The 72,089-nt window shown below is 31.9% G+C and overlaps 2 protein-coding genes across 2 annotated transcripts; one reads left to right on the forward strand and one right to left on the reverse strand.

Annotated features, from left to right (window-relative positions):
- Positions 1-394: 394 nt before the first annotated feature.
- On the forward strand, positions 395-57,672 carry Ance-3 (angiotensin-converting enzyme Ance-3). Its single transcript, XM_068775364.1, has 9 exons — positions 395-1,136; positions 21,540-21,698; positions 22,672-22,912; positions 24,208-24,290; positions 25,062-25,268; positions 26,270-26,439; positions 26,955-27,079; positions 49,228-49,471; positions 57,570-57,672. The coding sequence occupies exons 1-9, from the start codon at positions 480-482 to the stop codon at positions 57,670-57,672; spliced, it is 1,989 nt and encodes a 662-aa protein (XP_068631465.1). The 5' UTR covers positions 395-479.
- A 1,033-nt stretch (positions 57,673-58,705) lies between these two features.
- On the reverse strand, positions 58,706-60,241 carry LOC137931568 (zinc finger protein 512B-like). The gene is made up of 2 exons (XM_068775000.1): positions 60,196-60,241; positions 58,706-60,021 (listed from the first exon to the last, which is right to left on the reverse strand). The coding sequence occupies exons 1-2, from the start codon at positions 60,205-60,207 to the stop codon at positions 58,807-58,809; spliced, it is 1,227 nt and encodes a 408-aa protein (XP_068631101.1). The 5' UTR covers positions 60,208-60,241; the 3' UTR covers positions 58,706-58,806.
- Positions 60,242-72,089: the final 11,848 nt, after the last annotated feature.

The following is a 72,089-nucleotide window of genomic DNA, read 5'->3' on the forward strand; positions in this document are numbered from 1 at the left end:
AAGAATGATTTTTACGAAATTGTTTTTATAAAAGGCAGTATAGGAGCCTTAATTAACTTAAATGTTGTTTTTCAATTTGTGATAATATGTTCATAAATAAATATATTTTATTCGAATAAAACTTTACTAGAGTCTAATAGAGACTCGCTAGATTCTCAAATACTTTTTTTTTATTATCATTATTATTTAAGCAAGCGGAGGGCAGCAAGTATACTACTTGTGAGTAAAACCGCTGAATTAAAACAAACAGAATCTGATAAGGAAATGTTAAAACGTTTTAAAAGTCTACTCCTATGTAATATAAAATCAAAGAATTACGCAGCGAGTACACAAAGCGATTCACACGCCACCACCACGGCGAAAACCCACGCAGTAGCTGACGCGGACGCAACCAAACACCACGCACCATTGGTTGCACCATTCTCGCTCGTGCTATAGTAACCATAAGGTAGTACTAACCTGGTATCAACCAGATAAACATGGCGTGTGCTCATGAAAGGAAACCAATCAGGACATGGCTGATTTTTGTGTCGTTGCATTACCTGTGCTTCGCTGACCCACAACTGGATTTACCACCGCTACCCCAAATCTCCAGCACTCAGCGGAACCCCTACGGCTACGGACTACTATCCACTACCTCATCTATAAACAGTCCGGGAAATCAATATGATATATCTAACAGAAATTTCCAATACAGTACTGCGAGACCCATATCTTCTACCACTCCAGGAGTATATCCGGTATCGTCGACTTTCAACAGCAGGATTAATCCAGATATAAGTAATAACGGATATCCTAGTTTGGATTACGGGAACGGAAGGAACCCTAGTTCTACTTTGCGGCCGTATGATAATATAAACAGAGATGATCGCATAGATATAAATAATGATCCGAATTTTAGACGCAACGATCCAAGCTTCGCGCGTTCGGATCCGAATTACAGTGGGGCCAATCCGTATGACTTTAGTCGAGATGGGAATAACGCGTTAGATGAAAGGTACCAGAGGGTGAATTTGCAGCAAGTAAGGGACTTCCTGGCGAACGCCGACGAGCAGGCTTCGAAGGAGTGCACAAACAACGTCGCAGCGCAGTGGAATTTCGAAACTGACGTCAATGATGCAACGCAACATGCGGCCGTAAGTGGAAAACATTTTTCTATTGTCTACTCTAGTTTTAATTACGACTCGCGTCAACCAGGTTATAGCTTTCATAAGTCGCGAAATTTTTTTTTTCATATATATACTTTTCTTGGTAATTCATTAACCTATTTATCAAATATGAAGATAAAATTCATTTATTCAACATTAGAACCTAAAAAAATGCTGTAATTGATCGTCTATTAATAACATATTTTATTATCTATTTTATTTTTCAATCCAATCTGAAGCAAGGTGTTGTTATAGTTGTAGAGATGAAGCTAGAAGAAAGGTATAGCCTAAATGGTTTCAAAGTAATCTAATGACATCACTGCCAAGGATTCACGCCATTTATTTATTTATTTATTGAATAATAAGCATTTTCCGTCAATTTACTTTTAATATACATTTTGAATTTTGTAAATGGTAGTCCAGTAATGTTTTGCGGAATTCAATTAAAAAATTCCTTTATTACAAATGAATTAGAAACTTTTTGAAGTCGAAACTTTGTCGTCAACAGCGCCTGCAATATTTTTACAGAATAAAAGTTATAAAAAGAAAAATTACGAACATTAACATTATTAATTATAATAAGTACAAATTTCAAAAAATAAATAAAGTTAGATGTTTATTATATAATATAAATGCAAATAAAAGATATAAAAGTGTTTATAAATAATATAATTAATTTTTATGTTAGCTAAGAGGAAAAATCCAAGAGATAATAAAAATGATAATGTATTTTTATTTATATAACAAGAATGACAAATAGATTTATATGCACTACACAGATTGCAAAGATATACCGCAGACATATGAAATAACTACTTGCTCCCCGTGCCTATAGTTCAAAATTTAATTTGTGTTATGGGCACCGATCTTTGCTGGGAATAGAACCTGTAACTTCTCTATTATTAATATTGTACCTATATTTTTAAAATATTATTGTTACTTACTTGCTTAATATTAATATTTTAATAATAAGTACAAGTATATAAGCTGTTCGACCTACGGCTTTTATACGATATACAAGGAGTATATATTTACTTTAAATTTACGTGTAAAATACATGTAGATTTTATCTTAAATTTTCAGATGTCAATTATTACCCCTCGTATTTTTTTTCTAAAGAAAATATTATAAAGTAATTCATGCATTTACTTGATAAGCAATTACTACTTACTTATTAAGTACTTTTTAAGGTCGTCTCTTTGGTAACAATTTATTCTTTCAGCACAATCCTTGTTTGTTGTTAAACAAGTTCATGTCTTAATGAAAACTCTAGGTTGAATGTAAACGTAACGCTATTAGAAGTTGTACTTAGTAATTAACACTTCAACAAATCCATTTCGCAATTGTTTGTTGTTCGTCATGATTTTTTTCGGCAGTCTTTGTGAGATAGGTTTTTTGTTATGGACAAGTTGTACGTTAGTTCAATAAATTGATTCAAAGGATTAGGGGTGGTAAAGTATTAAGGCGGTCATTCTGAACCTCTTTACTGCATTTCAGCTCTATCACAGTTCATGCCGTTGCATTTTATTTATTTACTTCAAATTGGTGCGTCAAAACCAACATATATTATATTAAGGTAACCGGAAAGTAATGTCGCTTTCTTAAGTTATATTCACAATAACATTTTTAACAAGTTTTTATTTCTAATCAACAATATATTCACCGTCGTTATCAACAACCTTTTTCTATCTAATATACAAATTTTCAATGCCCGAGCGGTAAAAATCAATCGGTGTTTTTTTTGTAAAATGCGTACAGTCCCCTGATATAAATTTACATTAGTTTCATATATCATATTAAAAAAATTAATACGTTTTTACATTGTAATGTACATAGCCTTGGCGATAATATTGACAGGTTATGTATAAGCGTTTATAAATGAGTAAATCGGTGAAGTACCAACTCTAAACTTTGCACTCCATAAAGACACGAACCATGGAGTTGATTGAATAAAAATTAAACATGCTTTGGTGAGCATAGCCAGTCTACCAGTATTCTATATACTGCATTTTGGAGAGTATGTGTCGAAATTACACCAAATAATTTCCCCGTCTCATTTCTTCTATCGTACAACAAGACGTATGGATTTACGAGATCCGTACACGGTTGAAATTCCTTCCACCCGCACTTAGCGTTTTGCTAATACTTTTATTGTGCGAACAGCCAAGGACTTGAACAACTTACCGGCGTCATTGTTCCCAGACAATTATAACTTAGGATTCTTCAAGACAAGAGTGAATAGGTATTTTCTAGGCAAGCATATAGCATTGTAGACCTCGTTATCGATTAACATCAAGCGAGATATAGGTCGAATGCTATAAAGGATAAAAAGATGTGATAAACAATTGTAAAAGTTTGTTTAAATAACAAAAAAAGCACGAACATGATATTAATAAAAAATTAAAATTGAATTATTTAAAAAAAATCATTAATCATTTAACCGAACAGGAAAATAGTCAAAGTTTTAAGGCGTTTATATAAATTGTCTGTGTAGTTCCTCAAACTTAGGCAGTTTGGATTATGGTTTTGGGTACCCATGATAGCCGAACCTTTGCTAGATCGACACCAGGAGGTTCAGACTTTCTTCTGATAATAAATACATCAGACTTGAGAAGAAGGGAAAAAACTCAGCGCGACTACATATTTATTAAATAATATAAACAAACTAAATGATTAATGTGTACTAATATCTATGACGTCATTTACCCTTAACCCTTAATAGCCTAGAGTTTCAATTTTGATACCAATCTTTTAAACCGAATGTTCAAGTTACTATTAGTTTTTTTTATAGGTTGACTGTACGTATTTTACTGTTGTATAATATTCTTACCAACGAAATTAAAAAAACAAAATCTATTTTTCCCTTCATCTAGACCCTCAAGCAAACACAGTAATATTAAAAAAATCACTTTCGTAAATCAGGCTATTAAGGGTTAAAAGCATTTTTACTAACAACGCTTGTATCATTCATTGGAAAAACCTATATAGTAGTTGGGCTTATTGTAAGTACAGTGGGATGTTTTCGCTGACGAGGCCCATGTGTTTCTTGGTTGCGAAATTATTTTATTCGGTTAGCGGGTAAGCCTTTCCAGGTTGACCGAAGTTTTAGTCAAGGTCCCAAGTAATCATTGACACAGGTTGACGTGTACCAGTTACTGAGGCTATCTTTGAGGGAGACACGTGCGTTGCTGTAGACATCTATTGGAACGCAGAGGATGTGACGTGAGAATTTGAAGCTTGGATTTATAAAACAGAAGCTATTTGTAATATGGATACTTTATTTTGAATACGAACATTAACGTGTGATCAAAAAACATTATCGTTGGAGTTAGATATATTGTGTAGGGTTTAAGGAGTTATGCTGGAGGCAAATTTGGTGAATTTCGTGGACTGCTTGTAGAACCAAATCTTCGAGACTTGGAACTAGGAGTATCCACTCGCCTTTCCAATATATACACTTGTCTGATAACATCCAAACGACGCTTAATCCAAATCAACGTATGAACAATCCGCGATAAACTTTCCAATAAGCATCACGTGTAATGTAAAATATTTTAATAAACAAAAATAAAACGAAAATCAAAAAGATATAAATAGTACTCTGAAGGTGAAGGCGAAGTTAGTTGATGTAAACAAGGAAAATAAAATATGAAAGGGATTAGAATAGAATTTAACGTATAAAAGAAAGATGTGTAGAAGACAATGTAAAAAATAAAAGGTGCAGATAAAAATAAAAAGTCAATGAAAAAATTACTAAGGATATATTGTCTCTGCGTAGGTGAGACAGGGGAATATATGAAACGTCCTAAAGGGAGACATAAAAATAAGGATCACAATCCTTGGCAGCGAATGATACAACACAAGTAGAATAGTGAACAGCACAAGCTTTGTATAGTCATATAGTAATAAAGATAGTATAAGTACTAAATAAAATTGTGTGAAATCCGATACCTGAGATACTTGAGAGGCGAGGTTGTGGATGAAAGGTGATGATAACTTACGAACTAAGTATAGATAAGTGTGAAAGATCATAAGAAGAATGAGAGAAGAGAAAAGAAATAAAAGAAGAACATGAAAAAATTCATAAAAAAATGTAAGTTCGCTGTTCCAAAAAAAGAACCCGAAAACGGGGGTCATAGACAAAACAGTGGTATCATAGTTACATGTTCCGAGTGGATGTTGTATCTATGGATGTAGGTAGCACAAGATCAGTCATCGGGGCGTTTTATAGGAGAGGCTTTTCTCTTGCAGTGGACCTCTACCGGTTGTAATGAAGAAGTTTCCAAGATCGATGTTTTTAATGTTTCTTATTACACCAAATCGAATATCTCATCGATAATTGAACATGGTAAGCATAGACAGAGAATTAAGGTTGTTTCTTAGTTATCGAGTGACACATAGATGGGTTAGTTATGTGTACAAGATAGTATCGACTTTCGTAAAATAAGTCATATACCATGTGGAAAGTTTCCGGGTATGGTTCCCACATGTCTGCAAAACAATGCGCCGAGATCGCGGGTTTCCACGGGCCCCCAACGTGCATCTTCTCAGCTTTTTATTGCAATATTCTATGCGCTTTGGAGATATCGCGTTTAAAATCAACAGATTTTTTTACACCAGTAACGAATGAGTATTGAAATTCAAACTATATTTATAAATATCACACAGGTTCATTCAGAGACCCTCTTTTGGGCATTCAAAGCCAAGATTCGATTGCTATTTTATTTCCTAATAAGTTGACGGAAACATCACGATAATTATTGGATTTTGTTATTTACTATTTACATGTTACATGTTTTTTTATCTTCTTTATTATTTTCTTTCTCATTTCTTCTTTTTCTGTTTTATGATATATACTTGTTTAACTCACCTTCATTAAATTATCTTCACACAGCTCAAACGGTAAAGTGATAGAAATGCCTTCAGCATTGTGTTCACTGTTATATAAGAAAGCCGCCATTGTATACGAAGTGTTTATTTAAATAATTAGTTAGAAATATGTATGTATATATATATATATAAATTATGACACAACAAATTACAATAACAACAATTATTAAGTAACTGGTGTATCGTCCTGAAATTTAGGCACTTACATGCCGTAAATAGTCCGCTGTGATCTTTTCTGAACTATGAATATAGACTCAATATCTGCATTGTTGCTCCAGAGTAATACGCCTTAGGACAATATGCTAGAAAAATGGCTAAAATAATTGAGCCTGGCTATGTTAGCGTGCGAAAGCTATCTGACTTTTCGAACAGTGTAAGTAGCAGGACTAAGTCTACTGGCAAGAGAAAACACACATGTTTTGTTTTAAGAAATAAATTCGAAAATGGAATAAGCACATTCAAGTCGATGGACAATAAAGCGAAGGTACAGAAACTTATTCCGCTTGAGAAAATTTCCACAAAGATTATACCTAGCTTTATGTGTATTGACCGCGTTTAAGTTACTATTATATTACAATGTTTTAACTGCGAATTAGAATTTATCGTGAGATACATAGAGTTTTATTTCAACCTCAATGAATTGGCGAACACTGTAGTTTTATATTTATACTTCCATTATTTTAAATATTTTTTTATTTTTATTTGTGTTTTTTTCTTCAATTCCTTTAATTAATATTACGAGCAGTAACCATAGGCCATTATAAATCAATAATCAAATTCCTTTAGTGAAAATCAGCGCTGTAGTGCGGTTTGTCTAGAATATGGTTTCCAATGGAGAGAGCTATGCTCGGAGTTGTGAGATCGATTCAGGAACCAAGATCACCGTCGTAGCTCGAAGAACTGCACGTCTGAATTGGCAGTGGACGAGGTACATTGGTTGTGCAACCGATGGTCGATGGGGCTGAAAGATTCTCGAGTGGCGACGAGGTGCCGGTAGACGCGGCGCTGAAAGTCACCCCCACTAGGGGAACTGCTGGATGTGAACAGCTTAGGGTCGGTCATCGTGACGACTTTTGGGAGAGGTCTATACCCTCCAGTATCTATCTCCTATAATTCTATTTCTAGAATTCAAAAAAGGGTATAATAGCTTTCCATTCTTAAAGACGTATCGCAGCAATGACCACAGTTCGAAGGTAGAAAAATACATCTATTTTGTTCATTATCATCGTTACGTCAGTTGATTGGTGCTCACTGCAAAGTATAGACCTATCTATGATATATTTATTACGCAGTACTTCACACATGATCAACCATTAACAAAGTGACATAAAATGGCCGCCTAACATGGCGGCCGCTTCAAAATGGCGGAACTAAAGCGTCCTCGACCACGTTTTATTGTCGGCATTTGGTGGCTTGTGACCTATAAGGCCTGAGAGCATGGAACAATGAGATAATTCATTACTCCAAGGTTCCTCATTGTGTTTGGATCATTAAGCCATCGAGTTTGGAGATCATCTGTTCAAAATGACTGACCAAAGGTGGACTGAGCCTATAAATTCGTTAGAGGATAACATACCATGAGAACGTTGATGTTGTATTAATTCATTAATTACATATTTAGAGTAACAGTAGCCTAGTGGTTAATGACAACGGCTTACGTTTCAAGTCGCGGGTTCAATTCCTACGGGAATTATTACTATTAACTATTTCAATTGAGAACTATTGATATTGACATCCGGTCGACAGATATTGTGTTGAAAGACATTTTGCCACAGTGATATTTTGAATGTTCGAATATTCTTTTTACCAAAAATATTTGCAAAAGTTACTCCTCTTTTCATGAAATGAAGTATGCATAACTTGCATTAATGTTAGTAAAAGTAAATCATTATTAATAAAATATATCAAAATGTCACTTCAGTCTTATATCACCGGCAAATGCAAGTAACAAGAGTCACTATGTGTCGAGTTTTTTAGTTACATAGACAGAAATGACGATGTTAATTTAGAAAATCTTACAATCGAAGGATAAAATTTAGGGACGTCGACTAAAAGGCTAAAAGGAACCATGCTCGATATGACAGTAGCCGAAACAATGCACACCGCCCAAGACCGGCGTAATAATCCTCAATAGTGATCTATACGACGCAAGGAACACGATTCATCAAGACCAATGGAAAGTAAATACATAGCTTACAGATTTAAATACTCGATATTTTTGGCCCACCTTTCTGGGGACCTCTCATACTCCTTCTGCCATATGGAGCATTGATGTTACATTTCGAGTAAATGAATTTTTAAGGTTTTTTATTTCCACACTCCTCCTTTCCTTCTCAATATCAATTGTGACTTCCTTTTGTTATTCACATTTTCTATCTTACCTCATTTGCAAATCTTCTTTCATACATCACCTTTCTTCCCTCATCTACTTTCCCAGATCACACTTTTACGTTATATGTAGCAAATTATTATGACTCATTTTAATTTAATGCACTTTATTTTTAGTTTTACAATTGGAGTTATAAACCATTATTTTTTAAAAATAATTATTTTGCCTGTTCAGCTTTTTAAATAATTTTCATCAAATTTTTTGTTTATTTTCTGTGACTCTTACCGACCCTTAGTATCTAGGTTTGAGTCTTATTTCTATTTATTTGACCTGCACCCACCTTTTTACAAGGAAAATAGGTCCAGATTATCATCGCCCACCAGGGAGGCGATGCTAGCTTCCTCTTTCTTTTTCTCCATTTCGAGTATATTACTCGTCAACAAAGCTATGTCTCTTAACATTAAAAGTGTATACAAAAAGTCTGAATATAAATGAAAGGAATGTGTATTTGAAAAACAAAATTCAGGGACTTTTTGAAAAAAAAATACAGTTTCACGGTTCCACGGTTCATTGATTTTTTATTTAAAAAATAACAGTTTACGTGATTTGAAATGTCAGCACGCTCTCGCACGTGAGAAGGACGTCGTATACATTTTTTATATATCTCTGAAATCGGCATATTGAATAAGCACTAAAGTAAGTTGCATTGATATGCTTATTTTATTTGTGAATGAATAATAAAAAGCACTTTATGTTAATATTTCCTGTTATCTTTTTTATTCGATAGTTTTTTTAAAAAAAAAAACGTATACTCTAAATAAAGTGTGATCGGTTTTATGTGTATAAGGTTTAAAGTGGTCAATATATATTACATTTGTTATGGTACACTATATCCAAAAAATATTGCCGACAATTTATTGACGACATGTAAAAAAAACACCGTATTTTAAATTTCGAATTTCAACATATTAAAATTAATTATTATTTAATATCTGTAACTAATGAATTTTCACTGGCAGGAAATTATTGGCATGTCACATTTCTAGAAAAAAATGTAACATTCCAGAATGACCAATGTAAACAGGTTTTTGGATGTCACAGTGTATACGAAGTTATCTTAGTCTTTTCTCATATTATTTAATGAAGTAAATGTTAAAATATTTTAACTTAAATTAAATTATTCTATTTTTAACATGCCCTTACAATGTCTAGTTTTTTCTTTATGCGCGACCTCATTTATGTCGACGGATCACTTGTTGGAGACCTATCCCAAAGCTGTATTTATAATTAGTAATTCTACTTTATATTTATTGATCTTCATTTAAATTTGTTTCGATAAATTTTAACAAAAAATGACGTCGTAATAATTTAATTAGTCATCCGTAATTTTTTAAAATTTATAAGAATTTTGTGTCAAAGAACAAAGAAGAGATTTTAAATATTTAATGAAATCAGGCGTTATCTTGCGGAAGTCCATCCTAAGTAAGAAAAGGACCAATATTTAGCCACTTCCGCACATGCAGTGGTAGTCGTGCAACAAAGTGCACCGCCTGCCATCCCGCTAATAAATGCGTATGCGGCAAACAATGCGAATCCCAACTACCACCGTTAATTTACTCTACACGTATTTCACCTCTCCACGGGGCATCTTCAGGAGTTATGTTGCACCGATTAATGCCAAACTTGTGCATGTGCGGAAGTGGCTAAATATTGGTCCTTTTATTACTAAAGAAGAGATTTTTTAAGTGATTTAATTGCGAATGATTAGGTGATCACCGGTCATCCTAACCATCTTTGGGGAAGGCTTATGTCTTAGAAGCCATCTATCAGCTGACATGATCATGATGACGAAAACAAATTAAAGCCTAGACTTTAATTTGTTTTCGAAAATGTACTCCTACTTGGAACAGTTTGAAAATCCTTGACCCAGGCCATGTGACATTGTTTCTTGTTAACGTCTAGCTTGTAGCGCTATGTTGATAATGGACTCAGACAGTTCTTGCGACATAAACACTTCCATTCATAAAACTTGTGCAGTATACCTATAGTCTCAATGTTTTGGAAAAGTTGTTATTTAAGAATTATTAGAAATATATAGTGTTTTAAAAAGACATTTTTTCTGAGAAAAAAATACGTTTTAATTTTTATGTAGTCTATGTAATGGTTTTAAACACTTAATGGTGCATATATTATAACTATGTAAGGATAAACGAAATGACAAACATATTAAATGTAATAAGCTATGCTATTTTTATATTTCAACCCCTATTATGGTTCGGCAGGGTTTTTATTTACAATGTAATTTTTCACAAAATTTTAATTAATTTCCATACTTATCTTTTGTCCTTCTCAATGTTTTTCATTCTTTCCTCTAATTTTCTTTGCATTTTCTTTCATTTATTTCTGTACTTTCCTTCCACACAACACCTAAATTCGCCTTCCCTCCAGAGTTCAACAAATTTACGTTTATTATTCTTATCATTTGACAATTTAATTATGATTTTTATTATTTATTTTTACGATCTATATTTACATAATATTCTATGATTAGCTTTTCTATCACTCTTGTTCTCCACTCTGTTACTATCATTGTCTTAGTTCTTCTTTATTATTTATTTATTGCCTTTTATTGTAGTCTCTATTACCATTTTACAGAAATCCAAAAAGGTCTAGCGACACTCTTCTTTACTCACCGCTAAGCTGATGTTCTCCTCCTCTATTCTCTACTAACCTAGACTGGAGTTCTACTCTTACTGAGAGAAATACGGGACAGCTGGTGAAAGGGTTTTGGTATAGATTTCTTTAGGAGGTCGAATCAGGAATCAGGAGATCCGTACAATATTCCATTTCTTGGCGTAACGGATAGTCGTTTCAGTCCATAGATGCCTGGAAGGTATAGGCTTCCCAAATAATCTTGCCACACTTGGCAGACGGGTTGGCAATCTTAGTATTATGGAACGTCGAAGACGCTGCTTCTCATCCTCTGGAAACTTGATTGTGGTGAGTGGCAATCAAAGACCATGTCCAGGGAATTGATCTCGCGACCTAAGATCTCAAGTCACAGTTATTAGCGACATGCTACCAATGCTGGTGTAACCGATATATTCTATCAGTTTGGCAAGTTAAAGTTAAACTTTGAATTTACATTGATATTAAAATAAATTATAAGTCGTTATTTGTTAGCTTTGTAACATTAGGCAAATTTTTGCTAATAGTACATTTTAATTTTCCTACGATCTTTTCCTTCAATGCTCGTGAGAAAATTATAGCGAAATTAAATAATAATTAACCTAAAAATACTGTTCTGCTGTTTCGAGAACATGGACAAAATGAAATGCTGTGTTCATTGAAATCTTTATTGAACGAAATAAGAATGAGGTGGGAAAACATAAGCGTCAACACAGTGTCACGGTCGTGAGAAATGAAACCATATTCAAGGTGAAGGCGGGTAAAATATTGTAATAAATTATATTCTTAATAAATATAAGTAAATGATTCTATGCATGTCAAAATATAATAAGGCCAATTATGTTTATTATTTTTTTTATCGTACCCCTATTTGTGGTGAGATAGGGACTTTATTAGCATTTAATTTATTCACTTAATTATTTTATTTTCATTCTCTTCTCTTTCATTCTTCACATAATCTTTCATTCTGTTCTTTTATACCACAATTCTGCTTTCTTTCCCTTTTGCTCAGTTTTACCATTCTTTCATCCTATTTTCATTTTACATTTTCTTAATTTATAGTTTTGTTGTATCACATTTTTATCTTTATCTTTATCACATTTTAATATTATTTATTTATACATATCTTTTTTGTTTTTGTTTGTTGATGACTAACTTTTATTTTTTTCTATTGCATATTGTATAATTCTTTTGCAATAACTGAGGAATTTTTTCATGGTTTCTTTTCCGCCTATCAGGGAGGCTATTGACTCCTACCTGATTTTTACGCCAGTATGTTTATTATTGTAATGAAAGCTTTCTATGTCATCACATCGTACCACTTTATATCTTAAAAAATTAACATACACTTATATATCTTCACTGGTTAGTCATTTACAGAGAGATAGAGACAAACGCATGCGCAAACACACACACATAAATTTCTAACAAATAAAAGATACATTATTTTTTTTAATGATTATATTTAGACATACATGGCGTTTAGTATTTAAGTTTCATTAAATTAGGCAAACGTACAATTGTCCATATTAAAATAATTTTTTTTTTACAATTATTTTTGGTTCAGACAGCTGTGTGAACATAAGCTATTCATTCAGACTACAAAATTATGCTTTGTTATATTTGAGTTCTGCGAAACACGAACCAGGCCTTTTTCATTACAATCATATTTTTTTTTAAAAATTCCGTATCATATAATTGTATAATCCTTTATAAAATTCAAAACGCATATAAATTGATCGAAAAGGCTAATTATTCAATAGACGAATATTTTAAAGACAGAAATCCTTGGCTATGATATGACTTGGTTATTTTGATTTAATTTAAGCTATTTGATAGTGTGTATGTATAAATATATATTGTTAAACTTTATTAAAAGATGTGTTGTTGTGTAATATGTTCCTACTTATTCTCCACTAATATAATAACTTACTTCAGGGTAATATTAAAAATAAAATTGTTAAAAAAATATGTAAGAAGTAATTGATCAATAAGAGATTTTTTTAAGGTTCCAATATTGAATAAACTAATTTATCTTATCTTTATGTTATTTAATTAACTAGCTTTATTCCAGTTGATTAAGGTTGAAAATACTTTTAAAAATAAATAACACATAAATGAAAATTTTGATGTACACGTGAATTAAGAACAAAGACTTTATGATAACACCCGTTGATGTCTTTTATTTGATTAAAATCTGTCTTAGTCTTAACCAAATTTAAAGTTTTCGTGCGTCTGTTGAAGCGATCTAAGACCGGAGTAAAGGCTTCCCCGTTAGTCCTCCTAAATACCTTAAGAGGTCATATGCTAGGCGTCCTCTGTGCTTTGCTGACTCGAGCTAGTGAAATTTGCAAATGTTATTTGGATAGCAGCGGGAGTGTGATCCAAAAATAATGATTATCGTTTAGTTATCGCTAGACGTTTGTAGTGTATCAAAAGTGTTATAATAACATTTTATATCATATTAGATAATTTGATTATTTCAAATTAAGAATTAAGAACAATTTTTGAATTTAGTTTTCGATCAATTATACTGATCATATGTGTAAGTTAAGACGAAAATATTTACTATATAAATAAAATTATTGATATTTTATCTACTAATATTGAAGTAATACGAAGCAATGGTAGCTTGATGGTTTAGAACTGTAATTTAAGTAATAAATAATATCGCACCATGTATTTAACTATAAGTTTTCAAAAAACTTTAAAAAAATAATTGCGAATACACACGTACTAAATAATTAATATCTCAAGTCTAAGAAGACAGCAATCGTTACGTAAAAAAAGAAGAAAAAAATACATAAGATATACGGCAAAAATTTTATGTAAATATACTACATTCTTGGAATTATATATGTTAAATATGATATCTATAGATTCACACTTGTGTTGTGTAAAAATTTACATCTTTTATCTTTCCACTAAGAACTCCAACAGTGGAAAAATTTCAGATTGAAATCGATAAACCGAATAGACATGTTTCAATGGTTTCAAAGTAATTTTTAAATTTTTCCAAGAGGTCATAGCATCGGTCGGTCGTCACAGAGTCGTCACGTTACCGTTGCGAAACCGCGCCGTGTGGGAACGTCCTCAGTGTCCGACAATGCGACCCACGTACGTAGCGTGTGAGAATTAATAGGCGTCTCATTATACCCGATTGTCTGCGTGGCATTGAGATATGATTGTCGCATATGTACAATACATTTTGCGAAGATGACGGCCTATGGTCCCTGAGCTTATTTGCATTCAACGTCCTCAGGAATAATTTTTTCTTCACCATATGTGAACTGTTGTGATGATAATTCGCACATAGTGTACCAGGCATCAAATCTGTGCACCAATACTACGGCAATATCTTCAAATAGTAAAATAATAAAGATTATCTATGCATATTAATAAAATTGGAGTGTCTGTGTGTAATATTAAAATAACCGCTTTTTAATACATGCATTTGAATACGGTAAATATACCAAAAAACATTTTTTTAAATTTTTGTCTGTCTGTTTGTTCCGTTCAATTATACGGGACTATATATACTGGCAGGTAGATGATGTAATAAGGTGTAAATTAGGCTGCTTTAATGTTCGAAAATTTCAAAATAAAAAAAAGCTAAATATTCTTTCGTTAAATCTCACGCAAAGTCGCGGTCACAATTAGTATAACATAAAACATGAATGTTTTAAAAATCAATCATAGCAACAAGAATAGTCAATATGCCTAATACCACCTATATCTAATTATAAGTGGTCCACATGTACTCTTATGTGAATGGGATGTGTGGTAAAAAAATTCTCTCTGTGTGGTAGAAAAAACTATGTTATTAATAACCTTAATATTTATTTTGTTCCATTTGACCACTGAAAGCAAATTGGTTAGGCAAAGATTTATTCTACATTTTGTCTTATATATAATGCGTCGAAACACCTTATAATACCAAAAATTAAGAAACAACTCTTATTAATTGTAGTATACATCTAGAGGGAGCAGGAAATAACATTTTTAATTTTTAAAGAATTCAAACATCTACATTTAAATAAATTGCATATAATAGTCTCTTTAGAATTATGTCATTAGTTACAAGTGTGGAAAAAAGCCACTTCAATAATTATCTTAGTGTACTTGTATGTAATACACATATAAATGTTGGTTGTAGTGGCTGACAGGTTCTAAGTGGCGGCCACTAGCTGGTATAATAACTTCGATATTTTAAATGTAAGCATGTAATTTTGCGACAGATAAGTAGAAATAAAATTATAGCACTAAAAAAAATTCGTTAAATCGAGCTAAGAATACATAGATTGTTTTAATGGTGTTACAGGCTAGTCAAAATAATAATAACAATTGTTAACAAAATTATTTAGTAATAAATATATGAGTAGTATTGACATGATACGTAATTAGACTTCGTGACATGAACTGGAGTAATAACAATAATTACGATCGTAAACAGCAATGATTCAAGTACAGGATAACATTGTACCGTGTGAACATTTACTTTAGCCTTCGTGATTTAATTATATAATTCTACCATTGGCTCAGCCGTTTAGTTACTGGCTGCATTGAGTTAGATTTTTTTTATTCGTTACTATAATTCGAAATTTGAAAATTGAAAGGTGTAATAAAACCTTCTTACTTACTATTTAATACCTTATTCATAATTTTTATGACTATTTATAAAAAAGCTTTCGATATTGTGAAGCATTTAGATTTTTTACACTTATACCCAACCACCTAGCGCAGTGGTGTCATAGGTCTCAAATTCGATTCCCGGGATGTAATCTTACTTAATTCATTTTTCGAACATTAATTATATGGGATAGTCATAGCTCACAAATTTCAGGAGAAAGGTAGCAGCATCTTCTGCATACCATAATACCACACTGCCATAGCTAACCAGCTTGCCGAGCGTGGCGATTATGGTATATCTTTCCATTGATATTTTTGGGCGATTCCTTTGCCTTGCAGTGGGCTTATATGAAATGACACTACAACAAAAACTTTAACACCTTGATATCTATTTAAAATCAAGTTTAAGTGATCAATTTTTCTATAATATATTGCATTTATAATTATTTTCGATTGGAATGCGACATGCCAATAAATTCTGCCAGTATAAAATCTTCAGAGAGAGATAGTAAAGAATAATTTATTTTTTAATTTAATAACCAGAATTTTGAAAATAGTTTTTCTTAATATAACATTGAGTTTTGAATAGAGTGCACACATTTATTGACAGCAAATAACTGTAACCAATTACCCTGTATAACATAGGTATGATAATTTTAACAAATATTTAAATGCCGGAAATTTTAACTCTCATTATAAATGGGGCTGCAAAAGCTCATAAATGAAATATTCAATAATTTTTTGTCCACAAAAGTACAATTTTTTTTTAACTTAAGTTATGAAGCATGGACAAGAAAGACAGATGATATGAAGTAGGGAATAAGAAGATAGAGAGATAATGTGATGAATAAAAGTAAAGAAAGAAAATAAAAAAAGACTTCGATCACCCACGATACGAGTAGAACGAGAGACCCCATCAACGGGACAGTAAAATAAAAAAAAGATCTAAGTTAAAGATGTAAAAAAATTAACAACATTACATTAAGTTATTCTAACTTATAAAGATGTTAGAAACAGTAATATATGGCATATTATGAGGGGAATATCCTCCTTATATAATATATATGCTTATGCTTATATAAAATATGTAAAATAACATAAACAAATATACAAATGTGATAGTTCTGTGATATTTAAGGAACGACGCGAAGGAAGTGAGAAAATTAATAAAGAAATTGATTATAAATAAAATTAAATCTAATAAAGAACATAATCACATAAAATTATTATGAAATAAAAATACACAATAACAATGATTTAATTATGGGAAATTATTAAATTGACTCATAATACGAAGTAAATTCGAAAAACGTGTGAATTACAATACAATTAGGAAGATTTAATTAAAATATTTTTCGAGGATTTTGACCCAGAGGTTTTTGTACGAGTTCTTTTTTTATTTCCTTAATTTTTGTAAACGCAAGTATTTTATATAATGTCTTTAACTCTGTTGCTGTGCAGGTAATGGAAAAATTATTGTTATTACGTTAAGTAACTTCTCTGCAGAAGATTATGTGCACAAGTGTTTATTCATCAAACTGATCAGACGGTGTATTAGCTGTGAATAATCGTAACTTAATAAACATCAATAATCCAGATAAAAATCATCTGTGAAAGGAAAAATTTGCATGGTTCAACTACTCTCTCTCCCTTATTTATGTACAACAATTCACCTTTCTACTTAGCTCCATATTTGTCGGTTTTATTTTATTTTAAATTGTTCCATTTTTATACGGTTGTCAAATTATCTTTTACTGTTTTGTCCTTCGCACAAATCTGATGTCAATCGTTCTTTTTGTATCATTCAAAGGGTTTGGCTTTCGATAAACTTCCCTTCGGAATTAAAGAGTCAGCAAACTGGTATATATTTAAAAAGATTCGAAACATGTTGGCGGAAGAATCGTCATAAGTCTCTAACAACGAATTATAAAATTGTGTGCAATAAAACATAAAATTTAAAATCAAAAATAGGCTCGAGTAAGCAATTTAAACAGGAATAAACTATAGAAGAGTAATATAAGGTAAATAAAAATGTTGAGATAAAGAAAAACCAAAGCACTGTAATAAATATCCTATAAATAATAAAATATAATACATCTGTGATACAAATAAACAACTTAAGCATTATTTAAATAACAATAAACTGTCACACATTGTTATGTAAACCTAGACGGTGATAATTGAGGAGAGGATGAAAGGCGATACAAAGAAAGAAAATTAGCAATGTATGAGAATGTTAAATTATGCTATAGGTATTAGAAGAGTGAATGAACGATTATGTGAAGACTGGAAGAGACTGAAAATAGAAAGACACGTGAAAAAATTATTAAAAGTACAATAGTCTCTTTCTCACTCTAAGCTAAGAGTTGGTGACCCTCAACGTGGCCAATAAAAAAAACAACGAATTATGTCTTTAAAGTGTGTGTATATATATATGTATATATATTGTCGATGTTTTTGCAACACAAAAACAGGCGACATGCAATGATCATGTTCCATACATGAATTTTCAACTTTGATGTTTCTGGATGACTGTCTTTACTATTTATTCATCGACTTTGCAATTGGATGCCGAGCTGAAAACTATAGTTATAGTACTTGATATTTATTCAGATATATTAGTTCGCTTACGGGCTCAGTTTTTCATCTTCGTTTATTTCTAGTGAATCTCATATACTCCCTAAAATGCATTTTCCCAATGTAAGTTTGAAAGCAATTTTTGAAAGGCACATTTTTACATTAACAATCACATTTATTCCAGATGTGCAGGAAATACGATCAAAAATATTAAAGATTTAAATTTATTTCTATCGCAAAGTAACTGGAATGGAACCCATAATTTTTGGACGCTTTTCCAATGGAAATCTATACGCTTAATAAACAATGCAGTGCCATCATTGATTCTTTGAATTAATATAAAAAAAGGTTTTAGTTAAAATTTAGTTTTTTTCCGAACGCGTCATACAATGTAACAGATCCGCGTAATGCCCTGAGTTACCTCAAGTAATCTATTGTGTAATGAGTCCAACAAAAACAGCTCGACTTCATTGTCTGTCATGGCTGCCATCTTGTCGTTGATGTCATTTGATAATTGCGTTCTAGAATTTAATAACCGTAAATAAATGTCATTTTCGTATGATTCATATTTTTAGTCATACTTAAACTAACAATAATTGCTTTGTTTTATGTGAGCCTTTATTTTTACGAAGATGTATACGCTAGTATAACAGACGACATTAAAAAACAACTGTGAAGTCGGTAAGTTGAACAAGACAAAAGACTCCCAGTGAAGGAGTTTTTTTCGTAAGTTAGTAGGGCTCTTATAATATTTGCGTCTGCCTGTCAAAAATCAGAAAAGGTTTTGTGTCTCAAACCTGTCAAGGATTGATTAATGTCAAAATCGCTCGATTTTTTGAAAAATGAATAAAAACTCGACCGACATCGGTTCGCAACCATCGTGGCTCCGTGCGATTTCTGGTCATTAAATAAAATTAAAAGACCAATGTGGATACATCGTTTTGAAAAGATTGAGGAAACATCGAATCGAAGGTCTTGAAGGCTATACCGGAAAAAAAAATATTTCTAATTTGTCGAAGACGAAAAATCTTTGGTAAAAATGCGTTTTATGGACGAGAATTACTTTGAAGAGGATGAAATTGATTTGGAAGAATAAATAAAGAATTGATATATTATTAACAAAAAAAAACTACAATTTTTTATTTCATTATCGACTTAGAAAAATAAATTGATACTCGTATTCAACAGGGGAAGTTGCCAGAAGATTCCAGTTTGATCGAAACTAAAATTCGTACTTGAACTAAAATCTATGACCGTTCCAAGTGCGCTCATATCTGAAAAGAACCCACCATAAACTCAGACTGGTTTCTTTTTGTAAACACTTTTCACACTTCACACTTGACATTACTTTTATACTGTAGATGACGTATTTATTTCTAATATTTATTATCATTTAAAAAATCTATCACACTATATAAAGGTTTTTTTAACAAGTTTTTAGATTAAATTTTAATAAAGTTTTTGTGAATTTTGATATAAAAAAGTTGGTATTTACTTTCTGCAATGATTTATTATATATACAGTAAAAGTTCTTTATCCGCGGAATATACGTTTCGCAAATATACCGCCAATACGGAAAGGTAATTTATCTGCATATATACAATATTAAAATAAAAAACTAATATGTAAAAAAACATTTCGATTAATGACCATAATGGTTTGAAAAACTTTGTAATTTTATTTCGCTTGGCAGTTTTTTAAACTCCTTCATTTCAGACTGATAAGCAGCCGTCGCATTGGCAATTTGCCTTAAAAATCATTCCATAGACGTATCAATATTCATAAAGAAATTCCTAAACCTTCAATAAGATTTTTCAAATTAAATGTCAAGTTTTCAGTGCTTGTTAAAGCCTCTTTTCCAAGGGGTTATGAATTTGAAATTTCATCCAAGTTGACTTTACACAAATCTTCATCACGCAATTCAAGCAATTCCTGAATGTTACTTGATTCTATCTTTTCGAACCCAACTTGTCCTATTCCATTCGCGATTTCGGCTATATTTGCAGTCAAAGTATGAATCTGCTCAAATTCATCGTCATATTCCGCAGTCAGAGCAAGACACGTTTTTCCAGCATGGCTTCAATGTGTGTGGCTTCCGAATAGTGAAAACGCGAATAAAGGAAGCGCTAATAAAAAACTTTTACTGTGTGTTTAGCTGAAAAAAAGTCTTACATTATATAAAATAACTTGTATGCTATGGTATATAATGTTTTAGTTTTAGGATAAAACGAAAGTGATGTCTAATATCCATGTCGTGACTACTCAAGGAGCTGTCGGAGGTGCTACACTCGAAATATTGAAAAATTGAATATGAATTGTTGAAATATTAAGGATCCCATATTTAAATGTAAATGTTCTAAAAATAACATACCACACAAGCTTTTAGATCTTACTCTAACCAATGGAACAGTATTTAGCTTTCAAATGTTAATTTAAATATGACATAAACGAAACTTTTAACAGGCGACCTCTAGTCGTCTATGTTATGCAAATCATCGTCACCTTAAAAGGCTTTCACTTATAGCACAGGAAAGCACTTAGCACGTATTCAATGGCTTCATATTCGTACCTCCGTGGCACTTGACCTTGTCCTTATTTATACCGTAATTGGACTATGATTCTACGACAAAAGGTATAGAATATAAAGTAGGTCGTGTTTTTTTTAGTGTTTCTTTAGAAATATTTATGTTGTTATTAGAGTTTTTGTTATTTGTTACGTTCAAAACTTATTATTCAAGACGAGAATTTTGTTCATGTCAAGGTAGAATATGGAATGTTTTGTAACATATTTTACGAGATATGGAAAGGTCTCGAGTATGAACGAAATTAACTTAATTCACCGGATTGGTAAGTTAAAAGAGGTAGTGGTCATACGACAAAGCGCGAAGATAAGTTGACACATTCTGGAACTTTAAGGTCCTGTAGTGAAAACCACGGAATGAAAAGGCTGTGTGCTTCGACCACTCACAAGATCTTCAGTAGACGCTGGATGCAGATCGCATCAAAACCGTTGTTGGTTCCTTTGGGAACCTATGTGGTCTTTAAATTTTTATTTCCCTTTAACGATTTTGCATTAAGTCTTTAATAATAATTGAGCCCGACGACAAGTGACATTTGCCCACGCATTTTCAATAATATAAGTGGCAGAAACAATCGTCCTATTGGAAATCCATAAGGGAAGCCTATATCTAGTAACGGACGTCCTGCAACTGAAATGGTGATAACGGTGATGAAATAGTTTTGATATTATATGGTAATAATTAACCGTTTAATTGCAGCTGGACGCCCAGCAGCGGTACACACTTTTCCAGCGTGGGCTTTGGGAAGCTGCGAAAGAGATCCCTCGTGCTTCGATCAGAGACTTCGGAACATTTAGACAGCTGCAACTACTCTCGGCAATTGGAGCAGCGGCGCTACCGCCTGATCAACTTGACCGCGTAAGTTGCAGTTTATAAGTTACCATTCTAAATTCAAATATGACTTATGAAGTTTAATGAAGTAATGAAAACTTTTTTAATTGTTATATGTTTAAATTTAAATTTGTTAATCTATACACTATAATTTATTTTATAAAAAAAATAATACGTAACATTTTGACACAAAATACTATATATAATTAAGCTGTTACATATGTTACTATTCTGTTTTGTTGAAATATCGTAAGATATGGCGGAAAAGTTAAAAAAAAAGATTTTTTCATTCGAAATGTTTTTTTTATGTGTATTGTTATATTTGCAAATTTTTATTTACATATTAACATAATTTTAAAACTACTTTTCATAATAAGAAAGTCTAGTTTTTTTTTTATTCAAAACTTGCATTCCAAAAACATTAACATAAAAAGTCTAATAACAACAAATTGACATACAGTATATTAAGTATAGTCGTAGAATCTTTATAAGGGTAAATAAATTTAATTTGTTATCAATTAATGTATGGTACACTCTATACAAAAATCATTGGTTTCATAATTAATAACTAACGTAACGCTTTAAAAGCGATTTTAAAATTCGAATTATAATAAATTCAAATTAATTATTGTTTTTTATCTGTCCTTTATAGCCTTGGTACTGCCAGATGCTATTGGCCTGTCGCATTTAAAAAAAAAAACTTTATACGGGCAAATAAGTGTAAAAGTTATAAGAATTTTTGGTGATAAATATATAATACATAAAGGCAATATATATAAATACATTTTGAAGTAATGTTTCCCAACGTGAAGCCCTCACCCCACAGAGGGGCATTTTGATTGTAAAAAGGAGCAATTTGTATGTTGACTCGACGCGAGTTTAACCCTTTCGCTTTAATATAACAATTATATATGTAACAAAAGAGGGCGTAAGAAATTTTAGAAAGGCTAAGGTGGAGCAAAAAGGTTCTATACTGAAGTAGCATGTTTCTTTTTTTCAGTACAATCGTATCATCAACGATATGTTGGCCGTGTATAACACTGCGGAGATTTGCGCGTACAATGAACCGTTCAAGTGTGGGCTGCATCTACAACCGGAGCTCCAGCGCGTGATGTCCCACTCCCGAGACTGGGATGAGCTTCAACACGTCTGGACCGAGTGGAGAAGGAACACAGGGCGAAGGATCAGGGATCTTTATGAACAGTTGGTCGACCTCACGAATCAAGCTGCGAGGTTGAATAGTTAGTAATATTTTTTTTATTGTTATACAAATTGGTAATGTGATCTGACGTTTATTTATTTATTTAATTATTATTGAACCTCCTACTAAGTATATATGACATGTAATAGTTACAATGATGTAACTTTTTTTTATAAATGACACTGTGTAAATGATATAAAGGTTACAGTGATCTTTCGTTAATTAAAAAATAACAAATATTTATCGAAATTATAAAAAAAAATTCAAATAAACATTGATTAATAATTTCTTGACAGTACTGAAATAAACTAATATAACATTGTGATCAAAAAGTTAGGTGAATTTATTATTAAATGTAAATTCATTGTTTATTATTCCAAATAAATTTCATCTCCCTCAAAGTTATACCAGTCCAATAAAACGCACTTCTGCCAACGCTTTTTTTTGCTTTTTGAAACAGTCGGAATAGCCTTTCGATATAGCCTTCAAGGTCTTCTTTAATTCGGTTTTTATCTTCTCAATCTTGTCAAAACGGCATCACCGCATTGGCCTTTTAAATTTGCTGGATAGCTTAAGCACCTCAGAGCCAAATACATGTCGAGTGTTTGACGCTTTTTTACAAAGAAATTGAGCGATTTTGACACCTATAGAGATTTGACGCTTTTGAGATACAAAACATCCACCAAAATTATTTGTGATATTGCAACTTTTGAAAAAAAAAAACACTTGGCAAATGTTATAGACAGTCCTATCATACCTAGGATTAAAACGTAGCTGCCTTCTTAATGCCCGGGAGTTTTAAATGACATTTTTACCATACTTTTTGATCACAGTAGTATATTACAAAATTACCAAGAGTCCGTAAAAATAAATAATAAGCGCCTAGTAAAAATGTATAGCAATTTGTCAACATGCGGATTGTAACATTTTTGTCAGGCGTCTTTAACTATAATTAATCATTTTGTCTTCAACATTAACTATCGGTTCTATATATGGGTACGTATATTTCATAGTTTACGCCTATAGATTCTTCTGCAAGGCATATCCCTCCCCCAAAGATATATGTGGGAGGATATATCATAATCGCCAACGCTTGGTAGGTGAGTTGGCAATCGCAATGTGGTATTATGATATGCTGAACGCTGCTGCTCCTGCTCTGGAAACTTATTTTATGAGCTGTAGGAATCCTGTATAATTAATTTACAAAGTGTGACATATATAACATAGTATCCTGGGAATCGAATCTATGACCTACGATCGCAAATTTCAGTTCTTATCGCTAAGTGACCACAGCATATATTTATAGAAATGTAATTTTAAACTTTTAATTTACAGACTTTACTGATGCTTCTGCCTATTGGATGTTTCCGTACGAGTCGCCCAACTTCAGACAAGATATTGATGAAGTCTGGGAACAGGTAATTTGGTATCCTCATATTAATTGGAATAAGTTAGAGTCACGCCATTACCCAAAGCAGATAATCTTCTTGGTGAATATTCAAATTATTTTATAATTAATACGTATAGTAATGTGTATTTGTATATATATACACTCCTAACTGCCCTCACCATTATGTTTCCCTTAAGGTTGTCTGGCAGAGATCGCCCCGAAGTAAACAAATAAAGGATTTACTTACAAATAATTATAAAAAAGAAAGAAAAAAAAACATCAATTTTAAAATATTTCGAAAAACTCTAAATTCAAATAGCTTTTCAACACTTATCTTTTTCAAATATTATTAAAATCATTATTATATTCGACCAATGCCCCGTAATTTGTATACGAACTTATGATACTAGTTCATGGATTCGATTCTCGGTCACATTTTAGTACGTCAGTTAGTATGACGAAAGTGGCATATAGCATGAAAAATTGTAAAGATTTCCGAACACGAGTTCACATTAAACCGACCTTATAAGTTACTTATTTTAATTAAGTAAGAAAAGGACCAATATTTCGCCATTTCCGCACATGCAGTGGTAGTCGTGTAATAAAATGCACCGCCCGCTAGCCCGCTGATAAATGCGTATGCGGCAAACAATGCGAATCACACAACCGCCACCGCCAAATTAGTCAACACGTGTTTCACCCCTCCACGGGGCATCTTCAGGAGTTATGTTACACCGATTAGTGCCAAACACAGAGTGAGTTATTTTAATTACTCCATCTTAATTAATTATTTATCCAGATTAAGCCACTGTATGAGCTTCTCCACGCGTACGTCCGCCGCCGTCTCCGCGAGGCTTTCGGACCCGAGCGGATCTCTAGATCCGCACCGATCCCCGCCCACGTGCTCGGCGATATGTGGGGACAGAGCTGGTCCGGGATCGTGCCCTACACGCTGCCTTATCCTGGGAAGAACCTGGTGGATGTTACACCCGAAATGATTCAGCAGGTAAATATGAATAGCTGCCCAACGAGGGACGTCCGTCCACATGCTAGACCTTGTAAGGTCTTCGTCAGATTCCATATACAGATTTTTTTTGGGTTTGGGGGGGGATCTTCCGAACATTCAAGATGCCGCACTTCTGGAGGGAGGACTGGGGTATGTTGGATTCCTACCTACTAAAACCCCCCCCGGTGATCGTCCTCTGCGCTATACGGGGGACCGCGGTATCTCCCTGTCAGGGATCAAAAGCCAAAAGCCGAAAGCCCGTCCCTGGGTATGTGTGTATGGTTTACGCTACCCCAGAGACTCCCATGGTGCTATCACGATGGTTCGAGACCACGTCGAACCATCGTCCGTCTCAGAGTCGCCGAAGCTAGTGGAAGTTTAGGGCCCCCACCCTGCCCCTGCTGCTTTGGATGTCGTTTTACTTTTAATTAAATACAAACTAAGTCATAATTTAAAAATACAGAAATAACTCAAGTTTTGTAAGCTCTCTATATAAATCTAGTTTTCGATGTTGATTTATCATTATGTCATCTGATAGACTCTCACTGCTGGGTATATACCATATTAGAGGATCGCTTCGATGACCATATATAACAACTTCCCATGTCGACGCGACCTATATCGTTGGCTAATCTTTCGTTAATTATACTACATCCAGAAATTTTATAATTTGAAAATTGCTAAAGGTACATAAAGTGTTAATAATTCTAATAATAACTGTAAATATTCTGTGCCTTTTAATGAAAACGAGAAGGATATATCAAGATCTATTTTGAGGCCTGTCTAATCAAGGAGGATAAAAATGGAAAGGCGTCAAAGGATATTATGAAATTACTTACAAATTTAACAGCTTTAAGTGCGAAATATTTTATTGTAAATTTTGTTGAAGTACATAAAAAATCAAAAATAAAAGTCTCCATTTTTTATGTAATGCGGAGTAGAAGACAATTAAGTTACAGGATTTATTCTAAGTGTAGCACTTTTTTAATTATGCTTTCCAGGGATACACACCGCTGACGATCTTTCAGTTGGCTGAAGAGTTCTTCGTGTCCATGAACATGTCGGCCATGCCGCAAGACTTTTGGGCTCTAAGTGTTTTGGAGCAGCCAGTTGATCGGCACGTGCACTGTCAGCCGTCAGCATGGGACTTCTGCAATCGCCACGACTTTCGGTAATTTCCATTTTTTTTGTCACTAATTTGCATTGTTTTGAGTGAGCAGGTTCCAAGCCTCAAAGCATTTTCTCGGAAGCCTCGGAGATTTTAATTTGCCCGTTTATCAGCAAAAAATAAGTTAAAAAGCTTTTACATTTAATTACACTCTCCTTATACAGAGTAATCATTTTGAAGGAAGTTACTCTTATTTCAATTGGAATTCTTCAATAACATCTGGCAGTGAAAAGTCTGTTAAGATAATTAATTTTAATATGTAGTAATCAGAATTTAAAACACGCTTTATCTTACTACATTTACATTAGGTTTTGTTTATTGTTTTTGGACTATTTTTGGGGTACATACATACGTACACCCCTACAAGCAACGCAATTTTTACGCTTGTTTCCAACTACCTACAAAAGTAGGTAGTGTAAAAATTTTAATACTGACAAATGAACAATACATTCGACAATTTAAAGGTTTCACTATATTTACACGCAGTTAAAAAAATAATTATTTTTTAATTATTTTAGTATCAAGATGTGCACTCATACAGACATGAAGGACCTAATTACCGCCCACCACGAGATGGCACACGTGGAATATTTCCTCGCCTACAGAAACCAGCCCAAGGTCTTCCGCGACGGCGCCAATCCAGGTCAGTGCTAGCTTTACTACGCCCGGCATTCAGGACGTACTGAATGACCTAATTAGATTTACAGTAATGCCTGAATTTAAAAGGTTTTATGTGACACGAATATTATGTTATTAGATGGTATAGCTTATTTTAGATATATTCACAGTGGTTAAACTAAAATTATCTTTATTCGGACAGTTTATTACAAGCACTTTCGGATTATAAATCAGTATAAAATATACTATAGTAAGATTCCACTGGAAGTCAGTTCATTTGAGAAGAGCCGCCGAGAAATTTAACAGTTGCTCTTTACAAATATAGTTTTATAAAGAGTGTTTGACAATTATTAGCTTTCTGGGTGATCATCAACAACATTTAATTTCACACATTAACATTAGTATAGTATTATTGGATAGAGTTATATACTTTTTTAATAACACGTTTTAATATTGATTTTAAATATCTCCGGTGACAGATCTGAAATTGTTTGTAAGTAAAAGACGTATTAGTGTTTACAATTTACACCGCAAATTGTTTTAGAAAAATAATTTAAAGAAATTAAAATATTTGCTATATCTTCATAGTACGTGTATGAAAATGTGTTTCATATTTACAAAAAATAAGTGAATTTTCCAGAAACTGATGCATTCACAATATAAATACCAGAAGTTAAAAAAATATTTTCACCTAAGACTCGAATTCAACAAGCTAATAATGTTTCTCTGTCTCAATGCTAATAAATCTGTTTAAATGCTAAATGAAAGCTTTCTTTAATTTAAAAAAAATGTTAAAGAAAGTTTGTATGCTAAAAACCTTTGTAGTGCTTATATTATGTAATCTGTTTTCCTAAGGTCTGATATATTCTATCCGAACAAATGGTAGACTCTGTTTGACCTCAAAAATAGGTGAAATTGATCTTAAGTCAAAAATTCTTAGACACACTAGACGTTTTGGAGACGACACATATTTTTTTTCTATAGAAGCGGATGACGTGTTTAAGATGTCAAACCAAAAATTAAACTCTTGGGTACATTGGACTTCTGAGAGACGTAATTCACATGTTTTTCCCAGATAATGTTATTTGAGGTTAGGTACAATTCTGTTCATTCCGTTGTATCTTTTATAAGTCATAATAGAAAAGTTACAGTATTACGGTAAACATTACTTGCGATACACCGGCTCAATGTGTCAAAAACACTACATGAAAATATATTATTATAAATATATATCCAAGGGGAAATTTTTAAATTTGATTTTGAATTTGGAAGAAAAATATCTGTTGCGATAAACAATTTTTTAAAATTAAATTACCAATACTCCATTAAACCAGTGTAATTATTTACCGTATAATTTATGTTTACTACTTATTTGTAATTAAGCATGTATTTCAGAAGTGACAATTTTCCAATGATTGAGACTGCGTTATGAGACTTAATAATTGTGAGAGGTAGAGAAATTTCTTTTATGCAAACCTCTTAAAAGACTGTTAAAAAGCTGTAAACTATAATTCATAGTTTATAAAGTTTAGTATATTATTGTTATTTAAATAAAAAATAATTACTTATTATATTATAATAACATAACAATTAATTAATTATTATATTTTAACGAATTAATTATAATACAATAATTAATTAATAATTATATTATAATTAATTAATGTTAAAGATTATATTGTAGAATGTTTGCTTATAGGTGTAAAAGCTATAAAGAGTCAAATGTATATTAGATTGTTTGTCATCAAAAAAGCTTTAAAGCTTTTATATTTAATTATAATCTCCTTATAAACTCATCCTTCTGAAAAATGATTTTTTTTTAAATTGGAATGCGTCAATGACGTCTGGCAGTACAAAGTAAGCTAGGAAAATTATTAAACAATAATCAATTTCTATATGTAGTAATCCTAATTTTAAATACGCTTTTTGTTACTATATTGTTATCAAGTTTTTTTATTATCTTTAACCATTGTTAGTTGAGTAGGGTATATCATACGTTAATTGATACACAATCAGCTGTTCATTCACTCTTTTGACCACTCACTTGATTTACTTTATATGATTGGAAGATTAGGGTCAGAAATAAAATAACCTCGTTACATATATATTTCGATCAATTTAATGCAGCGAATATATTATGTACAGGCTAACATATATTAAAGAGAGAACAGTGATTCCATCTTTCCACGTGGAGGCTTTGTTGCAAAGGTCCGTGTCGCAGTTGCAGTACGTGACGAATAGATCTCCATTTCCTGTCTGCCTTCTGCACGCCGGATCTCCTATCTTCTCATTCTCCTCCGTTAAATATCCGCAAGAGCGTACAACTCGTACTTTTCCGTATACTGTAAAAGTAAATAATTATTAATATCCATTAAAAAAGGCTACACAAAATTATTAACTCCATAAAAAAACTATGCAATTTACAAAAAAACTGTTCCTTTGACATTCTTCTCTTGATTTACAAAAGTAATCATTAGTCAATATAATAATTATTAACACTAATAACTATAATAACTACGAAAAAATTATTAGTTCTGTATGTGCTACGGAATAGTTATCTTCAAGGTCTAAACACAGATAAGAAAAGATCTCACAGAGGCCCTATATAAAAGTCGCCAGGCATTGTTGGGTTGATTGATTTTAGAAGTGACAGGTTGAATGGTTAGAGGGATAAAACCTTAGGGGGGCAGGGGGATAATTTGAAGCCAATCCTGTCAACTAATGTTTAGTAATACACTTTATCCATATATCATTAAATTTCCAATATAATATATATGGTAATGATAACACAGTAAACGTTTTATGCTTATTAAAATTAATCATATTTTCACTATTTGACCCTGCAGAATTTGTACAGCCAGAAGTAATACGCCTGTCGCATTTTAATTGAAAATAAATACATTTAAAAAACTTTTAGTTTAAACGGTTTATCAACCAATATTGTGGTGGTTGTGAAAAAATATGTACCTAGTCCGTCATATTGGAACGGCGTCCATCTTGAATTTTAAATTTTGACATAATCATCGTGTTTTACTAGTGTAGCCCTTTTTCATTTGATACCCATGTTGAGGGGGTTAAGGAAAAATATGTAATCCGCCATTTTGTATCGGCGGCCATCTTAGATTTATAATGTCATTGATTTTATTATATTGTATTGTCATCTAAATTAAATTTATTGTACCAAATTTCAAATCAATCTGACAACGGGAAGGTGCTTAAATTTCAATTTTTAATTTTGACCCAAATAAACAAATTCCGTAAGGGTCGAACTAAATAAAACCGTTTAAATATAACCGTTACATATTTTAGAGCTTATAGAGGATGATTGAAATATGGTATAATTTTTGTGAGCTATTTACCCTTGTAAAGCTTTTATATCTATAGCCAATCACCTCGTATACACATATATAATTCGGAGTAAAATAAAATTGGACTATAAAAATTATAAAAAAATCACTTACTCTCCATTTTAATGGACCGACAGAATGTAGGTTCCACAGTTGGTATGTGTTCCAATGGTTCTCTTAGGGAGCAGTTGACGACTCCTAAGCTAAAGGGATCGAACTCCTCCCCGCAGCGAGGATCGTAAGCGCTGTTGCAGTCATAGCAGAATATAGAAGATGCTAGAATAAAAAATATATATAAAAAATTTGTCAACTTAAAATAAACTTACGTGGTTACCAATCGCATCCTGAAAAGAGCCTTTAAATAATTAAGTAAGGGTTTAAATTGTTGCGATCTAAAATTCAATTTTAACAATTTAAAAAGAAATTATCAATTTTGAAATGGTTTCATAAGAGCCTCCCATTTTTTTATTATCGTACAAAGTTTGTATTCAAACACATTTACATACATACACTTTTATATAAAAAAGGAAGACATGGATGCACAGACCGCGGCCCGCCGGTCGAATACTGGTGGCCCGCCGACAGCAAAAATAATACTCTCTTACATTCAAAAAATATTGAATTCTATTCCAGAATAATTTTAATAAATTATTATCAATCCTTTATTGTCTTTAATTACCTACACTTCTGGCGGCCGGCCCGCTATCAGTACGTGATTTGCCCGAGTGGTCCCTAGCTTTAACAAGTCTGTGCAACCATGGTCTAAGATATGTGTTACTTGTGAAACTATTATGTGTGCGTATAACCGGTAATAAATTAATAAAATAAAAAATAATATGGCTCTCTTATGTGTTTACATTATATTTTTCTGCACAAATATGAAGTAAATATAAGAATATAAAAAATATGGTTCGCAAATCAGTTTCATATAGTAAGGTTAATTTGAACCAAGTTCACTACACGTAATCCAATACAGATGCAACATGTAAGGTTTCGGAACGCCTAACTCGCTCTGACCCAAATACATTTTCAACTATTATTATTTATATATTTTTACTATTACAAGTTCATTGTAAATATATACATCGAATTGCCAAGTTTTCGTGTAAACAATATTTATTTTTATTCTTTTTTTATAGTATTAACTTTACAATATTGGTAACCTTTTTCATCTAGGAAAAACAGTAGGAAGCAATGTATATAGGGTGATTGATTGTGTAAACAATTTAAAGTGGTGAATCTATATGCTTATTTGTTAGTTAATAGATTTATAGATATATCACCTATTTTCAATCATGTATAAAGTGATCACTCTGAAATATATTTTTTTATCGGAATGCGACAAAATAACTTTTAGAATACATAGTTTACAGGGACAGATAGTAAACAATAATAAATTTTAATATTTACTTATTCGACTATTAAAAAAAAATCTTTTTTTAATATAAAAATACGTATTTAGTTCTGAAAAAATTGATTTTTGGATATGATGAACCGAATAAAATTGTCAGAAAATGAGCTATATATTAACCTTTTTAAACCTGTTATATTTATACACGAATAAATATGTACATATATATTTTTATTTACAGTGTATACTGGTTTAATGTATAATATTTCGTATGTGTCTTTATATATTCCATAATTGTGTGATGAATGATGAATAGAAATATATAAAGTAAAATATCAAAAGGTATAAAATACAAATGAAATTGTTTTTATGAATTAAGATGTGATTGATATGAGTAAAAGATACCAGAAGCTGCGTTGCGCATATACGTGTTATTCTCTTTAATGATGTAGAATTATATGTAAGTATATTTGAAGAGGTTATATACACCTTACCGTGATATACTTCTGATTTGGTATGTGATAAATGTATGTTTAAGATTGGTGAAAAAAGATAAGACTATTAACTGTGTAATAATGTAAAATTTGGTGTATAGTTCGTGGAAGTAAGGATAGCGATTATAAATCATAAAGTCGTCTGATTCTTTTTTTTATTCATATCTTTATCTATTATATATAATTATATATAATATTATTTAAATATGAATTAATTTTGCAACCTCCGTAATGTCATTGTTCATATTATATTTAAGTTAGTTGTAAAAGCTCTCAAGCTTGAAGAGATTTTTATGATCAACTTCTAAATTATCATTAATACAGTACTTAGGCTTGTTCATTATAAACCTTTGTTATAACTTATACAATCTATTACAAAAAAAGTGACCAGATATCTTTTAAATTTATTACGTGATGATTCAAAGAATTTATACAATAGGCTAAACAGCAAGGATTACGATATTTCTAATGGATTCAGGCTTTATTTTGCGGTCCATCCTAAGTAAGAAAAGGACCAATATATAGCTACTTCCTCTGGTTCTTTTCTTACAAAGATATTTCGTTCATACCTTTACAAAAAGTTATAATGATGATTACTATTATATTATTTACCTACATCCTTTAGGGTAGTGTATGGTGAATTTAAGTGTAGTATTGTGATAAAAGGTAAGGTGAAATTATCGTTTAAAACTCCCGGGCATTAGAGAGGTAGGTGATTTTTTTCCTATGTAGATAGACTTTCTATAACATTTGCCAAGCGCCAGTTTGTCTAAAATTTAAATATCATTTGGCTCAACCTATACTGTTCTGAAAGAAGTTTTGTGTGTTAAACACAGCAAGTCTAGGGGCCAGAAACGTTCATTTTTTTAAAAAAAAGCGTAAAAACTCGACTCATATAGTTCTACAACAATCGTGTTCGCCTGATTTATATCCGTGCGAAACCTAGCTATTCAGCAAATTAAAGGCCAATACGGGGAAGTCGTTTTGACACGATTGAGGAGACAAAGTGCGAATCGAAGAAGGTCGTGGAGGCTGTACCGGTAAAAGATTGTTCCGGCTGCTTCGAGGACTAGAAATAGCGTTGGCAAAAGTTCTTTTTACTCGAAAGGGCTGAAATTGATTTGGAAGTATAAATAAAGAATTTACCTTTTTTAAACAAATTCACCATACTTTTTGATCACAGTGTTATATCGTGACTATAAAACGTAGCCCCAGCTATCTACTCTAGCATTATTGTTAGGGCTTCCGATAACTAGATTTTGTATATATATATATATATATATATATATATATATGTATATATGTATGTGAATATGCACACACATATATATATATATATATATATATATATATATATATTTTGATATGTTGTGGCCAATAGCATATTTATATGTGTTTTACATAAAAGAATACTTCTCAATTTGATTTTACATTTTTATTCTATTTCTAGTATTTTATGATATTAACTAGTTTCATCTGCCTTGTCTATTTATCTCTGGACCCTTCAAACGGTTAACTAGTAGAGAATGCCTTCTGTATTAAGTTCGCTGTTATACGAAAATTAATAAAAAGTTTTTAAACAAATACATGATAATGTTGATAAATCTCAATAAGGATACAACAAAGAAAGACCCTTTTATTCCTTCTGTACCTTATAATAATTTAATCATAAGGTATCTTAGGCTTTGTTTTGTTGAATTTAGATAACGTGTCTTCTTTCCTCCAAATGTAATCTTCACTCTTACTATCTTTCGTACAATATTTATTGATATTTTCAAGATTTCAATATTTAAAAAGCTTATCTGTTTCATGTTATCTTTGATTGAATTTTTATTATATTTACCAATCATTTTGTTAATTGATACAGTGTTTCATCAAATTTATAAACATTCAATTATTAATTATGTAATGTTCTTTTATCTGTCTAATTAGTCAAATTTTGTGTAGCCTTTGTTAATGTTATATATAGTTTTGCTACAGTTTTTATTACTACACCACAAGTGTTAAGTGTCACGGTTGTCACCAACAAGCAGTGCTATGATATTGGTCAATAGTTCGTTCGATGTTGACTGCTAGATTTAGATTATAGAGATATAATATGAACTGATGAAAGTAGCCTGAATTTTAGCGTACCAGCAAAGTTAGATGAAAATATAACTTACCATACTTGACGCTGGTGATGAGATACACGAATACCACAAACCGATGCTTATTTACGAATAGCATAGCTGGTACTAATAACTAATACATCACAATGCGACGCTCACTGTGTACTACATAAGGTTGACGGTGTAGTACCAATAATTGAATTAGCAAAATCGCCTCGTCAAGTGTTCAGATGTGAGCCTGTAAATGGATATTAAGTAAATGACATTTACTGATGTGATTCTCTATGATTATAAACGTGTAAAACATTTTTAAGTCAATATAACTTATGTGCAATTTTACTAGATTTTGACCTCTTATTTTCACTGATATAAGTACTGTTTTTGTATAAATTTGTTTAATATTTTTTATTATTTTAGAAGAGTTGAATGCGGTAACACCTTCTGAAGCAAAGTAGAATAAAATTAAATACATTTAAATACAAAAGTTGACGACCAATAAGACGTCCTATTAAAAGTTCCAATAAATGAATTTTATTTTTACCTTTATACATTGTACCAGCATCTTCATCAATAATAATAAACAATTAAATATACTAGATAAGGAAGAGCATCTTATCCTAAAATAAGTATTGATGTACTTATAGGAATTAAACCTATTAACCTATAATATTAATGATCTATATAGGTAATGTATTATTTTGTATCATATACATGTCATAAATGTGTGATATACAATAGTGTAAAATAGTTATGTTTACGATTTCAAAATAATAATTAACGACATAAGGCTTCAGTTATTCGTTATAATTAATTAGCATGTAATAGCACGTTAGATAACTATTGGAGCGAAAATAGCAATGTTATTTAAATCGTTAACCAGCGCATTGAAATCAGTCAATTTGACGTGTTACTTTTACTTGTCAAATGAAAAACTGGTATTTTTTTTTTCATGTTTTTTTTTTATTTTAATTGAAACATGCCAGTGTTTGTCTGTGTCGCAACGATTTTATTTTTAATTATTGAATGTTTTATTTTAATAATCCGTCTCTTTCTGATATTGGCGTCTTCTTCTTTAGTCTTTACATTCATTCATTTATTTATATTATAAATTCGAACACCAAGTATTATACAATAGATAATATATTATTATCGTATAATATAGTAAAAAATGAAACATTTGCCTATTATAGGCGTTTATAGCTCTCGATATAAAAATAATATAAAACATATCTATAAATAAATTCTAATAAAACAAGAAACGAACAATCTACGTTGAATTAATATTTTTTAGAGAGATTTTATATTTTAATATACTTTGCAGAAGTCGAGGTAGTAAGTGTATTCTAAATATATCTAAATATTATATCCTCCTATTTAAGCATATACATGTCGGTAACTATTTATGTATTTATTATAAGTACAGTATTTATTGACAATAGTCAATAGACGCCAATGCAAGAAATAGACATCTTCATTAGAGCACCACGATGACCTGACGCATTTAGCGACCTCCCAATTTTCCTTTTCCAAGACTTCTGCAAAAATAAAATGTTATTTACTTTTAAACCGAGTATTTAATTTATTTATAATGTACTTCTAAATCTTATTTTTTTTTAAATGTTTTCAAAATTATTTGCACAAAGTTCAGCTCTATGTGATATATGCTCGTATGTCACTTGAGATGTTGTAATAGAAATATAATTATTAATAGAATGAGCAAAACGTCGTTAAGTGAGAAATAATTTACAAGTAATGGCTTAAGTTTATAACTGTTTGACATTGTGCAAGTGTTCTATGTTGTAAGTTGGACAAGAGGTTAGAAATTCTTTGTAAATATCTGTTAAGGATAAATGCATTCCTAGTAGATTTTCAATAGGATAGATTGGAGTCTGCAATCTGCGTCCTCCGACAACAATGCGCTTTAAGATCCTTGGTTTAAAATCTAGAACCTTCAAGTCCTAGTGGCTATGTATTGTATATGCCTAGTTGCCTACCTACTGCCATTTTTACTAGAGTTATATCGGATACTTTCGTTACTCTAGGAATCTCCTCCTACTTTTCTATCTCTTACAAAAGTCCCCAGCATAGCTCTCTCAATGACTCGTTAAGCGACTATGAAATTTCCAATGAAGTTCAGAGCTGTTTTGTTGAAAGGTTTTAATTGGGGTAATTAAGCATATAACCGTGTAAAAGGATACTGTAACATATTTTGAAATGAAAAAAATTCGGGAAAAGAAAAATTTAAAAAAATCGATTGGAAATATAAATGACTAAAATTTCAAGAAATCTGGCGAGGGATGGGAGGCGTGAATGTAATGTAAATGAATGCTGTGAGAATGATAGAAATATGGAGGATGAAAGAGAGAAGAGAGAAAGAGAATTGTAAATTACTAGATAGAATACAGAGGGTGAAAGTATGGTTTATATCCCTGTCCCAAAAATTAAAAAAACTCAGATTGAGAGATCACGTTGCACCGTAAGACATCTTCGACTATGTACAGCAGTGGACTTTTTACTACTAGTCACTTATAACAGTAGTAATATTAGCATTTTTTTTTAAATTCTAGAACAATCGATAATCAAAATGATACAGAACTCGGTATTTCATTGGGCAATTAGTATATATAGATAGAAATAAATTTACGACAAATAAAGGGGAAAAGGGCAAATGCAATTATAATAATTGTTAATGCCATAGAGTTGAGAAAAAAAATATTACCAACCCTGATGTGGTCAGTTCAACATAGTATTTGGTAATTACCATCTAAAGCAACTATGTCAATATCATTAACGATACTATATATATGACAATAAGATATATACAATCGCACTAATGGCACCAGTTCTAGACGACTGATCTCACGTATCTATGTATAATTTAAGTAGTATAAAATTTAGTAAATATTGTAAAAATTAGAACTATAATTGTAAAAGTTTTTAAAGGTTCCTTTCGGGCAATGGAAGGGGTTTACAAATGGCTTAAAAATAAGAAATACCTAGACTAGTTAAGAATAGCAAAGCGAATGTTCTTGTTCTCTTGTCTGCCATCGTCTCCAGGTGTGCAGCAGTAGTAAAGTATAAAGCATTGATCCCTTTTTATACAAAGAATTATTTAAGTGAAAATAAGACTTACGAATATATTAATATACTTCTGTATTAAGGTGTGAAAGTGATAAAAAATTGTGTAAGTTTGTTGTGAGCTCTTTTCATATTGGGGTGCGATTGGAGTGTTGGAATCTTTAAGTTTAAGAATATAGAGTTCTTATTCTTCTATTTAGGAGATACGCCACTGCAAGATATAGGCCTACCTCAAAGATCGTAATGATGACAAGTCTTTCAGTGCCCGCATCCAGGTACTTCCCATGACTTTAAGTAATTTATCAATCTACCTAGTTGGGGGAGGGGACCCACGACCCGTCTACCGGCTCGTGATCACTCGAGATTCTTTCGACCACAAAGGCCACGGGTTACACAAACAATGTGCCCAGCCCTCCGCTACTTAAATGAGCAACACTGAACTTGATATAGATTCCATTGTTTTCTGGACGACCTTGAGTCTTCTTAGTGGAGTTCTATCTGAACGTATCCCACTAAATTGTTATACTCTGTACTTCGCGTGATGACTATAGAATTATTGAATATAGATTCAAAATGGCGACCATACGTGACGAGTTACTACTAAAATTCCAAGTCTTATTGTGTATCAGCGCTCTCGCTTTTACGTTACTTTCCGTATAAAATTACGCAATATTTAGATCGTACTAAATAATTTTAATACATTTCCAACATGCAAATGGTTACGTCATTCCATTCTTAAATAGTGTCGAATGTTGTGAGCATGTTCAGAAGTATCACGCTTACTATCGGAAACCTTGCTTTGGAAAGTGAACTTAATAATATCGATTCGTTAATATTTCACAGATGGAATATTTTTCATTATTTTAATATACATGATTGGTTGCACAAGATAATATTTTATATTTAAACTAATTCCTAACACGAATGAATTGTATTTGTTTACCTTTTTTGTTATTTTAATTATATGCTTATTAACTTCATACTACATGTATTTGTCGCGAGAATACCTTGTACGCGAGAATTGATTACTGTATTTATTCGATTTTTCTTCGACATTTACGCCCACAGTAAGACGTGGGCCACTTCAAAGATATCTATGGTCGGATATATGATAATCGCCACGATTCCGTGAGCGCTAGGCCAGTCCTAAATATATCTTTGGAGGATGTATCTTAATTACCACGATTAGAAGGTGGACTGGCGATCGCAGTGTGGTATTATGGTATGCAGAGGACGCTGCTGTCGATCCTCTGAAAACCTGTTTGTGAGCAGTGGCAATCCTATATAATTAATGTACAAAATGTGAATTATATAAGATTGTATCCCGGGAATCGAACCCGCGACTTTTAATATCTTTAAATAGTGCGAATGTATCGTGACTAAAATATTTTCATTCTTCAAAACGTTTCAATTTCTTTTCTCTTCATTTTCTTTTTTTTTTAACTTTTCGATTTAAAGCTGCCTATACTCACATTCCTCAATACATCTCTGATATCTTATCTCGTCTTTAGTTGTTAAACATAAACAAAACATAATTCTTTCTATATACGTCATGTATATTACTGAAAACTTTAGGTGCTTTAACAACTTAATACATACAATTTCAACATTACTAGATAATTTAAAGCCTCTATAAGCATAATTTCTGTTTAGTATTATATATATTTCATATCACCTTGGTTTATAATACGTACAGTTTTGAATTGTCTTCTTATTATATTATATTATTACATATTATATATTACATTATTATTATATCACACTATTAGAATTGTGTTATTACACAAAAAAATATTTGGAAGAATTACTAACAGGCTTATATCTAACTTACACCTTCTAAGTACACCAGGGAACACAGAGGCAAAAAATGTTTCTGTACCAAAGTTTCGACTGCTAAAATCTCTAATTCATTTATATTACAATTAAAACATTATTTGAGAGTCATTTACAAAATAACAAAAATTCTTGGCAATAATTTCACTTGATTATTTTGTTTTCATTTACGCAATATCTGACAGAATGTAAAATAAATCGGTATAGTTAAACTTTTTTAAAAGATGTTGTTGAGTCTCTTTCCGCTTCTTTTTCACAATTATAACACCTTACGAAACAGAGTATAATCAAAAATAAATTAGATAGAATTTGACGATCAATAAGAAGATTTAAAAGTACTACAGTTGAATTAATAAATTTTATCTCTATCTTTATTATTTTTTATCAAAGATTTATATTTGGATCTTTTTTATTAATACTAAGGTAGAGAATTAGAAGCTATCTTTGTAAATTTCTACGGTGATCTTTTTGTTCCTTTCAGCGGATGGACATTCACTGCAAGACATAGACCTCCTGCGACATTAAGTAAGTCGTCAGACCATCTTGTAGGGACCTTACCTTCGGTTGCCACTCGAGAAACTTTCGGCCGTTGCCTTTGACTATATAAGCGATGGGCCACGCTACTACATCAGATAAGCAATTATTCGAAACTCTAAACAAATATCTAACATACATATCCTATATCTTCTTATCACTACACGGAGGAAATTGTCATATTATGATAGTATTTATATCGATTCATTTTTGCAAGGCACCTATGTATAAACAGATGCAAATTAGATTTATAGCAGGAAAAGTTGTTAAAATTTTCTATCGATATTATCCGACTAATTCAAATGACACAAAGCAACGAACGTGTATAATACAAACAAGTGTACTTTGCAAATTATTAGTATACAAGTACCATATCGTTATGGGTGTAGTTTTATAGCATCGCTTGTTGTGGTGCACAGTTATATAAGAGTATTACACGCACACATTTACATAATTACAACGTGAATTCGACACTGACTGTCTTGCAATTGCGAAATAAAATGTTTAGCGTGCCAAGAAACAGTTAGCCATGACTAATATACGGTGAATGCTTTGCTACAGTTCTCTAATATAGTTTACTGGCTGCTGTTAAAATTTTGACCAAATCTCTCTACAATGCCATACAAATCTATGATATCTCTGTAATAATATATTACTCTGTTCAAAATTTTCATAGCGAAGAAAAATAGTTTGGAAGACGCTTTATTTAGGCCACTTCATGTTATAATAGGAACCTACAAGGAAAGTCTATGTTCAACAGTATACGTGTAATCGTTTTTCATAAGTCCAAGATATGCACATTATGTTTTAATCTTCCAAAATCTTCTGTGACATTCCTTTGCGTACCGTCTTAGTTGTTGTTTTTATTTTACCAACCTATTGTTTTAAATACACAGTTAATAAATGACCAGTACATCTTCTATAGACTGTTAAAAATGGGGTATGGTTCTAGCTGCTTTTTCCATCATCCGAGATAAAATCTCTTGCTTTCGGACAGGATTTTTTCGAATTATCGCCTTTTTTTATCGCCTTTTTCGTACGAACACTATGTGAATGACTAGATCTTTTCGGTCAGAAACAGAAGTTTTATTATATCTATTAACATCCTGGTACACTAACATTCGACTAATAATATGTCGGGAAGGTTATAAAAAGTGTATTTAGCACCATACCTACTTTATGTAAGGCAATCACATTTTTCCATTTGACTATCAAAAAATGTATTACAATATATTGGCGCAAATTAAAAAAAAAAACAATGAAGAATAATTTAAAAATGACAGATTCCAAATTCAAAAGTGAATTTGTTTATATAAAATTATAACAGTATTTACGACCTGACTAAGTGTGCATTTAAACATGAATTCTAGATTATATAAGCAAACTAAGTTTTGTTGACTTCATAACACGTGAAATGTCGTAAATGTCGCATCTAATTGCACATAGTTCGGTGTAGAGAATTTACGGAAATTAAAACATAGTTACATTACCGCTTTACGTAACGTACGTGCATCTCGAGCGTTCGTGTAATGACCCCGATCTATGTACATCTGGAAGTGACATAGGTGTTAAAAAAATTAAACTTTTCTAACTTTAGTTAAAATAAATCTATAGTTTCTATAAAATGATTATTTTAGTGAATTTATCGTAATTTTATTAAATTTTGTAAACAGAACATTGATTTTTTTTGTATCAATCTATTAATAGTTATATCAAAACGTTTCTAATGCATTTGCTATGACTAATTCGAAAGCCTTATTTTCAAATAAAAAGAGAATGTTTATGTTTTTTCTTTAAAAAACTTCTATGGAGCGCCTGGCCAAGCTTTCTAAAAGCTCAACTGTCTCCCAACATAATAATATTGCACGTGACGTAACCACCCGCTTCGAAGTTCCCGGAGAAGTCCTCGGGCTAAGTTACATAAGCTAATCTAAGTTACCTATTTTTGCGCTCTGTCTGTCTATTAAACCTACGGAATATGTCAACACTAGTAAGGCTATATTCGTATTGATAAAAACAATCTTATACATGAAACGTCTTGAGAACTAATAAACAGTTCTGAACTAAGTGAAATCAAAGACACTGAGATATATACTCGTATGTATAAGATGTAGAGTTAGCTTAAAAATCTGTAATATATCATAAATTTTATAAATAGACCAAACTGTAGTGGAAAAGAGAACGAATTGTAGAATAAAAGAGAAGCAAGGTAGACATTTTGAGGAATGGAAGAAGAGAAAGTAAATAATATAAAGGGAATAATTTAATAAATGGAAAATTAAATCCCTGTTCTCAACTAAATATGGGGTGGAACGAGAGGCCCCGATAGCAGAGGTCATAAAATAAATAGTTCTACAAGGAAATTTTTTATTGATAATATGTTCATACGCATTCTATGTTTTATCTGTGGAGAAAGTAGTATAGGTTAGAAAAAAGTAACTTAAAATTCAAATGAGATAGATGTGGTACACAGAAATATATAATGACTGCTTTTTTTAAACTAAAAGCTAAATAAACTGTATCATGTTTTTTTTTCATAAGGCTATTACACAGGCACTTTCGAATCGTCAATCAATATAAAATATAGGCATTGTTGTACCTACAGGAAGCTACGACCAGCTAAACAGGCAGTTCTGTTAAGAGGAGCCGAGAAACTTAACAGTTGCTCTTTATACGCGTTTTATAAAGAGTGCTCGATAATAATTAACTTAATATTAGCATCAACACCTTCTAATTCCACGCATTAACATCATTTTTCTATTCTTGTATAGGATATATTTTTTTAAATTGGTATAATTCTATAATTTATAGTGGAAAATGTCGTGTACTTAAACACACTATAGATATGTTTCTCTACTAAAGAGAATTGGCATGGTGAATGTTGCCAAAGAAAAAAAGACTACTTTATTTTACAAAAGTATATTCTATTTACATAAAAACTAATCAAATATATCAGAATGTTTTATTTCATTATCTCAAAACATACTTTTTCATTACCGTTATATTTCTTTTTTTTTAAATAATAAAAATAATTTTATACTATATTACAGTAGATATTACGAAATATAAATGTATGTATCAATTGAATAATGATAATAATCCATGGATATGTTTTTTATATTGATAATATAAAGACAAAAATAATTCAGGATTTATTATTTCAACTTCTCATAAACAAATAAAGAAGTGAAATAAGGCTTTAATTTTAATATGTTTAATTGTAATTATGATAAACGTGCCTATCAGACGTCCTAGTTCTACATCTAGAAGTAGGCCGCGGTCTAGAAGCAGCAAGTAATAACCCAGGGTTAATATTATATATGTGTTATTACATTTAATAGTATACAATATGTTTGGCAACGATTTATATCATTATTATCTCAACCAAAGGCCGTCCACAGTCGGACCTAGAAATCCTCATATATTTCCAATGGTTTCGAAACGACCTGTATCCCGCGTCTTTCAACAAATTTAAAAAGAAAATAAGAAACCTTACCGTTCTGGCAGCCATCTGTTCTTCACGCTATGTAGCCTATCCATTGCCGCTTCAATTTGCCAATCTGTTAGACTTTATCGGTTACTTTCGTTAATGTTTAGTATGTTTCCAATAAATTCTCGCAAGTCACTTCTAGCGTTAAGTATATCGTTGTGAGATTTTTTTCTGTCTCCACACGGCTAAGCAACGAGGTCAAGTTTACCGCAGACTGTTAAAGCATTTACGATGAGATGCCATTTATCTAGTTTTGTTTTCTCTTTCTAAACACTGACAGGTTTGATTTATTTTTAAAAAACGAACGCGTTTATTGAATACATTAGGCGATTGTATTTTGTTTTATTTATTTTAATGTTATTTTTTTTCGAGTGTCGCACTGATTTGCTGTCTAACATAACATGCCAGTTTATCTATATAAAAATATACTGCCGTACATTTCTCAAGCAAATACTAGATATATATTATCTGTACTGTATTCATATATAATTATATTATATGATATTTTTTATATTATATATAAAATATTATTACGTATACGATATAAGTAGCAAAATAGTCAATGTCGGGGGGCGAGCAGTGCAAAATTCGTCATAGTGGCGATCTTAGGGATAGGCTTTGATCTAGAGGGAAAGCCTAGGCCTTACAGTGTGCATTTCGATCACGAGGTCTTTTCTATCTCTGGAAGTCAGTTTATTTCTAAAATTTCACGTGAAAAAGGAAAATATGGAGACTAAATTGAAAAAAAAAAACGAAATATAAAAAATCATTCTGTCACCATTTCCTATTATTACAAGTAAAATATTGTAGTAACATTTATAGATTTTATATTTTAAAGCAAAGAGTGTCAAACATTATCTTTTTTTTAAATATAATATGGCAAAATAATTTACGTGATTTATAACAACATACATTAAGAAAGTAAACGCATATTTTTATAACAAAATTATTAACATAATATCATAGAAAGCAAATACATTTACTTCCGCGATATTATTACGTAAAACTATTTGTTACATGCACCTTGTTTAAACACCGGCTAATTTAAAAAAAAGAATAACTAGAATCATAAATATTAGATAATGAAACTAATTGATTTAAAATGTTAATAACTTTTATTTTTAATTGCAAAACTTATTTTTAAAGAAACGTTTGTTTATGTTATGACTTGTAACCAGAGATCTGCCCTATATATTTGAAAACAAATCTATTTTATTTGAATAAATTTCGTACCACCTCGAGAGTCATTGAATGAAGACAGTGAATGTCCCATATCCAGCTGTGGACTTCCCACAGCAAGATGCTGATGATGTTGAAGACATGACATTTGGTTTATAGTCTATATATACTTAGACAATTTTTAAAATATGTACTCTCTACAATAATGTAGAGTAGATCCAAAAATATTACAATACTTCATACAAGTCCATTATTAGGATTTTTGCCTGAAAGAAGGACGTCATCATTTGAAAAATATAACATATGTATAAAAAATATTTCTAACCGTCGCGGTAGAAGCCCATTACGAAAAACTATAAACAAACTTGCATTCAAACTTCTTTAGATATAGCTGCCATGTCTCATGCTTTGTCGGAAATAGTTTCTCATATTTAAAATATTCGTTCGTTCATATCAGGCAATACATGCCGACCGCAAGGCATCGCCGAGTCGACTCCGAATGCCGGTTAGACATAAAAATATGCAAGGAGTTAATGACCTCGCTAATAAAGGTGGACGAAAGGAGACCAATATTCCTCGAACTTTTCAGAAAATTGCAGAAAAAGCAATCAGTAGAAATGAAACTTAAAAATATGAATAAGTGTGAAAAATAAACTAGTAAATAAAGCAAAATAAATGTATATAGAACCAAATATTTAAAATAAAATAAAGAAATATAAAACTTAGGAATTAGGTGAGGAATGAATGATATCGTGACATGGAAGAGAAAGGCAGAAGAAATGTAGAAAGAAAGTGAAGTACGAAAGATTGTAAGAATAATGCAAGAAGGCCGCAAAAAAAAGGTTACATGAAAAAAAAATTATTACGTGAAATAAAACGACCCTGTCCTTCCCAAAGATAGGGGTACGAGAGACCCTTAATAGTGGGGGCCATAAAAAAGGCAACCGCCTCCCCCAATGATCATCAAGATGTCCAGTATTGCACTACCTGCATACAGTTACATCCAGCAATCGTGATCATGTCGTCGGTCTACCTCGTAAGAAAAGGACCAATATATAGCTACTTCCGCCCGCCAGCACGCTGATAAATGCGCGTGCGGCAAACAATGCGAATTACACAACTACCACCTTTTAATCACGCAACAAGTGTTTCACCCCTTCACGGGGCATCCTCAGGATGTAACATTACTCCGTGCGGTGCACTTTATTGCACGACTACTACTGCATGGCGGAAGTAGCTATATATTGGTCCTTTTCTTACTTAGGATGGACTTCCGCAAAATAACGCCTGAATGCATTAGATAGGTCTATCTTGTGTTAGGTCTAACCATGCAACATCTACCAAGTGATATGCTTATTCACATGCTTATAGTATAAAGCGGTTATCTTTAATATTACAAACAGACACTTTTATTTTATTAATTTTTATGTAAAGATTATAAATTTCTACCACGTTATGAACTAAACAGTTTTAAATAATTAAACTAAAATTTGGTTAATAGTGCAATATAAATAAAAAAGGATAAAAAACTAGAAACATATTTTGCTCTCTTTTAATAAAATCCACCAACTGTACATGTCTAAGATTATTTTGATATTGTGTGTCATATAAAAATTCCTGAACTAAAAACTTTTGGACAATATGTCAAGTCACAAATTTTCAAATTATTTTATAATAAAAATTAATAATCAATCATAAGTTTTCAATCGACTTGTGTAAGTACACATGCAAAAGCAAGAATCAGTTGAAAAGTTGTCAAAAACTATAATTAAAATATATGCAATTAAAATAAAGAGATTTGAATAAACGTTTGTTAATACGAAGAAAATTTTCCTCTCTTTATTTAAATAATTGCTTGCACAATTTCTTATAACATTTTTTTTTACATTTTCATTTGCATTCTCTTTAAAAACTTATGAACGTTCACTGCAAGGCATAGTCCTGTACCAAAGATATCTGTGGTGGTATATACCATTATCGCCACGCTTGGCAGACGGGTGGACGATGCCTGTGGTATGAGGGTATACAGACCACGCTTCTTCTTCTTTTTTATGAGCAGTGGCAATCCTAGGTAATCAATGCACAAAGCGTGAATTATATAAGATAGTATTCCGGGATTCGAATCTGCGTCCTAGGATCGCAAGTCACAATCATCTACAAAAAACAATTACTCATATATTTATATCATCTTGACAATAATACAGAAATAGCCTAATTTGATTGAAATTGTTATCATACGTTTCAAAGGCTCCATTATTAAAAAACAACCCACGACAAGGTTTTCTGTCACTTTTAAAATATTTAAAGTATAATTTAGAGTAACAATTTCAAGACTTATTTTCATCTAAAAATCTTCAATAATATTAAATATTTTGTATTTGTATTATACATTGTATTACATAGGAGTGTATTGTAATATCGTACTGTGAGAATTAAGTAAGGTCAACGTAAGTCTAATTTGCTGCGTAAGAGGTTACAGGAAGTGTGAGCATTGGAACATGGCGTCCGTTTCCGACATCGCTCGCTTGAGTTTATCAATCGGGTGGCGGGTTCACTTCCGCGTGCGCATGCGCAGCTTTCTCTCCGCTCAGCGTATCTTCGTGCACGCTTATTGAATTAAGCTCTGCGTAAAACGTTTTACACGCTTTGTTGGATTTTACAGAATAAATTCGTCTTTTAAGTTTTTTGATTTATACTTTGTCTCGCTGTATTATTACAATCTTTTCAAAAATTTATCATTAATATAAATATTGGATGGTTTTATTTAAATTTAAATTTTCATGTCTTGATTCATACAAAAACTAAAACCTTTTAAGGAAAATGATATCATTATTTATATATATACATATTTATTTAGCTTTTACATCTGATATTTAAAAAATATATATTTTATCAATAGATTTAACTGCTATGTTGTATTTTTCAAGTAGATATATAACCGTGAAACCTACTCATGGAAATACTGTTACATAGAGATCATAATTAATTTAATCTTGATATATGTATCATTAACTATGTACTCCAATGTTAACAAAATTACTTTATAGTACTAGATATCACAAATACATATTGAAATATTGAATTTATGAAAAAGGTTATAAAAGTTACAAATAAAATTCTGCATATTGATGAAGCCTTTTCGAAAACTTAATTATTTCCCTTACATGATTTGTTATTCATGAACCTAAAGCGAATTATTACAATAGGAAACTTTAACAAATAATCTAAACATATAATATGTGTTTAACTATATAAGTTCTATCGATGTGTACACCTGATTATGCGTGATTAGTGGGTTCTTATTTAAAGTTGAACTAGGATATATTTATAAAGGCAGTGATTAAATACTATAATCATTTCAAAAAATTAAAATGTAGTGATGGTTGAATAAAGAAGAAGTATTTCCTCTAAATTTAGACCAGATTCCTCGCGGTATATTAACAACGAATTTTAAGTTATTTTGCCCACATAGCCTAAAGAACTGCTGGTTGTAGGACAAATAGAGGGTTGTTCTATAAGACAAGTCTATAACTGGATTACTGCTCTGAGGAATTCGTAGAATAACAGCAAGGAAATAATCGTCTTTTCCGTCTAGGCGTCTAGGCGTTTCGAGACGGATACAACCTTTAGTAATTAAACGATTTTAAAAATTCAAACAATAGGAAAAGGTTCGAATCCTTAAAGCACATTTTAAAATAAATAAAATTATTATGAGTACTTTGAAATATATAAAACAGTTCAGCGTGGAAATTAAATCGTAAGACTATGTTAATTTCATAGATTCGACAAAAACTCGCTTTGTCGATTACGGCCGTCTTATCTTTGAGTGAAGGCTTTTATCCCAGTAGTGGGAACGTAGCAAGGTTAACACAAAACAATACAATTCAAAATTGGAACGCGAAATAATTATATATTGTCATCTCGTTCCGCTTCTCTCACGGTTTTAATCGCAGAACAAAGTTCTTATTTCTTACACAATTACCATTCGTAGGAGGTCGAAATGTTTACATGGTTTTATCTTTATTTATAATGAAAGGGATCTCGCAGGGAAAGGAACGGAAGTCTTTTGTTTCTAATTAAATGTAATGTCAACCAAATTAAATGAAAGTCGACAACCAGGTGTCAAAACAAAATATGACAAATAATATTGAATGAAATTTTAAACTACAATAAAACATTGGATTTGATGTCGCCCATAGTTGATTGTGACTAATAAAGAGAAGACGAGGTATTGAACAAGATTTCTACTTTCCCATGTACTTTTAGAAGTACGCGCAGTAATTGATTTTGATAATTTAATCATCTATTTCACACTCATTTTGTAACGTTCTGTTTTAACCCTTTCGTCATCCACCGGACGCCCCGTGTGTACCAGCTTCGGAGTTAGCCGGCATCCATTTGCGTTCCTTATATTACTTGTATTTATATTGTATATTGTAATTGAAGTGATTTCTCATAGGGTGCAATCGATTTTGCTATTAAATACGCCTTCAGTCGAATACAATTCTTTGGAAGTGAAGTGCGTATTTGGAAACTAAAATAAAAAAGTAAAAAAAAAAATAATAAGAAAAGCACTCATGCTCGGTTCAGTAGCGGCGCTTTGGCGGAAATGACTGCGGTAAGGAAAGGGTAAATAAAGCCTAAAGTAGTTAAAAATGCCTTCAGTTTTCATTTGTATGATTGTGTATGTGTGTGTGAAATAAGTGCCTGTATATTATAAATTCAGAATCAATATTCCAACATCTTGTCTTATCCACAGGTTTCCATGAGGCGATTGGAGAGGCTATAGCGCTTTCTGTATCCTCACCACGGCACCTCCAGACACTGGGCCTCGTTCAGAGGTCCATCGATGACACGGCTCACGATATAAACTTCCTGTTCACCCAGGCGATGGACAAGCTCGCTTTCTTGCCCTTCGCACTGGTGATGGACCGTTGGCGATGGGATGTGTTCACCGGTGATGTCAGAAAAGAGCAGTACAACTGTCACTGGTGGAGACTCAGGTAGGTTCAATTCAGAACTATAAATTGAATATATAGAACTTGCTACTGTGGCATTAGACATTACTCTGTAAGGAGTTCAGTTACTTTACTTTTACGAGTAATAGCTTTATTAATTCATTGATGAGGCTATACACAGACTTTTTCTACGATATTGAAACGTTGAGATCTGCTTACGAACGAAATAACCGAAATGAAGGTCCACAGCTGGACATAGACCTTTCCCAGAAGTTACCAATGGAAAAAGACTTTCTTAACACTCATACTTCGTCATTACCATGGCTGTTACCGCCAAAAATAACGGAGCTGACTGAAGGCCTGGTTTTTTTTGACTGTCGTCGTTATTTCAACTCCTAGAAGATCACTGCAAGGCCTCCGTCAAAGATATCAATGGTTGGATATACCATAACCACAACGCTCTGTAGTCGGGTTGGAGATAGCAGTGTGGTGGTACACGAAAGACTATACTGCCCATCCTCTGAAAATATGTTTTGAGAGCTATAGAAAATCTTTATAATAAATGCACAATGTGTAAATTATAAGGTTGTATCCCAGGAATTGATCCTTCGAATTACGGTCGCAATTCCTAGTCATATATCTCTGGGCTACCACTTTTCGATTGGCTATCATCTATGCTATGGCATTGTAGGGAAATACGTTTTTTAATTTAAAACCGGCCGCCCGCGTGGAATTTGAAAAAAAAATCTTGAGTTTATATAGTTTTTTTTTTCTCCTTTAAGAATTTTTCTAAAATAAAAGTACCCTAAGTTACTCTTTATTACATCAGCTACCTACCAGTATAAGTCCAGTCAGAATCGGTTCAGCCATTTCAGAGATTAACCAGAACAAACAGACATACAAAAAACAATTTAAAAAGTGTAAACTTAGTATATGCACGGAATATATGTTTATATACATATGACGAAAATCGGTTATCTTAACGCATTGGCTGCTTTCGATTCGATCAATTTAAATAAAAATATTAGCCAGTAAACAACATTTTTAAGATGAATTTTGATAAAAATTTATTATTATTATTATTAAAAATTCCGAGTGGTAAACACTCGGATCATTCGGCATAGCACGCCCGGGTGCCGAATACTCGGATCCGAGTGCTAATGACTCTTCTATCATGGATGTTTATATCGCGAGTGTCTTTTTGCATACTGACTACTTGAAAATGAACGGAGACGCTGTTATTATAGCCTCGACTCACTCGAATCCAAGTGATGAGCACGAAATGTTTTAATATTTAAAGCAGACATTAGAATTTTATTTATTTTTACATATTTGTAAACTCAAACTAAAGTGTCATACAATGTCACGATTCGTACACTAACTGGTAAAACAAGGCGGTCAACCTGACCATGGTCTGGTCCATGACCATGGTCAGGTTGACCACTATCCCGCATTCGGAGGACTCCGGGTAGACTCCGAATGCCTTTTAGGCATTAGGATTAGGTTAGGACTCTATGGCCTCGCTAATCAACGACAAGGAAGCAAGACCAACGTTCCTAAAAATGTGCAGAACGATTGCGGAAAACGTGATAAAAAGAAACAAGCGTTGAGCTAATATTAAAAAAAATAAAAGTGTAAAATAGGCAAATAAAGAAAATAAAATAATACATATATAAAAGTATACCTAGAATATATCAAAAATATGATATAGAATAAAAACAAAGATATTGTAATAGTTAAGGTATGAAGGGAAAAATAATGGCATCGAATAAAAGTAAAAATGGATATGAAAGGAAAAGATAGAATAATTGTAGAAAGAAAAAAAGGGAGGAACGATAAAACTATTACATGAAAAAATTATTAAATAAAAACAAAGTCCTTGTCCCACAATAGATAGGGGTACGAGGGGAACGAGCGGGGTACGATCGGGGAAAGGGGGAGGCATTAAAACGCCTGGTAAAACAATTCTTGTGAACGACCGTTACTTCAAGCCTAATTAACTAGATATTTCTTTTCTTTACCACAAGCGGAAAACATGTTGCGCAAGGGAAAATAATTCAGTATCATTAATTTCTGTATACGGTCGGAACTTGAACAGATCGTATCCGTAAATAGAAAATTCTTCGAAGCCTAACTGTTATGGGATATGATACCATTAAAGCAGTTCTACCACATTTATAATCCCTTTTAATTATATAACTTTAATGATTCTAAGAATAATAGTTTATATAATGAGTGCGTATGTATAACGTAATAAAATATAATTTATATATTACGTGTTGGAACAACTACATTCAACATTCGGCGAGTATATTTAAAAGAGACTATATATCCCTTAAATGCATGACTCTTATTTATATTTTAAATATACATATATCTTATAATGATAAGTATACTACAATGCAGGGAAAAACAAACACACATACATATAATATTTTTATACTTATTAAAAAAAACCTTATGTTGCAGATATACAACACTATGCATTTACTGTTACTTATGGCGTTTAGGTGGTATGTTGCAGTTTTTCATCATTATGCATTTAAGGGTTAAATATATATATATATATATATATATATATATATATATATATATATATATATATATATATATATATATATATATATATATATATATATATATATATATATATATATATATATATATCTGATGATTCCTTACTTAAAAAAGTAATATATTATTTGTGTGGAAAATAGTGACAATAATAATATTAATATAATATTAACCAGTTTTAGAAGTAAGATGCCAAATGCTTATAGCAATAGCTACCAGAAAAATTTAACAGTTAACGATTTATTAAAACAAGTCGTCGTTCGGGTATGTACCATAATCGCCACGATTGGCAGGTGGATTGGCTATAACAATACCCAGAAGACGCTGCTGTCCATCCTTTGGTAATTTTCTTGTAAGCAGGAGTAATCCTTCATAATTAATGTACAAAATCAAACCCGCGACCAACGATCGCAAGTCTCACTCCTATACCGCTATGCTATCACTGTTTAAGTTTAGATAAAGTAGGTTATATAAAAATGATACAATAACTAATGTTTGTTACCTCGGAGTGTTTTTAATTAAATTATAGAAAACATATTTATTTTTGTAACTTAAAATTAAACTTGATAATTAATATATGGAACATTATTTTATACTTCTTATATTAAGGGTACAATAAATTACTAATAAATATTATTTGGCTGCCATATACTAAGTAAAAATGATTTCTGTTAATTATATAATATTAATAACACGGAAACGTAATAAGGTTAAACGTAGAAACAACTACGTCACGTATAAAACAAACGTCATATACGTGTTGCCCATAGCAGGGCATAAAGGTTGGGGATCACAGTGGTATAGGCTGCTACAATATTATAAAATAAAATAATTATAATACAATTAATGCACTAAGTGTGAATTATATAAGATTGTATCCCGGGAAACGAACTTGCGACCTAGGATCGCAAGTGTTAGTTTTTTATGGTGTTGTGTTTGTTTTATGTTAATATATTGTTTCATTTCAATAAAATGTATTATTGTTATTACGTAAATCAATTTTTATAACATTAGTGAGTCCTTTAGTTTGATAGAAACATTTATAGGTGATAGTAATGCTAATTATCTTTCGATGCAAAATTAATGTTAGGATATTACGTAATTAAAATTCAAATTAATATGTGAATATTATGCAATATCATCGTTGAATTTTAAACTTCAATTAACATTTATAAATAATACAGTATGTCGATTATTAATATTTCGCATTTCTAAACACTAGGACGTGTGGTGTAAATGTATTATGTAAGAGTTTCATACATTAATAAACTTACATGTTCTTGAATATATTTCAAGAATAAGCTAATAATTTATTCTATATTTGACATTGATTTGTGTCCCTATAATTCGTAATTTTTTGGTAACACTAGCATGTCATAATGCATACGCTTCGCTGGACTAGGAAATGAGCCCAAAGCGTGGTGTATATTCTAGGCCAGCAGACATAAGAAGTGTAGTTAATTTGAGTTTATTTTCCAGCACAGATAGGGCCCTATTTGGCAACACTTTAAGTATGAGAGCACACAAACAAAGTGTAATTTTAGATGTATGATATCTCGTGAATGTTCTGTTGAAATTTTAAATATCTATTTTATTTTACAAGAAAATAACGGCTTATCAAGTAAATGACATATTTCATAATATATTTTAAACGTTAATTGATTATCTAAAATTCATTATTATATATAATATTAAATGTGCAAATATTGACATATATATTAGTACGCTTATAGTCACGTAGCAACAAAGAGGACTTTGATGGCATTTTTTTACGAAAGAGAATCAGATATGATTATTGATACATAAACGTAATTAATCGACATAGCCCAACGGAACAGCATGTTTTTTTATTTTCGAATAGCCCCCTTTATTGGAGAGCTCTCGTCCACCCCTATCTTGTAAGACACATGATATTTTTATCCTATAAAATGTTTTTTTTTTCACATACTTTTTTTGTTTCTTTCTCTCCTTACATTCTTCACAGTTTCATTATATTACATATGGCTTACTTGTCTCCATAAACACACCGCCTTCCTTCGTTTTCGCTTCTAAAATTTTCTTCATATCTGAATAACAAGTTAAAATGGCAATGATTCGGTCAAATACAACTCAGAACAGATGGCTGTTGGGCTTCAAGTTTCTAGTCTTGATCACAAATCGGCAAGCTTTAGACGTACGCCTATAAGATGATCTGTTAGGGCCGTTCAAGCCACTTCGAATTGGAATTTTACGTAAGAGACTTATTTCTAGCATTGAGTACGATCTTATATACATACATGATAATTTTGTATGTTTTTACATAATAAACAAAGGTTGTCTGTTCTTTAGATATGTAATTAGTAACCTAAAATACTGTCTTGTAAAGCCAATACACAGGGTAACATCCAAGAAAGCCTTACCTAAGATATACATGTAGCCACACAATCTACAAAGTTTGCATTAAAACCTTTTTACTATGTTTAAATTAAAAAAGATTACATGAAATGTCATAGCTAAATATGAGAAAATAAATAGCAATCGTTACACGATTTTCAGCTACGGATCAATATACGCAGCTATATTCGTATATACATTTAGCGAAATCACGTACGATTCGAAAAATACTAGTTTAATAACTAAATTCAAGTTGTGCAATAGATAGTAGTGTTGAAGAGTTCCTCTAAGAAGATTCTTAGTCGTTCACTTAAGGATGTTCATCATAATAGGTAAAATTGCCTGGCCCTTGTCACTGACTCATATAACTTATAACTCATCTCTCTATCTCCGAGTGACTTCTAGCGCAGAGTCAGTAATTTTATGAAGGCCTATCACTTGATCTGTCCAACGCTGAAATCAGCGACCTCCAGATTTTCAGACAGTCCCTGGACAACAAGTCCTTCCATGCACTGTCTTTTGCAAACTCCAGATAATGTTATAAAAAATTAAAGAGTGAAAAAGTGAAGACCACTTGGTCCGTCCATAACAAGACCAGACGATTTTTTGAGCCGCTGAAGCCAGAGAAAGCACTGTAAGAGAAAGAGATAGGAACAGAGTCGAGTGGTAAAAGAATGGCTGTATTTTATTTGGTTCTATTTAAAACGTGATTACAAAAATTGAAAATAGAATACGAAAAGTCAAAGCGAAATTCAACGAATTATAAAAATGAACGCTCTTTAAATAAGTTGCATTGTGCGAATAGTTTTTCATACTAATGTACCACAATAGACTTTTATTACGGTAGAACTGTAATACTAACCTTGACTCGAGAGTAATGGGTTTAAATCTTTGATGAAAGCTAAATAGTGCAGCGTGAGTCATAAGCGGAAGCGGTAAGCATTACAAACTTTTTAATGGTTATTGCTGTTGATTGGAATCGACGGAGCGTTTTGTAAAAATATATTTAAAACATAACGTTAATTTACATGTCATCAAGATTGCAATCACTTATAATAGAAATCCTGATAATTTGTAGCTATAAAAGATACAAAAGATGATTAAATTGATAACCTAAATGAAGAGGACTTGAATACGAATCTGTCCCATAAGTTATTTGAACAAGTCTTTTTCGTTTTATGTCTTCACTGTCGTAATAAAAATCGCTCGGTCTATTTCGTTCATTTTATCAGATTTTATCTCTTATTATACCATTATGGCCTTCATTTAAATTATTCTACACATTAGGCTTAACATCCAAATCCATAATTTATTTGGTTTGACACATTATCGCTTTTCAAGTGATCTACCTTGTCTTAGATTTTCATGCCTCGTCATAAACTTTAAAATGTTTCAAAAATTTGGAGATTGGTTTCTCTTAGTAAATACTTTGAACATATCTACTCGCCATCCGCAATGTTGGTAAATCAAACTGAATTATGATTCTTCTAGCGTAGTTTTTTCCTGATTCTTCTTCACAACTAATACCTTGCTTAGCAGGGTCAAAAATAATAAATAAATAAACAATATCTTGACGATCGATAAGAGTTCAGTTAACTGTTCCAATCTTGAATATATTAATTTTATCTTATCTTTATGTTATTTTCATGTCATAATAATGACTTAACTAAGTGTGGAATGAGAGAAATATGACAAATTTAACAAAAAAAAATTAATTAGGATCTAGTGTCTGTAATAAGTTATCTATATTCACTTGTTTTTTTTTTCATTTTTAAAGCCTGTGTCCATCTCAAAACGCCTTAACAGATTAGATGACATGCTTTTCTTATACCAAGTTACCCTCTGCATTTTTGGTGCTATTGCCACAAAAGAGTCTAGTTATAGATTTGACTTTATCACACCAACGGGTTTCTCACCCACGTGGTCGTTTACCGTCTACTTTCTATACATCCAACAGTATGTCGAAATTATCTGGTTGTCTATATGCGTTGTAGCCAAAATAACTAAGTATAAGGTAACTGGTTAATAGCATTTTGAGGAGATCCTGGCATAAAATTGAGTCGAGGATGGACTTGCTATAGCTATAATTATTTTTCATAAACCAATACCGTCTCAGTAGTTCTCATGGGTCTCATTTTCATTGCAAAGGAGATGTTTTTGTCTAGACAAATTCTCGATATTTTGCTCAAGATATTGATTTGCGGATTTTGAAAATCGCTATTTTGATGTACTTGGACCATACAGGCATTAGTTTGTTTGTTTGTAATAGACGCGCGTTACAATTCGCTTATGTAAGTGTACACATGTGCGGATTGGCTAACTGACCCCGTTCGGTGTAAACAAGTGTCATTATGTTTTTTTTTTTACTAATGATGATGTCGACGGTGCAGCAAAAAGCTCTTTTCGTTGCAGCCACTAGTAATATAGGTGAAGCAATAGCTTCGCATTATTGGCTTGAATATTTATTCGTGTTTTCATTATCAATATATATTTAATTTTGTTCCTTTTATATTTGTGCATATGATTATTTTCGGGTTCATATTTGGAAGCATCTAAAAACTTCTTATTGCGTATACTAATTTATTTACATAGCTAAATTTCTTAGGAAATCATTTCAACACAGTCTTTAATCATAAGAGCGGAAGAAATCTTACATGCTTTTAGTGTGTTGACTCTCAGATCTGTTCTGAGTGCGTGTCCAGGAATCTATGTTAGGAGAGACCTTAAGCCCTGATTTGTTAAGTTATATGCGCTAAATTATGATAAGTTATCCAGAATTATCCTGACATCTAGATAACTTCGATAAAAGATTGTAGAGAAAGTGTGTGATCACGTGAACGATTCCCCGGTAGCCTGATCAAATTAAGTCGTTAACTTGACTCCAAGTTACAACTGTCCTGATAAAAAACAAAGGATAGGATAGCATGGAAACTACTGGTCATATTCCGTCAAAGAGTTTCAAGATGAACACTACCTTTAGTAACGAAAAAAAAGATCAGATCTAGGTTTATGCGTTATGAGTATTATCTGTGGTATCATCGCTGTGTTATCAGTGTTTCGAAGATTATATCACCATCTAAATATTCATCATGTCAGCTGACAAATACCCTATGATCCTTATGATGACTGTTCTCGTGTTTCACTTTTTCTATCGAGTATTTGTGATTGCTAATCCAAAACTTTGTTGTTGACACAGGGAACAATACCAAGGCGTGAAGCCGCCAGTTCTCCGGTCAGAACTGGACTTCGATCCTGGCTCCAAATACCACGTTCCAGCCAACATACCCTATATAAGGTAAGAATGTTTATTTTACTAATGATTAATTACTTGTTCGATCTTTCAATCTAGGTTTAGGCAACCAAGAAGTTATTACTACTTGTAATTGATATAATCTCTATCTCTCATTTCCAAAGGTTGTCTGGTAGAGATCGCCTCTTGTACCTCTATGTGAATTGCTTCTTTTTTTAGATATTATTATCTAGGATGTAAAATAAGGTGTACATAAAAAAATCATTTAGTATATATTAAAGCACTGTCTGTTATAATTGAGTTTAATTTGTTAACTGTTTTGAAATATTTAAAATGCTTAGAAATCGTAAATATGCTGATTAAATGAAAAATTATAGGCTGAACAAAAACTTAAAAACACTTAAATATATGTAAGAAATAATTCTCAAATAAACAAATTTATAATCGTTTCGAATCTCGTAAGTCAGACTCATAGTAAGAAAAAATGTAACATCTCGTTATATAATTTGTAACTAACTGCGATCTCTACAATATATGTTATATAATATGCAAAACTTTTAAATATCACGCACGCAATTGACAACGAATTTAACAGACATCACAATGATAATTAAAAAAATAACATATTTGTTACTGTTAAAAGTAGGTCCAAATGTCAGTTGTTTGATAGTTTAAAAAGCAATGATTATTAAAAACATCTTGCGGTGAAGATTATGAATAACTTTTTGCGGTCAAAAGTGTTTGCTTATTTAACATTATTTTTTTAAAAACGCTGTAGTGTATTATGAACCTAATAAATGACTTTAATGCTACTAAAGGAGCCAATGGTATCTTGAAACGTAATTAACAAAAGTTTAAACATTTCTTTCGATTCTGGTAATGTTTTGTAAATGTTTATTATAAGTAAGACATTTGTTGTAAATATCGAGGCAGTATATGATATTATGGGAATTTAAAATCTAGGCTAGCACCTTAGAAATAAATGGGATCTTAAAAGAAAACGATGAAATGTTTTAACACGTCGATTTTTAATACTTTGGGGTATTATTTACATCATTCATATGAACAAACATACGGTCCAGTCGTAAAAAAAAATTAAAACAATTACTTAGCAAAAACTAAACACAAGGCAACATTTAAAGCTATAACGTAAAATAAAAAAAAAACAAATAGAGATCAGTTCTTAATGATGGTACTCATGCCCGCCTTCGGAGCTGCCGGAGCTGCCGTAGCTGCCGGAGCTACCGGAGCTGCCGTAGCTGCCTTCGAAACCTTCTGAGCTTCCATAGCTTTCTTGAACTCCATAAGAAGCTTCGTGCTTTTCTTCATGGATGATGGGTACTGGTACCTTTACTTGGTAAGGCACTTTCTTCTCAACTGGGTAAGGCACGTGCTTCTCAATGTGGACAGGTACGGGCCTGTCTACGAGGACCTTGACGGGTACGGGAACCTTCTTCTCTACAGGGTATGGGATAATCTTCTCTACTGGGTATGGGGCTGGCACTGGAACTTTGACTGGGTAAGGTACGGGTTTCTCGACGTGAACTGGTACGGGGTTGTCATAGGGGACCTTTACTGGGTAAGGCACTTTCTTCTCGACTGGGTAGGGTACGTGTTTCTCGACTGGCACTGGTACGGGCTTTTCAACGTGCACTGGTACTGGACGGTCAACGTGAACTTTGACTGGGTAGTGGACGATCTTCTCGACTGGGTACGGTACTGGGACCTTGACGGGGATCTTTACTGGAACGTGAACTTCCTTCTCTACTGGGTAGGGTTGTGGAACGTGCACTTTCACCGGTACGGGGATGTGTTTCTCTACTGGGTATGGCACGTGCTCGTAGACCTTAACGGGTACAGGTCTGTCGACATGAACCTCCACGGGTACGGGTACGTGTTTGGTCACTGGGTACGGCTTCTTAATGTACTCGGGTACCTTGATGTACTCTTTGACGGGGTAGCGGATTTCCTTCACGACGGGGTAGGGGTGAGGTACTGGAACTTTCACTGCATACGGGATGCGTTTTTCCACGGGCACAGGGATGTGTTTTTCAACTGGATAGGGTATTGGCACTTTCTTGATGATAGTAATGGTCTTTTCATGATGAACTTCATCTCCGCCGAAGCTGCCTCCTTCGCTTCCTCCGTAGCTGCCACCTTCACCGCCTCCATAGCCACCACTTTCTCCGCCGCCGAAGCTGTGCTCGTCACCTCCAAATCCTCCAAAGTCGCCGCCGAAACCACCATGTTCACCTCCACCGTACCCGAAGTCGGAAAGACCCCTCTTGTCCTGCTTCTTGGGCTCCTCTACGGGTTCTGCTTCAGCCTTTGGTCCCTTATCTGCCTTCTCCTCTGCCGTGGTCAGGCTTATAGCCACGGCCAAGATTAAGGTAGATCTCTGTAACAAATGTAAACAGATATAATACACGTTTCTAAACTCTTGAAGCAAAATGTTTTAAAGAAAATTTATAAAGTTTTCTTGAAAATTATAAACAAATTATTTCGTTAGTAAATTAATAGAAGCTATTAAGTTTTGTATGAAGGAAGTTTTTTTTTAATATTGAATACTGACCAATAGTCTCATGATCGCTTAGTTTGTTGTTTAGCGAACGATCTCACGGAGTGTGCCGTATCGCTGCGCGCGCGCCGGTTTTATACCATCAGCTCCGCACAGCAGATCCCGCGTTGCACTTTCGCCCGGACTAGCTCGCGTGCATGTGTGCGTCGGCAATTTTCGTATGTGTGCGTGTGTGTGTATTTTTTTGCTCATTCCAAATGATGGGTAAAGTCGGTTAATAGTGTATCAATTTTGTAAGATGAGCCAACCGCCAATTTCTTAATTAGTCTATCGGCATTTTAATTTTTTTTTAATAAACATTTATGTATGTTACATTATAAGAATCTCTTTGATATTATAATACATATAATACGGTATTATAAATAATATCATGTTTAGATCAGCCTGATCAGGGATAAATTTTTAGTTCTTTAACTTATTGTAAATTGTTATAAAAATCAAAATGCTCTAACATTAAAAATCAGTAAATTTTGTGTCAACAGTAGGATAAAAGTTATGTAAAAAGCATTTGCTTTAAAGCGATTTTAAAATGTTTGCATTTTTATCCATTCGATCACAAACAAGCGAAATACAAAAGGGATGTCCTCTAACAAGCTCTTTTAACAAAAACAAAAACATTGATTCGTATTAAAATTTTTGCCATATAGTCATAATTACGATGTTAATTTTAATTTTTTTTAATTTATCTATTCTTATTGTGATAGATGTCTTAACAAAAGTAATAGTTTTTAAATTAAGATACTTTTTTCAATATAACCTATATTCAAAAGAATATCCCTTGCTAGAATAACTTAATTTTGAATTTAAAAAAAAACTTAAGAAATTATATGTTTTTATTGTAACGAACAACTTGACGGAGTTATAATTTAAAAATCGAATATAATTGTTCGAACTTGATTAGTAGGATACGGTCAAAGATCCGTCATAAGAGTTCGTGCGAATTTTTTTTTCGTAAAATCTAGAAAAAAAATTAAAATCTTAACAGTGAAAATTATTGTACGTTTCTAATTAAAGTTAAATATAAATGTGCCGGCTCATATTTTTTCGTTAGATTTATAAATTATTTTTCTTTTTAAGAAAATAGTCACTCGTTGCATAGCCATGCTCCTTGAACAATTAGATGACACTGTATTCGAGAGCTATGATCACACTGACCAGTTCAAGTAAGCTGAATAGAAATTACCGATGCGTTTTCATTTTAGCCCATAGACGCCCACTACTACTACCACAATCGCCATGCTTGGTGATCGTAGTGTAGTTTTATGATATGCAGAGGATCCTACTGACCATCCTCTGGAAACTTGTTTGTGGACAGTGACAATCCTATAATTAAAGCATAAAGTGCGAGTTATATATTAAGAATCGAACTCGTGATCTACTATCGCAAATCTCAGTTCTATACAACTGGCTGCCTCTGGTCAAGAACAGGTGCGTTTTTTTTTTAAAGAAAAGTGCATCTATTAGTTTAGAGGCTTGGTTTAGATGAGTAACAAAGATTTGTCACTAATTTATCCTAAATATCCTGTTGCTGAAATATACATATATTATCATATCTATTCGTATCCGGAAAAATTAAAATTTAACAAATGAGCATATCAAATTAATACATTATAATATTTGCTGAGTACATGTTACATGCATTTAACATGTTTTATTTTTTGTAAAGATACCGGATTCTATTCTTACGAGACGCGCAAGGTATATCATTTAATAATTAAAATGCAATATTAATAAATTTAGAATGAATCAATACATGTCTAATATCCTGTGTATAGTTCAATTGTAAAAAAGAAACCTGCACTGATTTTTTTTATAAATTTATTTTTATAATTTGAATACACTACGTAAAACTAGGCAAATTCAAATTCGAAGGAAAAACGAAATCCTATAATTTTTATTTTTTTGTATAACCTAAACTATTTACATATTTATGTATTTATCAGTGAACATTTTACAAATACAAAAATTGGTATACCTTTTCCTTGTGTCAATTATCCATGTTTTCATTATATTAAAAAAAAATTAAAGATTAGTGAAAAGTCTAATCCGTTTTTCCAGGATTTCACCTGTTTTAATATCTATAGAATTCTTGAAATCATGCCTCTAAAATTTTCAGAGTTTTCCATAATAAATATTTCAAGGGAAACGGTTAATGAAATAATGATAAATAATGTCTTTCATTTATTAGTAGAGCAGAAAAAACATCTTCGAGGAATAATCGACGGTTTTATTATCATTATTATTCTGTGAGATTGTAACAGCGATTAGATCGTAATATACTTTATATTGCGTAAAATAAGTCATTTAATATATAAAAATAAATGTAAAAATATTTTTTTTATAAAATATCAGAAAACATCAACCATATGGAAAAGTTATGTTTGTCTTTTTACAATTATAATACAACTTACTTCTCAAATAAACACTACACTAGATGTAGCCTGTTTCGTAGTGTGAAATAAATAAAAATACCACTTTAGATTTGTGTGCTGTGTTAGAAAATTCGGAAAGAAGAATTGGATAAATATGAAGAGATATATGAATTTAAGTACAGAGGAATAATTTAGATAATAAAAGTAATATAGATCACAGTAGATTCCAAAAAGAAAATTAAAAACTGCACGCAATAAACCAAATCAATTATTTAATGAAATCAGGCGTTTTTTTGCGGAAGTCCATCCTAAGTAAGAAAAGGACCAATATTTAGCCACTTCCTCACATGCAGTGGTAATCGTGCAACAAAAATCAATTAACCTGCAAAAATCATTCTTATTTTTTTCCCACGTTTTTAACTGCCTCTCGTGCTCCCCTATCTTTTGTAAATAGGGACATGAATTACAATAAATTTTCCATAAAATTTTTGTTACTTCTCCGCTCCTCTTTTTCCTTCTTAAGATCTTTCATTCATTATTCTGTTGTCTTTCTCATTCTCTTTCATTCCTTTCCATACCTTGTAACCTTTCATACATCGCCTCTATACCTTCACCTTCGCTTCATAACACTGTTATAATTATAGTTTTAGTTTTTACAATTTACATATTTGTTTAAGTTTTATTTTATATTCTTTTTTTTATTATCCCTTACTATTATACATTTTGATATCATAATTTTTATTTCGGTTTTTAATATTTTATTCATAATATATTTATCTCTCTTCTATTGACTTACGTCTTTTTTTATTTTTATTACTTTATTACTGTTTCGAATATTCTAGAATACTCCTAAAAGATGTGACGTCACCCCTCTTGGCTAATTAGCTAGGCGATTTTACATTCTTCTATTCTTTCCTGCAACCGAAACTGGTAATCCTTTCGTTTCACTAAAAATATTCCTATTAAAGACTAATAATTAGAAGAAAAATCGTAATTAACAAAACACAATGTGTTTTGAATTACGACGCCGAAATTGAAATATAATAGAAAAAATGTTATAAGTTTTCCTTCAATCAAAAAAGGCTTATGTTAAGCATTCTGTTAAATAAATACGAATAAATATATCACACAAGTTAAGACGGTGAAAATATTTTATAGGCAACTGTCTATATTTTCTTACCATTGAAGGACAAGTGACGTAATAAAATCATATCCAACGTTCGGTTCCGAAACGATAAAAATTGCATGGACTTTATGATTAGAAATTACGTCCATTAAATGAATTACCTTCAATCACCTTGGTAAGAAAAAGGCGTACGAACGCTTTGTTTTATAACTAATACAGTTTATTACTGGAGTACGCAATAGCAATTAAATATATCGATGCCGAAGTAACTCAACTATAGATCTGTATATACTTTTCTTTCTGCTGTTTTTAAAATATTATCGGATCAAACATTTATACCTCGTTGGTAAGTTCACAGCCAATTAATTGACCTTTTATTTCTCTACGAGATTGAAAATAGACGCATAGACCCCGGGAAATTGGTTGAAGTGGCAGCAGATAAGCCATATAGAACGCTACGGATACACTAGCTCATATAGACATTCATATCCTCGTTAGAAGACGCGATATACAGGTCTATGTCCTGACAATGAAAGTCCTATGACTTAAATGTCTACAAGGATGTCGTGGTATTTTATTTATTATATTAATGTATATAATCTATTGTTACCATCATTACAAACACAGCATCTGTGGTTAACGGAATCACCGATGATGAATGTATTGAATTAAATTAAATATATATGATGCGATATGTGGTTTAAAAATTAAACTCATTAAGCAAATAGACGCATTTCTGTACTCTGTTTTAATCGCACGGAAGCCAGTTAAGTAATGCTGCTTGAAAATCTTGTTGAACGGAGGAAGTTGTACGATTGTTCGATAACTTAATTGATTTTCCGTTAATACAGAAAACTGTAAAATATTTTATAAACCGAGCAAAGGTGTTTGTCAAAATTTAATAGAAGCATAACTTTATTATGTTTATTTGCTTGTTGGAAAATTTTTAAATGCTAGTTTAAGAAGAGTGCATTTTAATTTGAATAAACAATAACACTTTTATGCTATGTAATTAGTTAAAAATGTTTGAAATAAAATATAAGTAATGCATTAATCAAGTCACGGTTTGTTGTTTTATAGCTAAAGTCGTTCTAAATTCAAAAAATATTTTTAATTATTTTCATTCTGAATATTTGGCTGACGCTACACCAAAGAGGTTGATAAACTCTTCGAGAAGGTCGCTCCAATCCATCCAATCCAATACGATCTTAGTTTATGGGTGCTATTGCACCCTTAACCTAAAATCGCATATCACAGCTCAATTTTAAATTATAAAGTTATTCATTTTACAATTATAATGTCTCTTAAAATTATTTATACTATTATTAGATTCTTTTACAAGTTTATATATAACAAACTAAAAATTGCATAACAATTGGAGTGTATAATGAACGCGTAACCAAATTTTATCAAAGACAGATTTTTAGTTAAAAGTTGCCTACTTAAAATCGTTTCGTCTATGTTTGGTTTCTCAGATTTACACCAGTATTCCTCGTGGAATTTTTTTTAACAAATTTATCAAGGTTCAATTATTTTTATCTCTCCGAAATTTTGAGCGTTTTACGTCATTCATGGTCACAGGTACAATTACGTTGTAGAACCTACATATGTCATAGTTGCGGAATAACTACCTAACTCTACTTCAATTTTATTCTAGGTTTTTTTCTAATTGAGCTCTTGTAGTAGTTTCAGCCCATAGACACCCACTGCTAGGCATAGGCCTTTCCCCAAGATATCTATGGGGGGAAATACCATAATTACCACGCTCGGCTGGCGTGTCGGCGACGAGATCGCTGCTGTACATCCTGTGGTCACTTTTTTTATAAGCAATGGTCATCTTATATAATTATTACACAAATTATGAATTATATAAGATTGCATCCCTGAAATCGAACCCATGAAGGTGATCACGTTTCAGTCATCTATCGCTATGCTACCACTGCACAACGTATAAAAGTATTCACCAAATCTGAACGAAATCGAATTAGAAATGTAGAAACAGGCAGATGAACCAAGATAACCGATGTAGCTCGAAGAATTGCTCGTCTGAAAGGGCGACTACGAGTGAATACGGTGCGGTAGACGTGGTGTGGGTTGGGCCCCACCAGGTCGACTGACAACATGGTTATGGTTGCGGAAGGTCGCAATCATCATGGCGATCTTTGTGGGAGACCTGTGCCATACAGTAGTCGTCCATCAGCTGAAAAGTAGAAAAAGTAAAGATTTAAAAATGGAAGATATGTATATTCAAGTTTACTTAATACAAACATAAACATTGCTTGTGATATCGTCGAAAAAAAAAATTTTTATTGGCAACTATTTATTGCATCATAATTGTATTCATTTGAAATTCGAATATACATATGTGAAATTTAATATATAACTGTTTCTAAATCTATTTGTTAAAATCGATATAATTATATACGAAATAGAATTAATCTTCATAAATATTAATGATATAATATTTGACTATTTGCGTAATGATTTCCGTTATTTTTTTTTTTGATACAAGCATTTAATAAGACCGTTCGGAGAAATTGCGTGCTACAAATTGCTCTCTATTCGTTATTAACATTTCGCTTTCCTACATTACTCTTTCCACTGTACATCAGCGGTAGAAGACTGAGCTTTGCGATCATAGGTCTCGGGTTTGATTCGTGCATTAATTATATAGGATTACTACTGCACATAAAGAAGTTTCTACAAGATGGACAGCGGCGCCCTCTATTTACATAATGTAACACTACGATCGCCAAACCGCCTGAAAAGCGTGGCGATTATATTATATCCCCCTGTATATATCTTTAGGAGAAGCGTATGATTTGCAGTGGGTGTCTATGGTCTGAAATGACGACAACGATTTATTTTCATACTTTATCATCACATGTGATCATGTGAGTACTGTATGATCTCCCAGCTGCCACTTTACTTTTGTTAATCTCCTCATTCCTTCTGTAGCTTGTTGAATGACGGCAAATTTGTTAATGACGCGAATTGTGATAGACATCCTTTTAATTCCGTAAATCATCACCGGTAACACACGCTGATCGTAGACTTTTGTTTTTAGGTCTTAAATATACATATTTAAATATATATATTTAATATATTGGTATTTCAAATACTGTTTAGTACAGTAAAAACTATATATTTTATTGAGTAAATTTTTATGATTTAAAAATTCAATTTTTTTCTTATACTTGTATAAATATATACACTACATTTTCTATAGGCATTTATAGAATGTTATTCAAAAATTTTTGACATGTTAGTATATTAATTTAAGTTAATTATATACGAATCTTGTCAGTTATATATTGGACAGCATATTATTGCGTTGCCATACTATGTTTGTTTCTGTGTAAGAAATTGCCTCGAGTGATAAAACTATTTATTATATTCTTCTTGCCTCTTTATATGTTATCATAACTCTGTGTTTGTTTTTTTTTTTTACTTACATGTGCAATAAACTGTATTAAAATTGCTAACTACTACTAGATTGTAAAAAGGTTCGATAATCAAAATATAAGTAAATTTCTAATAAAGCTAATAAAGGATTAGATTGTAATGACATAATTTCATAGTAATGTATTATATTTCTTTTTATTTAATATAATTTTACTAAATCCACGTTTGCTGCTTTTAAAAATCACTGATGGATATACTCGCGAATTTCACATTTTATTTGTACTTTAATAAACAAATATTAACTACCTTATTATAATTTTAACCCTGGGACGTCTACTAGTCTACAAAGGTTTCATAGATATCTAAAGAGGCTGTATCTAACCTCTTCAGAGGACCTTAACAGTGTCTTCTGTCCACCTTCTGAGCTGACTGTGCCTGTCGAACTGTGTTCTCTACTCCAGATCCTTAAGGCTTCAGCGGCTATCCTGGCTTCTACTACTTCAACCAGGCCAGCTTCAGCCATTTCGATGGTCTAAGTAGGAACTCATATTATATTTATTAGATAAGAAACTATAAAGAGACTTTCTTCGATGGCGCGTTAAGGCCGCATCTTTTGACTTTTATAGAAAATATAGTTAAATATAGTCAAAGACCCTCAAAAAGCAAATAAGAGACCTATGTTAGGAATGTATATTATATATAACCTAGTCAATTTAAAAGTTGAAATAGCTACAGGCAGACCCTATAGCATGCAGTATATATCGCTGGCGATTCAAGGGTCTGGAAGTAGGAACCCTGACCAGCAAGCCCACCGTTGGACACAGTTGATCAATAATCCTACTTCCCCTTGATATTGTAACAGATAATGTGTAACTTTTTATTTACACTGTATTTTAAAATCATTCTATCAAAATTTTAAGACTAACGTGTAAGGTTATTCAATAAAAGAATTTTTTTATTTGGGCTATATCTGATAAAATGTAGAAATCTGTATTGGTAAACTTTATTAAAAGATTATTGTTCTGGAGTTTCTTTCTGCTTCTTCTCCACGACTATAACGCCTTCCGACGCAGAGTATAGTCAAAAATAAAATAGATTAAAAAATAAATAGATAATAAGTTGACGACCAATAAGATTTTTTTAAAAGTTCTAATGTTCAAAAGGAATATTTTATTTATTTTATTTAACAGTTTATTGTACACAATAAAAACACTAAAGTAACAATACAAATATAACTGACACAACAGGCACTACTTATTTCTAACCAGAAATTTCTTCCAGTAGGCCTACGGAAGGAGATTCATAAAAAGTAAGGCAGACACAACGTGCACAATAATTAAATTGAAATATTTACAATAGATACGACTTTTGACCATAATTACATACTTAACATAAACATAAATGTATGCTTACATATTATATACTTACATTTATGTTTATGTTTAAGAAAAAAGAAACTCTTAAATGAATTAGATTAATTAGGTTACGTGCGAAAATGTTGACAAATGTAGGCTTCGTTGAAGCTATGAATATGCCGAACAGAAGTTAAGTAGTGCGCGTCTTGACGAACGTATGCTAACCATGATTGACGTATCAGTAGGACAGTCTACATTTATTTATTTATTTAAACACTTTTTGTACATTTAATGTATAACGGCGAACTTAACACCGAAGGCATTCTCCACCAATAAACCGTTTGTGTGGTGCAGAAATAAATTAATAAAGGTAGATAAAACAAGTTAATATCATAAAACATGAAAATAAAATAAAAAGTTAAATCAAATTCAAAAGGAAAATAATCACATAAAACACCTTATATAAATACATCAATTTATACTGCTTAGTATAATTATATGTAAATATATACATTTATACATATATATTAATATATTTATACATTAAGTTACAATTAACTGCTTAAATTTCAATCATTGCATTAATAATTTAAATCTATGAAGGCCTTCATAGATTTAAATTAAAAATAAAGTAAAAATTTCAGTTTTATATCAATTCTATTTACTTTATGAAAAATAAAAGGGAACCAAAAGATTCTTCTTTTCAACTGACAGGCGCGCATTGCAGGACAGGCCTTCCCCAAAGATAGCCACAATGGCACATCCCGCTCTGCTGCGACCTAAACTGTGTCGTCGATCTACCTAGTGGGGAGGATTTCTGAGTCTGGTGACTCGTGGTCGCCACTCAAGAACTTTTCGGCCCCAATTACCATTAGTTGCAAGAGCGATGTGCTCTGCACTTGAGATGAGCAGTTCCTGATCTTGGTCCATCTGCGGATCTTCTCATTTCTAATTCAATTTCTCCAACTTGCTTAAAATGAACTACTCATGGTCAACACAAAAATGTTTTTTGTTATGATTAAAAGGTCCATGTATGTGTACTGCAACAGTAATTTGTATTATAAAAACGATTTTTAAATATATTAATAATAGGTCATTTATTAACTATTAACTGTATCAAATGATCTATAAAATCACACCAGTAAAGATTGTACATTTATTATCAAACACTCTGTATATATATAATATTTTGTAAATTTCGTGAGATTCCTCACGTTCTTGTGAATATATTTGAAAACAATTAACTAAAAAAATACAGTTCCGCGGACATAACAAAACGCGTGGTCACCCTAAATTATTAGACGTAACCACATTGCGAATCACGGAACTGGTCGCGATTTAATAAATCATAGTCATATCAACCCGGCCTAGCTAATTAAACACGCCTTCATACTGACGCATTGTTTGTACATACGACTTATTACTTTGCATCTACAGTAAGAACATATTTGCACCACGGAGACATTTTTATAGTGACCACAAAAAACATGCTATAAGTCAAGACTTACTTTACATACTCTATTTACCTTTTAAGTTTCACATTATCTTCCGTGTAATTATAAAGAGAAGTGATGGCTCTGTGGTTGTGGACTGAGACTTGTGGTCGTAGGTCGCGTGTTCGATTCTATAATACATACTGTGAGCATTAATTATATAAGATTGTCTCTACTCATAAACATGTTTCCAGAGGATGTATAACAGCGTTCTCTGTGTAGCATAACACCACACTTCGATCTTTAACCCGCCTGCCAAGCCAAGAGATGATATTATATAGCCCAAAGATATGTTTGGAATGCCTATGCCAGACGTCAAATGTTGTGCTTGCTGGTTTGTGGTCTTTGCTTTTGAACCATAAGGCTCCAGAGGCTATCTGTTTGATGCTTTGTATCTTAACAACTGCCACTTCCAATCTGACAATCTGCTAAGATATTTCGGTTACATTCGTGTGTCTAACGATCACCTCGTTTCTATAGATCAAACCGAATATAGCCCTCTACATATACGTACGATAAAATTTAGTGATTTCAACGATGGAACTGTTGTTGATTGCCAACCATTTTTTTATCTGTTTTATTTTAAACTCTATTTGTCTATGCCATACATGTCATGACGTGTACATTTTGCGCAATTTGTAATAATTAAGGCACGTTCATATTATGATATTACTTTTGCGCCACCTGTTGGAGTAAAGCTTGGGAACGAATTATTCTAACTACTGAATTAGAGATATTTATGAATGTTTTATCCTCATAATTTTACTTTAAGTTAAAGGATTTCATTAGGGGGTAGTTTGTTTTTTACTTTGTATTTTATTAAGCTTCACTGACAATCTTCTTACTGCGTATATAGGTGATCAATATATAAAAAAATAATATGAATAAAATTAATAGTATATAAATGATTATAAAACTAGCAAGCTAGTATAATTCGTCTATTACAGTGTGTGTCCGTGTGTATATTAAATAATAGAATGGTGTTTGTCGACCTAGTTGTCTAGTGAACTAAACAAAAGCACCTAAATGTAAGAATGTACTGCATGCATAGAATATTTTTGAAAGTGTTTGCAAAATAAAAAAGTTGACGAGTTATAAATTCACTCTTTTATATATTTTACAAATATAATCAATCTTCTCTATGATTTCTAAGATAAAACATAAATGTTGCATAAGGTTAGTTCTATTTCTGATGAAGGAATAGCGCAGAGAAGTTCTTCTTCATCATTATCAATCTTCACCATTCTATAATAATCAAGAATACGTAGACTTTAGACTTCCTGTATCATCATCTAACTTAAATTATACATTAAAAACTTGAATAACTTAGTTTTAACATAGTTCTTAAAGTAAATCACATGAAAGTCATTCTCAAATTGCATTAATGTAAGAAAATAATAGATAAGAACGACTTGTCTTTGCAATATAAGACAGTTAGCTAACATACCATAAATTCTAATGTTTCCTTTAGCCTCGATTCACAATTTTTTATATATACGATAATATTTTATAATTGAAAAAGATTACAAAATTTAGACATAGGTCTCTTTTGCAAGATATCTGAATACATCCGTTTATGGTACGTTCTCATGTGAAAACAAAAACTCGTAAAAAAAATGTTAAGGATTTTTAATTTACAATAATATATGGAAATGATTTGATCTTTTACTCTATTAAGGATATGTTCTATTGGTTATAGGTGTCTGGAACCTTTGAAGCTTAAACTTGAAAGACTTAATTTGATTTCAGTTTCATGACATTTTTTATGATATGGTCACTGTAAATTATGTAAAGTAGATAATATTATAAATATATAAATAAAATCTCATACGAGCCAGGTGTATACGTTTCTTAATTGTAAATAAGTGTTTACCATGACCAGTGTACAAAATCTATAATAAAATGATTTACCTAATTAGATTATTGATCGTGATTTAGAATTATGAAGTATCACACATGATACTTTTATAAAGCGGTTTTATATTGGGCTTTCTAGCCCTTGCTTAACAAATGTTTCCCCCCTATAACGCGGGTAACTCTTCCACTAATTATCTGTGCTTTGAAATTTATACAATTCATAATTAATTTTACTTGCGTCTACACATTGTATTTATTTGAAACTGTTTCAATAGTTACC

Source organism: Battus philenor, unplaced genomic scaffold (assembly GCF_028537555.1).
Source record: "Battus philenor isolate CCGP_79_NKW_IND1 unplaced genomic scaffold, ilBatPhil1.0.hap1 SCAF_8, whole genome shotgun sequence".
Lineage (NCBI taxonomy): Eukaryota > Metazoa > Arthropoda > Insecta > Lepidoptera > Papilionidae > Battus > Battus philenor.

Bases quoted from the DNA above. Each gene is read 5' to 3' on its own strand.
- Ance-3 (XM_068775364.1), top strand. From the start codon at position 480: ATGGCGTGTGCTCATGAAAGGAAACCAATCAGGACATGGCTGATTTTT. The intron at 1,137-21,539 runs GTAAGTGGAAAA...GTTTAATTGCAG, and splicing joins ATGCAACGCAACATGCGGCC to CTGGACGCCCAGCAGCGGTA. The intron at 24,291-25,061 runs GTAATTTGGTAT...TTATTTATCCAG, and splicing joins TTGATGAAGTCTGGGAACAG to ATTAAGCCACTGTATGAGCT.